General features: G+C 40.8%; 2 protein-coding genes across 4 annotated transcripts in view; one reads left to right on the top strand and one right to left on the bottom strand.

Moving 5' to 3' along the window:
- The first annotated feature begins 634 nt into the window (after window positions 1–634).
- Window positions 635–51,223, top strand: POLQ (DNA polymerase theta). Its single transcript, XM_069027760.1, has 30 exons — window positions 635–764; window positions 2,588–2,770; window positions 3,504–3,634; window positions 5,014–5,170; window positions 9,472–9,580; window positions 12,222–12,441; window positions 14,335–14,479; window positions 14,577–14,723; window positions 15,771–15,983; window positions 19,308–19,450; window positions 20,730–20,934; window positions 21,485–21,627; window positions 23,943–24,136; window positions 24,460–24,584; window positions 26,070–26,313; window positions 27,117–30,160; window positions 31,127–31,270; window positions 31,858–32,054; window positions 33,514–33,754; window positions 34,828–35,021; window positions 36,719–36,856; window positions 38,153–38,327; window positions 38,798–38,933; window positions 41,396–41,514; window positions 42,108–42,292; window positions 42,643–42,754; window positions 44,323–44,447; window positions 45,919–46,072; window positions 47,813–47,928; window positions 50,757–51,223. The coding sequence occupies exons 1-30, from the start codon at window positions 635–637 to the stop codon at window positions 50,868–50,870; spliced, it is 7,683 nt and encodes a 2,560-aa protein (XP_068883861.1). The 3' UTR covers window positions 50,871–51,223.
- Window positions 51,224–56,410: 5,187 nt separating this feature from the next.
- Window positions 56,411–61,253, bottom strand: part of STXBP5L (syntaxin binding protein 5L) — a 191,711-nt gene continuing 186,868 nt past the window's right edge. For 2 of the 3 annotated variants that reach the window (XM_069021293.1, XM_069021303.1), the window contains 3 exons: window positions 60,815–60,926; window positions 60,218–60,438; window positions 59,102–59,190 (listed from right to left, as the gene is read on the bottom strand). In XM_069021293.1, the coding sequence (XP_068877394.1) occupies window positions 59,149–59,190; window positions 60,218–60,438; window positions 60,815–60,926 (375 nt within the window). In that variant the 3' untranslated portion in view covers window positions 59,102–59,148. Of the gene's footprint in view, window positions 59,191–60,217; window positions 60,439–60,814; window positions 60,927–61,253 lie in introns of all 3 variants that reach the window. The other variant, XM_069021288.1, reaches the window with a different exon arrangement.

The following is a 61,253-nucleotide window of genomic DNA, read 5'->3' as shown; positions in this document are numbered from 1 at the left end:
TGGAATCGTTTTCTTTCTGATAAACCTAATACCCAATGCTTTTAACCAACAATTCGTATCTTCCTAATTTTGACTGTTTCTTAGCATTGTTTTAGTAGATAAAAAAAAAAGGTTAGTGTCACAGGTATACTTCTGTACACAGATCTGTAAGCCACAAGTTTTCAAACACATGTTCAGTTCTAATCTATTCTTCAAACAGCGGAATCACGTAATCCTTTACTCGTTCCACCTTTTACATGGAGTTTGTTGGTTTTAACACTAGGGAAAAAGCTGAAGGTCCTATCACGTAGGGTTTTTTATGTTTCTGAATCCTAATTCTGCCATATTAGTCACTGTATTGGATTTGCATGGCAAGGGGGGACTGTAGGAGCGGCTTCTGTGAGAAGCTGTCAGAAGCTACCTCTGGCCCAGGCCATCAGCAACAGCAGTAGCACCCCTGGGATGATGTATTTAAGAAGGGGGGGAAAAAAGCCTGTGCAATGGTAACTGCAGCTGGAGGAGCGAGAAGATGTGATGCAAACAGCCTGCAGACACCAAGGTTGGTGAAGAAGGAGTGGGAGGAGGTCCTTCAGGTGATGGAGCAGAGATTCACCTGCAGCCTGTGGTGAGGACCACGGTGAGGCAGGTTGTCTTCATGCAGCCTATGGAGGTCCATGGGGGAGCAGAGATCCACCTGCAGCCCCTGGAGGAACCCATGCTGGAACAGGTGGATGCCCGAAGGAGGCCGTGGCCCTGTGGGAAGTCTGCATTGAAGCAGGCTCCTGGCAAGACCTGTGGAGAGAGGAGGCCATGCTGGAGCAAGTTTGCTGGCAGGACTTGAGACCCCGGGGGGGACCCACAGTGGAGCAGTTTGTGAAGAACTGCGGCCTGTGGGAGGTACTGGTGATGAAGAAGTTCATGGAGGACTGTTTCCAGTGAGAGGGACACCACGCTGGAGCAGGGGAAGAGTGTGAGGAACTGTCCTCTGAGGAGGAAGGAGTGGCGGCAGAGACATTGTGTGATGAACTGACTGCAACCCCCATTCCTTGTTCCCCTCTCCTGCTGGTGGGAAAGAGGTAGAGAACATTGGGAGTACAGTTGAGCCTGAAAAGAAGGGAGGAGAGAGGGTAGGTGTTTTTAAGATTTTATTTCTCATTATCGTACTCTGATTTGAGTAGTAATAAATTAATTTTCCCCAAGTCAAGTGTTTTGCCTGTGATGTAATTGGTGGGTGGTCTTTCCCTGTCCTTTTCGTCACCCATGAGCCTTTCATTGTATTTTGTCTCCCCTGTGCAGTTGAGTGGAATGACTTTGGGTGGCACCTGGTGTCCAGCCAGGGTCAACCTACCGCAGTCACAGTTTAGGATAGACAATTCTGGTTTCCTCTGAATTCCCCTTGGGAAGCCTGTTCTGCTTTGTAGCATATTTCTGTTCTATCCTGATAGAGCTTAAATTTTTGTTTAGTATTTTATGGTACTTTGATTATACAAAGTGAAGCAAAGCTTTCAGAGCTAAGCTATATATCAAGTGTTTTTATGTATTTGTGTAGAGGAGACTGATCATGCAACAGTGACAGCCTAGGTTGGGGTTAACTTCAAGGCAGCAGTTCAATTTTTTAGTGTGTTGAGAGAAAAAATGCTGGCTGCTTATGCAGGCTGGTATTGCTGATCTAGCCTGCCCTTATGCTGGCAACAATGGTGGGAAATTTCTAAAGTTTTTTTAATGTTTTTCTAAAATCAATGTATGAGTAGAAGAACGGGTACAGTAGAGTCAGGACACATGATTATTTGGTTTTTATCTCTAATTTGACAAGATCTTTCACAAAACGCTGTTACAGGAACTATATATTCATGGGTGATAGGGGAGGCATTACTGTGGATCAGACACCTGAAAGGGACAAAACACTTGAGTTTTCTTAATGATTTGGAAAAAGGGAGGAGAAGGAGAGGGAGGAGGCAGTGTCTGTAGTCAGCACAAAGTTGTTTAGGGTTGCTAAGACAAGAAATAATCATCAAGAAACTTAATTAAGCTGGAGGAACTGGCAGTATTGTGACGATACTAATCGGTGTTAATAAACTGGAATATAACACACTGCACAGAGTAGCTTGAGCTGCTTGTTTGGTTTATGTTGTGGTTTTCATTCATCTGTAAAACAAAAAACACTGAGCAGTTCTGTAATCAGTAAGAATTACTGAAATCTCAGCAGCAGTAATTTAAAAGGGAAATGGTGTGGGTGCGGACAAGATGGCAAATCCATTGTAATGCTGTTGCATTAATCCGTGCTGAAGCTCTGTTTGAGTATGTATTTGGTAATGGCTGCTCTGTCTCAAAAGCAAATACCAGGGCAAGAGTTTGGTGAAGGAATTAATCGAATGTGGAAAATCTTGTAGGAGGGAAAATTGGAAAAAAGATGTCAGAAGATAAGAAGAATGGTGAACCATCTACACAAAATATTGAAAAATATAGGGCAGATAGTTATTGCCTTTTCTTGTAATACAGGAGTTTGTAGAGAAGTTTGACATTTAGGTGTATAACCTAAGTGACCTCAGATTGAAGGATGATACCTGACTTCTAATTTTTTTTTTTTTTTAATTTTCTCCTCCCAAAGGGCAATATCAGCAGGTAAATGTTCCTGAAGACCAAGCAGACAAGTTGCTCCTTGCAAGCTGGGGTCTTCCCGAAGCAGTTCTGGAGAAATACCACAGTCTGGGAGTGGTGCAGATGTTTGAATGGCAAGCAGAATGCCTAATGCTTGGACAAGTTCTGGAAGGGAAGAACCTAGTTTACTCAGGTATGCAAACATCTGATAAAAACAGTCCCCCTAACTTTTCCACTGCCATTTACAAGGACATACTGGTGCTGAAGGATTCTGATCTGGCAGCTAGAAAGGTCAGGATCCTCTTCTGGAGACATCTTACTAAGATCTGTCCCATTGATGTACCTCAAACTTGACTTAATGGTCTCCTTTCCAGATGTGAAGAGAGGCTTTTTGCCCCATTTTCTCTGTTAAAGTTCCTTTAGAAATTGATTATTAGGAGTCAGCTAGTGGTGACTCTTATTACAGACTGTCTACTAGGAACTGAATGATAACTGTAATTGAAGATACACATACTTCTGAGAATATTATTTGCTATTAGTTTTTTTCAGTCCATTTATTGTTTCTCATCACATATTGTGTGTGGGGTGTGTGTGCAGAAGGGGAAGTAATGCAGAAGGAGAAGTAAGACTAGTGGACTAGGAATCTGTAGGAAATGACAGTTGGTTGTCTACCCTTCATGGGAAAAAGGTTCTAGAGCAGCACTGAGAAGATGAGCTTAGAAAAGAGGCAGATGATTTTTAGTCTTCTTTGCTCTTCATGGAGTTGACTGCAAGTGTGGTTGTGGGTGAGAGACATGAACTGAAGAGTCCCACCCCAAGTTCTCCAGTAACTGCTTTCTATGCTAGATTTGTGATGCTTGCTCTTTAGATTTATTTCTTAAACTTTAAAAATTAATTTAAACCCCCCCCTTTTTTTTTTCCCCAAGCTCCTACCAGTGCTGGAAAGACTCTTGTCGCAGAATTGCTTATTTTGAAGCGAGTCCTGGAGACTCGGAAGAAAGCTCTTCTCATCCTTCCCTTTGTCTCTGTGGCCAAGGAGAAGAAATGTTACCTGCAGGTAAGTAGCATTCATGGAGGGTAAATTTATGGGTAGTAGTTGTTGGGTCACATTTTTTAAACAGAAATGCAAAAGCATGGATATGGGGGGAAAAAAGATTGCTGAGTTTTTTCAAAAGTAGAAAATTTAAAATTTGCTCTAAATCGGAGATTTAAAAAAAAAGAAACTTTTAGCCAAAAAGGTAAACTTAGAAAATATATATGGAGTTATTAAAATATTTTATTTATTTCAGCTTTGACTTTTAAAGGCTTGTTAGTTGCATTTATTCACAGATTTTATAATATACAAAATTTAAATTAAGTTTCTAATGAAAAATTGTGTTAGGAAAAGTACAAAGGGAAAGTGTAAATGTTATCTTAAGGATAAAAAGATATTTTAGCTTTCCTTGGGGTATTCCACCACAATTTTGTGCCTTTGATTTCGCTTTGACTTTGCTAATTTTTTTTTCTGCCAGAATATGGTTATACCTTGGCTTCTTCACCCCAACTATTTAAAAAATAAAATTACAGTGGGAACACCTTTAAAAAACATAAATTGTTTTTTGAAAGACTTTCATATCAAACATGGTTGCCATTAGGTAACTAAAACCAGATCCATACCCAGCAGGCATTTTGTTATATTTTCTGCCATTTAAGACAGTTTGGTTGTTCATTAACTGAGATGGTATCTTAACTTTACAAATTGCTAGGAAATCCTACAAACTGTGTGCAAAAGCTACTCTGAAGTGATTGATAATGGGGACATGTTTTTGCTTTAATCTTGTAAAACTGGAGGATTATCAGAGCTCTGTTCTGCTACTCCTGGCATGAGGTTTGGGCATAGCTGCACATAGTTGAACTTAAAGGGTGACCTACCTGTGAGGTCCAAATATTTGTGTCTTTTGTTGATGCTGTGTGGGATGTGTCAAAGCTTTGGCACTGCAGTAATGAGACCTGGAATAGAAGTTGTTTCTTGGCTTTCAGTGTGAGATGTGTCATCATTGTGTTTGGAGTTCCATGTTTGGCTTTTGCTCAGGATTTCTCGAGAAGGAGGTGTCTTTGTACATAAGCCACTGATATTATAAACTGTTGCATTGTGTGTTCCCTAACATTTTTAATATCAAATCTTTTTATACACAACAGTGGTTCTCATCTTTTACTCATTTATGTACACTGTCTTGCAACGTGTACTCTGTGGCTTCTGCTTTGGAAATAAAAAATGACAGTGGAAAAAAGAAGTGTCAGTAACTGGCTGAGATATGGCTTTAATCTGATTAGATGGCATTTAAAGTACTGGAAATTGTAGATGTAGAGTGCAGGCTTTTATGTGATTCCAGCAGGCATTGGTCAAAATTCAGAGCTGTAACCTTGGCATGGATGTTCTGTATCCTTGGAAAACAGACCCTGTTTCAGGAGGTGGATGTGAGAGTTGAAGGCTACATGGGAAGCATGTCTCCTGCAGGACGTTTCTCTGCTCTGGATGTTGCTGTCTGCACCATTGAAAAAGCCAATGGACTAATCAACAGGCTCATAGAAGAAAACAAAATGGACTCCCTGGGTAAAGTACTGAGGCTTGACCATTGTGGGGGGTACATACTCTGAGTACATGTGAAATCATGAGATACTTAGAATTTTCTCAATTCTGTATATGACAGACATACCATATAGGAACATGCAGCAATTTTCTTCTTCCAGAGAACCTCTGATTTGGATTTAGGAGGACAGCCAGCACTGTTCCATGTAGCTCAGCAGCTGGGTGAGTAGGTAGAAGCTGCAGGCTTTAGTTTGTGTCACGTGAACGGCAAGCTGCATTTAACAATGATTCCCATAGCTAGGAAATGTTTTCTAATTAATAAATTAGAATTAAAGTTCTGAGATATGTTTGAGTTCAGGAATGTATTATGTTCATTTGTTTTAGACAGAGATTGTGGAATCTAAGATCTATCTTCATTTAGCTTGAGGAAGAGAAGGAATTACATTCTGTGCTCATCTGGATGCAGATAAGCGGAATGAATACATAGTGCTCCTCTGGGTAGGCATGGTGACTGGGAGGGCTGTGACATTCATTTCTGTCTTGTTTGCTCAAAAACCCTCTATACTTGTAACATTGGCTTCTGGGTCACTGTGGCCCCGATGGCCACTAGATAATGAAAGTATTCATAGGTACTGAGGATGAGATAAAACCTGAAGGAGCCCAATGTTTCTGTGTACACTTGGAGAGAGGTGTGCTTTCGTAGTCCAGTCAGAAGTTTATTCTCTTTTTTTCTCTGCTCAATAAAGCTATACCCAGTTATGTTTTATACAGTAATCCTTCCCATCTTCACTCTGTCCTGTGACATAGCTGGTTGCTATTTTAAGAATATAAAAATTGCAAAAATAGATGAGGATTGATCTGCTCTGTGACCTCCACCTTTGAAACTGCTGTTCTGTGTGCATCTGGTATCATAATATTCTGCTGCATTGTGTACCAGAAGAGTTTTTTAGAGAGAAAATGGGAAATAAAACCTTGCAGGTTTTTTCAGAGTGTGAGATCACGGGATAACACATTCACACCTGGATCTATAGGGGCTGAATCACCATGAATGATTTAGAGACTGCCAGTGGGCTGAAGATGAGTGGGTGACTGTTTTGCAGCATTTTAAGCTCATTCAAATGGAGGCTCCTGCAGTCGAGCTTGATTCTTGAATCTGTATTTTCATTCCTTCATTTGCAAGAAAACCAATTATTTTATTTCAATATATGGCTACTTGGTTTAAGTATTTTTTGCTTCTTTAAACTAGGGTTAGTTTGATCCTATGTCACCACACTGTACAAGCTGTACTGCCAGCACAAGGCAGACAGTGGGGTCAGGACAAGCAACTTTATGTTGGCTTGTGTGCATTGGAAGCATACTCAGTATATTAAAATGTATTGCTTAATGATACCATCTTTCAGAAACTAGAGATATACCAAATCCCTCTGGTTGGAACCTCCATTTCATCCCTACATGTTGTTGTGCTTTCTAAGATGAATGTACTTGAGAACAGTCATTGAAGTATAACCAGCCAAGCGACTACAAGATTTGAGTTTGAATATGTGTTCTCAATACCAATACCTCCTTAAAGCATCATGTTTTTCTTTCACCATTTGAAAACACCTCTGCTGCAAACCTCCATTTTGCTTGTGCCCCAATATATTTGTCATATAACTGAAATAGGGGTAAAAATGTTTTTTTTTCTTTATATGCATCTTTGACATTAATTTTTAAATTAAAGTTTGATTTTGAAAAGTCATCTTTATGTAAGAAATGGACAAGTTTTCTGTTTGGAGATAAATTTTCATAAAAGCTGTAAAATATGGGTATGAACTGAAAATGCCAGTTTAGCTGTCACCCAAAGCAAGCTTGTCTGAAACTGCAAGATTGTACCTTGTCTTCTAATTAATTCTAAATTTAGACTAGTTTGTAACAAGGGTGTTTTATCTTTAGAGATGAGTTATTGGGAGATGACTGCAATCCTGGCTGGATTCCATCTCAAGTTTGAGCTGTTCCTTTTGTTGATGTCAACCCCATGCTGATAGCTCACGTTGCCTTTGGAAATTGTTGAGGGATACTAAAATCCTCTGCCTGCCAGAGCTATCTGTGCTGTATGAAGCAGTTAAAAGCAATGTTGTGGTGCTAATTATTATATAACGTGTCAGTTTAGAACATCCAGGTACACAGGAGATGATGTTCCTGTTGTTCAGCCTCTTGACACTGATGCTAAAGTAATTTTTAGGAAAATGATTAGAAAAGAATCCACTGCTTTCTCAGTTTATCAGCTGGGAATGGATTTGTAATGTGCTGTTATAATATTTGTTTCTTAATTTAAACTTGAAATTAAAATGTTACTAGTTTAGTTATATTTTTAAAAAATCAAGTCCTCCCTGCTTGTTATTCAGAACTTTTTCGTTTTAAACAGGATGGGGAATTAAAACAACCTAGTTATTCTACAGTAAACATGTTTGGTAGCTCTCAGGTACTTTTTAGTTGTTTTTTTCAGCTGTCTTCTAGGAACACACCTAATTTGCAGACAGAAGTAGCAGACTGAGTCTAGCCTCATTCTCAATACCTATGTAGTATGATAAAGTTCTGGCCCCACTTGCATTCCTGAACTTGTTGAGCAGAAAATGCCATTGCCTGCTGGGGCCTGAAATGCTTGGCCACAGTTCCATTTTAAGATGAGGATAGCTCTGTGAGCAGTACTGGTTGCCTGTTGGCTGCTGCTGTGTTACCCCAGGTAGTGCCTGCATAGGGGAGAGCACCTGTGCACCAGTGACAGTCAGGTGTCACCAGCATGCAGAGTGCCAGGGCAGTGCAGCTCACAGGTTTAGCATCTTTTTGAGTTTATATTACAGCTGAGTAGCAGCAGAGGGTATTAAACAAGCGGCCCTTGCAAAAACCAGCAACACTCCCTGTGCTTTGGCCTGTAGGTACCACTAGTGTGCTGTGCTGCATCTCAGGAAGCAAAATGTGCTGCTGCTTGGCACACAGACTGGAAAGGTGACTTGTGTGGATTTGACTTTGGTAGGTATCTGATTAAACTGTCCTGTCTCGCCTCTGGAAGAATTCAGACAGATTGTTGTATGGAGAAGCAAGAAGAAGCTTTTTTCTGGTAGCTGAATAAATATGTATTTGGTGACCAACCAATTGCCATTTTTTACAAGCAAGCACAGAATAGAGGAAGTACAGGAAGACAGAGGAGCTGGATGGGTGGGAGTTTGTAGAAGAGGCTGATGAAGCAGTGCAGCACTCTTTTCTAACTTAAGTGGCTTGAAAGAGAAGGAGGGAGAAAACAGACGGAGAGAGAAGGAACATATGTAGGAAGGAGAGAAAAAAAAGAGAAGGAAAAATAGCATTGAAACAGATAATATAAGGTCACATTTGCCCTTAAGCTCCTGCTATTTTAGCTGTACCAGGAAGATATTACATAGCTGCACCAAAGAGGAAAAAAATTCCACAGCAGCAGAGCTAATGAAGCATGGTGTCCTCTGTGCCCTGCTTTTTTTGTTTAACCTTCCTTTATCCTACTCCATATCCCTGGGACCCTGTCAGCTGCCTAGAAAGGGTATATACTGCTGCTGGGATGCGTGCAGGAGGTGCACTGGGTACCTGAGTTGTAGTGGCTCTATGTTTTCTCCTCAGGGAAGACCCTACTCTGGTCTGTTGTCTCCAGCTGCTGATATTCAGAAGCCTTTTTAGACACTATTCTTTTAGATATTTCTCCACACCTTAAAAATTTGATGGAGGTGGTCAGTAGATTAAAAAGTCATTTTCAGGAGGTCACATAAGGGTTTTTTTTCATTAGAAAGCCAAAGCTAAATAGCAGCTTCCAGGTTTAGTTAATGAAGAACAATATAATAGGAAGCAGACTCTGCCAGTATAATTACATCTGCCCTTGTTTTATTTCTGACATTACCGTATTAGTAAAAAGTAAAAAATGATGTTTTAACTAAGACAGTTATGTCAACAAAGCTTTTGACTAGCTCATTTGGGTGCTGGAATTTTCCTTTCCAGTTACTCTGAAGCCTGGGGGTTTTTACTTGCAAAGAGGTTCCAGTATAGATGCAATACTGTTTTGTGGGGTGGCTAGACTAACAACCTATTTATTTTTATCTTTTAAAAGCTGATTGTGTGTGTGGTTGTGGTGGGTGTGAAATGTCATGACATTGGTCATGATCTTTCTCTCTCAGTGGCAGAATGAAGCCATACTGGCGCTGATAAGCACAGCTGGATTTGTGAATATAAATTTCAGTTCATCATGTGGAATGTGAAAGGATCAAGGCTATTTGTTCTTAGTTTGGAGGTTTGTCAAATGTGACCTGAGTGCTTTTCTTTATCAGGAGTGGTGGTTGTGGATGAGTTGCACATGCTGGGAGACTCTCATCGAGGATATCTGCTGGAACTCCTCCTGACCAAAGTGAAATATGTTACAGAGAAGGTAGCAAAGCGGTGAGTAGACTGAGATGTTTGTCTTTTAATGCTAAATAATGGATGGCTCTAAATATTTTGTTCTCTGGGTGATTGGAAATTTGGGTTAGCTCCAAGGTTTTTATGAGAGTGATGACCTAGACTATTTTGTTTATTAAGATCTTACCACACCACTTTTCAGGGGCATGCCATTGTAGTTAAACCCTCTTTTCCTCATGGTTTTCAATTTGTGAACTACCATGGGATTTATTCTCTCAGGAAAAGAAATAAGGCTGGTGCTTTCATTTACTTATTTAGCCTATTTTTTTTTCAACATTGGATTTTTTAAAAACAGTTTTGCTAGCAGGTTTGCCCTGTTTAATTTTTTAGTGTTTCAGGGAATGATGTGATTATTCTACTGGAATGCTCTGGTGTTGTGGAAGAGTGGGCGTGCTTTTAACTTGTGCATGATGAATTGATCAGAAGGCTTAGAGGATATGCCAATAGTCTGCTTAGTTAGCACTGCTCAGGGTGAGCTCTGCTTTTGCTTATAACATGTGATAACCTAGTGGTTGCATGTTTTCCTGCCTTTAGCACAATTGGTTGGACACTGGGGAATAGATTAAATGTTTGAGAAGAGTTCTAGAGGCTTTTAAGAATTCAGTATCTAGATTCTCAGCACCAAACTGTCCAGCAGCTTCATAGTGCCCAAACAAAGAAAAAAGGAAATGGAGGAGGTGGTGTAATCTTCTTAATCTTTATTTATGGTGCTGAGAGAAGAATCACTATCAACTGTTTCCTTAGCAGAAGAAGTCAGATTTTGCCAGTTTTCTCTGCTGCTTCTTGTCTTGTGAGTTGTACCAGTGCTGGGCTAAGCAGAAACCATCTGTTTAGTTCTGGGGGAACTGCCATTTCTACACTGTCTCTCCACTGGACATTTCATCCAGTGTTTCCCATCATGATTTCCAGGATCCAGCAGTGTTCTGGATCAAATCACATCTGACTTCTCATATTCTCCCCATAAATCCTGGAAGCCAGTACGCTTTGGAGCAGTGTGGGTGACTTTACCACTGCTTTTTTCTTGGTTTAGCATGTAGCTGCAGCACAGGTGCAGGCCCACCCTCTGCTGTACTCCCTTGCATTGAAGAAGCAGGAAGGAGAAAACTTGCCAGGGGAAAAAGGTACAGGTGCATCCAGGAATGTTCCTGGGAAGACACAGTTTTCCAGCCTTTACCATGCAGGCATGATGGGCCCTGATTCTCCATCTCTCTGTCAGGGTCAAGGTGACAGTGGTACCCTGTACCACTTACTGACATGAAGGAATTGGCTGCTGTTTTTGTCTTGGAATCCACTTGAGATTCCTTGAGCTGAAGACCACATTTTCTCTCAAATGTTCTTCTAAGTCTGTGTTTTGGGTTTTTTTCCTCTTGTTATTTAATGAGCTTATATAAAGTCTTTAAACACTGTCCAGTCTGGCCAGTTATCAGAATGATCAGTGCCTGTCCCACTGAAGTACAAGCTGTGTCTTCACACCAAGAGGATGTTCTCAGATGGCCATTGCCTGTGTGGGTGTCCATGCTTCTCCACAAGGCTTTTCTAGACTCAGCCAAAATTCTGCAGCAGATTTTTCTCTTCCCCAGTCAAATACTGTGTTGTGGAGCTGGAATTTTTTTAATCCTTGGAGGTCAAAAGTTGCTTTAGGGAGGAAAAGGTCCAAAGTTCCTGTAGAGGCAAAAATCTGCAACCTTGATGGTGAAGCTGTATTAGCAAATGCTTAAAGAGGTTGGATAACAGAGAGTTTGCCTCTCCCCATCTTCCTCATTTCTGTCTCATCAGTGACTGGCCTTTTATACTATAGCTTCTGGGTAATCTTGTTTTCCCTGTCTTGTCTTTGCCAGGATTACCAGGGTGTTCTAAGAAGATTCAGGTTATTTCTGAGCTCACATTGATTTATCAGACCTTTTTATTTTTTAAAGTCTCAATTTGTGGCTCAGCACAATTCAAATGAGTAGTTTTCAAACACAAGCTTAGAAGCATAAAAAGCCCCCTATTACGTGGCTGTAAAAGCCTGAATTAAAATCTACATTTGGGTATCTAAATTAACAGTTTGTGTTTTCAGGTTTTTAGGAGTCCATTACTTCTCACTGCCTTTAGTAGAAGCTGCTATTCATCACTTTAAGAACTGAAGCTACTTGCTTCTTTGCTGTGCTTAGGGCTTTGGTTCCCAGATCTTGGAAGACATTAGTCTAGTATTATTTGTCCTGAAATGGAAACAAATAGAAGTGTTTTAATTGAGGCATTTAAGCTTAGAAAGATTGCAGTGGAGACTGAGCCATTCTTTATTTCCATGTTTGTGTTAGTGGCAAGGAACTGGTTGATCTATGTATTTGTTTTCAGTCTCTCCAAATATGCAGTCAATTTATAGCTGTAGGCATCCTAAAGAAGGTTAAGGTTTAGATTCAAATTGATTGAAAGTTGAATTATCTTGTTATCAATGCTTAACCTGACATAGTGTTTGCTATGAGTAGAGTATGGGCTTCTTTCTTTCTCAAGAAGTTGAAAAAATTAGCTTTGCACTTGAGAGGCTGGAAGGAAGTAGATTGAGCTAGTTCTTCTGAATTCTGTTTTCCAGAACAGTAGCCTGTGTTGTCACTAACTTTCATTTTCTTTTAACCACTTCCAGGCACACGAAGAGCACCAGTCCTGGTTTTGGTGGGATACAAATAGTAGGCATGAGTGCTACCCTCCCTAACTTGGGGCTCCTGGCCTCATGGTTAGATGCAGAGCTGTACTGTACAGATTTCCGCCCTGTGCCCCTCAAGGAGTGGGTGAAAATTGGCAGCAACATATATGACTCCTCCATGAATTTAGTGCGAGAATTCCAGCCCAAGCTGCAACTGAAGGTAAAAAACTCTGAGCAGTGGCTTTGGGATAACACCTTTCGTAGTGCTAAAGTTAAAAACCCATCTTCTGGTATGGTTTTTATTTATTTTTAAATAGATGACATTCCCAGTGTCATTGTTTACTTCATAGATTCATGCTCAAACTGAGAACAAAATTGGTATTTTTGTCTTCTACTGACTTAAACAAAAAACCCCCAAAATATACACACTCATGAAGGTCTTGAAGATTCTTGTATCTGACTTCAAGACAAAGTTGACTTTGCAGTTATGTTGTTTCCGAGCATTTAACAGGTATAAAGAGTTTGATTCTCCCCTTACCCACCACTCTATCTTGTGTCTGGGAATCTACTTCACTTTCATAAATGCAGGTAAGTATTTCCTGCTTAGACCTAGGAATTTGCATTCAGAACTGGGAGAAAGTATTTGTATTAAAATCTGGTATTCAACCTGCTTGTGTTAAACTGCTAAATGATCTAGTTTTGACGGTGATTAGAAGGCAGATGCCCATCCTGATTCTTCTGAATCTGTTTTCAGTATTTAGTCCTTTTGCAGGATTTGAAAAGGATATGGAAAGGATATGGAAAGGTAGGAATAACACACTACAATGATTTTGAAGAACAAAATGGGTAGAAATGGGAAATTTGGGCTCCCTACTTGTAGGGTCCTTTTCTGTGGAGTCTTTGAAGGGTGAATTCTCTCTCCAGTCCTTTCAACTGCTCTGTGTAATACTAGTATAGCAGTTGGACAATATGGATGGAATGCCAGCAATATTTTGGAATGTTTTGCACTCAGTTCTTGCTGTGCACATTCTCTTGTCAGTAGCATGGTGGCAGAGCAAAGAAAAAAGTATCCTATAAACAGAAGGAAATGTTTTTCACTAGAGCTTTTGGAAGCTAGCTTTTATGTGGTCATATTGAGAAGGTGATGTTGCATTTGGATATTTTTTGAGATAGTTGCTTTAGATGGTTACTAAATTAAGAGAAAGAGCTAAACTAGGCTTATGACTCAAGGGAGTCTGAGGGAGTTGGCTTATAAAACTGGGTGATCTTGGGATTGAAATCTATCACTGGACCTTCAGACTTCCTTTATTGGCCTCAGACTGGACCAATAAAAGGGAACTTGATGACCTCACCATCTTGTCTGAATTTAGCAGAATTCTTGTGGAGAAGTTCCTGCCATTGCTCCCCTGTTTTCATTTGCATTTTAGTGCTTTTTATTTCTTGCTGTACACCTACATTTTTCTCTTCCTCCTTTGGCCTGCTTGCTACAAGAGAATCTGGCATAGCCAAGCAAAACAGATCAGTTGCATGGACTCTCTTAGGATCTTAAAACCAAAAAAGCAAGCTGTAAACAGTAGGGTTCTGCATGAACATCTATATAAGTATCCCTAAAACCCTTCTGCTGTGCTCTGAGTACTTGTGGTCTTTGGTCAGCAGTGCTTGCTGAGTGCATTTTATTGGGGATGCTTGGACTGCTGCTTCTCATGCTTTTAGTTCAGACATCCAAGGTAACAAATCTTCCCTAGTAACTGTAGAGGGGTTTTTCTTCAGGGCTCTTCCTAGTTCTTCCCCACTGCTGTTAGCCATGATGTGGAGGTTGCAGTGATTTCTTTGTGCACTGTGTGGCCTTCATTCAGAAGATTTATGGAAGCAAGATGTAAAACATTACATGTATTCATAGGTAAGGTCTAGAGCTGCCCTCAACAATGTGATCATACTAGTGCTTGGACTTCATAAGGCAAGACAGAAACTAAGATAACAGTGCTCCATGTTCTTTGTTTGCTTCTTTTTCTGACTTGATGTAGAAGATTCCTACTGGGATACAGAAGAAGGACAGCATTTACAAACCTCATTAAATCTTGGAGTGCACTGAAAATATTTTATCTCAATTCAGGGAGACGAAGACCATATTGTGAGCCTGTGTTATGAGACTGTTTGTGGTGGCCATTCAGTCCTGCTTTTCTGTCCATCCAAGAACTGGTGTGAGAAGCTGGCAGACATCATTGCCAGGGAGTTCTACAGTTTGCAACAAGCTGAGAGTAAGAGAAAAGTAGTTAATAGAAGACTACAGTATGCACAGTGCCTTTAATGAAAATTAATTTTAGTGTGAATTATAAAAATACATTCTTTCTCAAGGTTCTGCAAAAAACTCAGCCCTTGCCCCAGTTGTTGTGGACAGAGAAGGGATTGATGAGGTTCTGGATCAGTTAAAGCGTTCAATCTCAGGCCTGGATTCTGTGCTCCAGCGTACTTTGCCATGGGGAGTGGCATTTCATCATGCAGGTATTCCTGAATATCTTGGTCTTGAATTCAATAATGGTTAAGTCATATGGATTCCTTTTACTGCAGCTGTCAGCCATTTACTGGTCGCTTTTTTAAGCCTTTTGTAGCTCATGCCTAAATAAGCTTTGAGAATCCCACAGGTAGAGGTAAACTTGAAATTATTTTTTTGTAGCCGAAGACTTTAATTTACAAATTGTTTTGCTAAATCTTCTCTCTGTTATGTTGGATAACAGCAGCTTTTAGAATACAGCTTAACTCGGGGTTTTTTTGTGAATTGCCTGAAAAATTAATTGATTTGCAGCTCAAGCATTTTCAGGTTGTTCCTAAAGCTGCCAGAGTATTTCAGAGCAATTTTCCTTAGCTTAATACTGAAATAAATGAGTAAATAGAGGAATTGTAACAATGAAAATAAAAATTAAAAGAGCATGTGTTGTGAACACTTCTGCTTAGATTTTTTGTTTCTTCTTGGGTAGGTAATAGTGTATGTCACCTGTTGATTCACTGAGAGAAAGGACTGCCTCGGAGAGTAGCTATGGCATTGATCATGTAGGAGGAATAATTCCAAATGCTTATAGAATCTGTATTTCTTTCTCAAGAATAAAATTGTCCTGAAGCCCTGAAGGAAATGTAGAAAGATACATACTAGACCTGTAATGGGAATAATGAAGAAGGAGTCCAGGGTCAGGATAGCAGATGAGTAAATCCTAGTTCCCTACTGCTTTCTCATTTTTATTTTATTTCTTTATGTATTTACTTGCTGAGCTTGTAGATAAGCAGTAAGGAGTTCATCTTGCTATGCTGTGTACAAGCAACTTTAAAAAGCTAGTTTATTCCTGTCAATTGAATAACAGAAATCTAATGGTGAAATTTTGCTTCACTTACAGATCAGAAAAAGTTGACTAAGTTAGTGCTGCGAGTCTAGTTCCTACCACTGAATGGGGAATGTTCACTAAGTTTGTTTGTTCTTCCCTTGCTGGACAGCAGAATTGCTAGCTCTAAAATGCAGTCTCACCATCACAAGGCTCACTAAAAGCCACGTGTCCTCAGGTCTGACTTTTGATGAGCGGGACATCCTTGAGGGAGCCTTTCGGCAGGGCCTGATCCGAGTCCTGGCAGCGACCTCCACGCTCTCGTCGGGAGTGAACCTGCCCGCGCGCCGCGTCATTATCCGGACACCCACCTTCGGTGGCAGACTGCTGGACAGCCTCACCTACAAGCAGATGGCTGGAAGGGCTGGCAGGAAAGGGGTAGACACAGAGGGTAAGCAGAGTCTTTATTACACCCACCTTCGGTGGCAGACTGCTGGACAGCCTCACCTACAAGCAGATGGCTGGAAGGGCTGGCAGGAAAGGGGTAGACACAGAGGGTAAGCAGAGTCTTTATTAACATTCTGTAAGAGCGGTGTTAACCTGATTAAATCCAGGACAGTACTTTGCAATTACTGACTAATCATGATGAATTCCTTTGCTATTCTGTATGATTAGGTTAATCAAGATGAATTTGTTTGGTATTAATTTGTTTGGTATTAATGGAGTAAAAGTTGTAATTCCCGGGAGATTGCTTTCACTGCCTGAGACTGACTTTGGTATTTACATGTCAGTTACTTCAGGAACAGGCTATTTTCTCCTTTGAATTCTTGTTAGCTTCTAAGGCTGTGTTGTTCATTTGCCTTAATTCTGTGATCCATGGTCAGTTAACTAAAGTGTTTACAGTTTCAGTGAGAAAATTTGCAGTACTCTCTCACGGGACAAGCCTAAAAATATAAAAAATGTGTTTAAAGTCTGCAATCCTAATTTGACAAACAACTGTTGCTGGAAGTTGTGATTTAGCTTTATTAAACTTCTGCCAAACTTAACCATTAATTTTATGTGTCCTGAAGTAGTAATGAGACAGAGACAGGGAAATAGGAGCAGTAGTTCACAGATAATATGGCACCTTCTTGCATACAGTGGCACTGACTGATGTTCAACAAAGTAATCTTGCCTGTTATTTTAATTTGCAATGGAAATTTATCTTTGTGGATGATGTTTGCAAAAAGCCACATTATACAAGTATAAACAGAGTAAAAAATAAGAAGTTCAACAGATGCAGGAAGTGGGTTTGCCCTCCTGATTGTTTGATTGGTGCTTGCTGGAGCCCTATGTAAGCAGACTGTTCTTACATTTAGCTTTCTATTTTTGCCTGAGTAGCATAGCAACAGAGCATTTTGCGACCTATATCTCTGCGAGCTCTCCCTATGTGTTCAAGAAAAGGGCAGCTGCGTGCTGGATTTTGAAATTTTCCAGACTTTGTCATTTGACTGTAGCTGGCAGGTGTAAAATTACATTATTCCTTGAAGTTTCTTCTTTTTCCCCTTCAAGTTACAATAATTAGTACCCTTTTTGACAGTTCTGCTGTGACTGTGTTGTGCACAGTAAGCAGTTGATTTTATGCTGATGAGCTTCATGAATGTACCATTTTTTTCCACTTCATGGAGTCTTTTGGATGAGAACATAAAGCTATGTTGCCAGCTGCTACTCTTTCACAGAGTAGGGAGACTGGAGGACAGCAACTTCAGCTGGAAAAAATGCTTTATGTGGATATGAAATTTAGCTGACAGACAGAAGATAAATGCTGTTGGGTTGAATTCCTTCTCCTCTCCCAACATTGTAGTTTTGGATTGTCTTACATTTTGATTTTTAAATTTCTTTTCCTTGATTTGACAGAAATTTTAAAATATCATTTTAGAGAGTGAAATTTGTTTATTTTTGCATTTGTCAAAACTGCCATTTTCCCAAGGAGGTATAGGTAAAGCTGAACAAAACCTAGAATTTAATAGGGCCTTTGTTGGTTTTAATGGAGTTTTATGCCTAGATATCCAGAGTCTTCTGGTGTTTGTCTGGTCTGATGCTAACTTAGACTTCCCCTAGCATCTGAAATGTTCAATAATGGATATTGGAACTGCTCAGTTCCTTTTTTTTTTTTTAATTTACTGTTTACTAGATTGCAGTTATTATCTTTAAATTCTCAGTGGCATCTTGGGAACGCGGATCGCACAAGTCTTGTAAAACTGTCAGATAATGTAGAGCTAAGTGGATACCCATCTTCAGTCAGATTTTCTTTTAGATAGATCACTCTGAAGGAGTCAAAGGGAAGTTTTCAGAGGAAATTGTAGGTCACATCAGAACCCAAATACAAAATGAATATATGTTCTTTATTGCTAAAGTAAAAATAAGCTTTTCTTTCACAAAACAATACTTTGCAGGCAGTTAATCTCGCATACTCCCCAGTTGTGTCCAAAATACATGGTCAACAGATATCAAAAGTTTCATCTGGCAGGATAAAAAAAATCCAAGACACATCTGAGCATCATTTCATCCTGTAGTTAATTTAAGTAACTGTGTTTAAGCTGTATTTTGTTACTTGCCTATACTGCATTTATTTATTCTGTTCATTACATTTAAGTGCAGTTGTGTTTTCATTACCTCTGGATTTGCTAATTACTGTAGCATTTCCACAGCTACAGTTCTATCATAAGTTATCAATCCTAGGATCTTACTAAGATACCCACTACCAGAATTACCTTGTGTTCAGACTAAGTGCATTTAAATCTTAACAAGTTATCATAAATCTATAATGATATTTACTGGACAGCTAATCCAAAACTAATGCTCTCTTTTTAGTCAAAGGCAAATGTGCCCTACCCATAAGTCATTTATCCTATGCCAATTGGCAAAGCTTGCAACCAGCTAAGGTCTTCCAGTGATCTAGTTTCTCTCTAATATCTTTGTGAAAAAATATCCTTTATGTCACTACTGCATTTTCCACAGCTAAGCTGTACTATGGTCTCATTAAGGAATTTACCCATTATTTTCATTTTTATTTCATGGCTCTGGGACGTTTTTTGTCTCCCACAGAGTTTCAGTAGTTAGAGATTAACTTAAGGATGTCGGACAGAGAACTTTAAGGTAGGATATATTTAGATGTACTTTCAGTGGAAACCATGCAGGATATTCATGTGTATGTGTGTATATATGCATATATGAAAGTTCAGAGGATGCATAGTTATTTATATTAGTAATTTTGGATTTCTGAATTAGTTATTTCTGGAATGAAAGCTGGTTGACTTAATATAAACTGTCAAAATGCTGTGCAGCTTTTATGTTTTCTTCTTTTGAGAATTTTTTCAGTTTATTAATGTAATGAAGAAGTAAAATTGATGCCGCTGTATATTATAGTTCCAGTCAGCTCCAGAACAAGAAGCAAGAGTGGTTCAGTAGCAAAGCAGATGCACAGAGAGGCTGTGGAATCTCCTTAGCTGACTTGGCAAGACTGACTAGCCTAATGTAACTCTGAAGCTTGCTCTACCTTTAGTTCTGATGCACTATGCATCTGTGGAGTTCTTACATAGCAATTCATATGCATTGTTCAAGGTTGCACATTTTTTTCTCTTCTTTTGTTACTCAGCTTTTTTTGAAAATACTTATAGTTTTCCATTCCAATAATATGTCCTTGATGAACTGTGTGCAGCTATTAGAGTGCTAAGATGCAGTACTAAGGTCATTGCTTCTGTATTTGTTTTGTTTTTCTTTTCTTCTCCAATAGGCGAGAGCATTTTAGTCTGCAAACCCTCAGAAAGATCAAAAGGTGCTGCTCTGCTTCAGGGATCTCTCAAGCCTGTTTGCAGCTGTTTGCTTAGAAGAGAAGGGGAAGGTGTTGCTTCTAGCATGAAAAGAGCAATACTTGAGGTAGGGGACACTCAGAGAGGGATGAGAACTGTGCTTGCACCCTTGTAGGATGATTTCTTCTGTGACACCAACAAATGTTTTCTGTGCACTTCTTTTCCATGCGTTTCCTCCCTTGTCTACCCAGTCATCTTATTTGGGTCTGCCAGCTTGCTTCAGTATTCAGCATTTTGTCTGGGATGTTTCTCTGCTTGATGCAGATTGGGATGTGAGCACACTCAAAGAAACTTTGCTTTTGCATTTAGATGCAGTCAAGAAGCAGGCAGAAGTAAGTGTAATTCTTAGACTTTAGGTGTGACCTGACATTCCTAGCTGGAGAATGCTTGTAAATTACTGATCCTAGAGGCTTTGTAGGCTGAACTGTGCCATAATGACATTTGTGGAACCTTGTAGGGTCTCTTATTTACCCCCTCAACTTACCTACCTCTTTTGTACAGGAATGATTGAAATTTTGTGAATACACTTTTGGCGAGCAAACAGGGATGGTACCCAATTTGCTCCCTCCTCTGTAGGGTTCCTGTAGGAGTAAAAAAGGGCCAAAAGGATTTTATTCCACATAGGTGAGCTTATGCCCTTTTCCAAAGCTGCATTTGGGCTTGAACTTAGATTAGATGCAGGACTCTTTAAATAGAATTTGTTTGCTATACTTTTACTGTCTTTTGAAAACTTTTGTGATGTTTAGAACTTGGTTGTGCTTCCCTAGATTTTGAATTTTTAGCAGACCAGTGGAATTTCTAAATGTATTTTTCTACACAAGAGCTGCCTATCTAAAAGAAGGGGTTCCTTCAAAGCAAAACCAAAATCCAAGGTGGAAAAAACCACTCTCAATCAGGAAAACAGCAATGGGGTATAGCATTCATATTTCGTAAGAGAAACCTTCAGTATGCTGAATAGCCTTACAAGAACTCCACCTTCATGGTTTGCTTTTTGTATTCACAAAATTGCAGTTTGTGTTCTAACATATTTTAATATTTCACAGTGTTGGCTAAGAAATATTCCTGGGACTAGTCTCAAATTTAAATTGGTGCTATGAGTATGTTCACTTTCAATATAAGATTTTGTAAATCATTCTTTCCCGTCATTTAGTCCTCTTGCTTCTACCCAAGATGATTTCTTGCTGAGGAAAGTCTTTAAAAGTTGGCTGTTGCTTTGCCTCATATTCCCATCTCTGGGAAAATGGTTCTTTAAAACTGAGATGATGGATCACTCTCTTTGATTCTCTGATCTCATGCTCCATCCTACTGCATCTCTGGCAGTATGAACAGCCAGTTTTCTTCAACAGATCATCGTGGGGGGAGTAGCCAACACTCCAGAGGATGTGCAGACCTATGCTTCTTGCACTCTGCTTGCATCCAGCTTGAAAGAAAGCAAGTGGGAAAATGGGAAAGGGCAAGACAAAGCACAGGCTGGACCTATCGAGGCTTGTGTGGCATGGCTGCTGGAAAATGAATTCATTCAGGTTGTGGACTCTGGCAGTGATGTGAAAGGTAAAGTTGGTGTTCCTCCCAGTGATTGCAGTTAGTTTTGATTTGCTAAGTTTTCTGCAACTGAGTAGATGTTCAATGTAAATGAATAGTAAGGACTTCTGCATTTTTTTTTTTATTTTAGAGAATTGCATATGAAGAATTTTCTAGCTTTCTGGAAGGTATCTTTACACCTGCTTTAACATGTTTTGCATGCACATGTTCTTGGAAGGCACATCAACTGCACATCACCTCTAAGACTGATGAGTCCTAGTCTACAAATTCCCAAAATATTTTTAAACGAAGCAAACTTGAACTACAGGATTGGTGCATGTTAACTGCAGACTATGAATTTTGTCTTTCTAAAGAAGAGAAAAAGGCTAGTTTAGATATAGGCAAGGCTAAACCTATTATTGTTTCCATTTTTCTGTCTTTAGAATGGAGACATACACTGTTTCTTATTGAAACAGCAGTTGTGAAAAGTTAGAAATCTCTCAAATGCAGCACAGCCTGAAAATGATTATAAACTTGCACTAAAATCTTTCTCTATGTAATATGTATTTTTTTTTAACAGCAAAGGTTTATCATCCAACACATCTTGGCTCAGCTACTCTTTCCTCTTCTCTTTCACCAACGGAAGCCATGGAAATCTTTGCTGACCTGCAGCGAGCTATGAAAAGCTTTGTTCTGGAGAATGATCTGCATATTGTCTATTTGGTAGGTTTCTCATTCTGTGTCTAGTATTTTCTACTGCCAAAACTAAGGGGAGACAGCACAATGCAGAGTTCTTGAAGGCTCCTTGAACATAGGTTTAGGTTTTCCTGTGTTTTGCGTAGCTTATCCTTCATGAAGAAAAGTTTCTAAATTGAATGTGCCTCAGAATTAGTGTTACCATAGTGTCTATTGTGTAGGCAGGTGCTGCATGCCGTTTAAGCCCATTGTTGTCACTCTTGACTTCCTAAGGTTTCAGAACTTCCTAAGTTTTGAACGTAACATAATGGTAATTTTCCTGAGACACTTGAGGTTGATGAAACAAATTGATTTTTGTATGTGTGTTTGGGATCAGCAGGCTTAATTTCATATTACTCTTGGAGGCATTTAGGGTCTATTTTGCTTCCAAAAAGCCTCAGAGCGCCACACTACTTTCTTTCTATGGGTGGGCCTTTCTTTGGTTCAGTTACAGTGAAGTTCATCCCTGATTCAGTTTACTTGCCTGGTGATGCTGCTAAAGGAAGGAGTGTGATAAATCTTATGAGGGAAAAGTGTCCTGGAGTGTGTCAAGATTTACGAGCACATACACTTGAAAAGCTAAGCACTGCTATTTAAGACCTTTGGAGAGGAAGCCATGAACCTGTGAAGATTAGTGAGGAAACCAGATGGAGTTGCACTGAACAACTTGGGATTCATGGCTGCCAGAGGCCCATCATGCAATCATCATCCGAAATCTGACAGTCGACTTTAGCCTTCTCTAAGTGTAAAGTGTATTCGCTTTACCAGGATGATAAATCAAAGGCAAAATTTGGGAATCTTGTCTGAAAAGAAAGTTCACTTCAAGAGTAATGTGCTTGCAGTTACAAAGCTTGTTGAGCTGTGGGACAAGGGGAGGCAAGAGACTGAGGGTACCTGGCTCTGCTTGCTGTCTTCATTAACCTAGTTATGGGCTAACACTGATAGATTTTTTTGGATCTACTACTGTCCCATATGTACCCATATCTCTCTTTTCGAGGACCACAATATATTTTGTTCTACTTCTGCTCGGTAAAATGAACTTCTTTGTGTTATGCACCAGCAAATTTTTTCCCTGTTTGCATCTCTCAAACAGAAAAAAAAAAAAGGATGAAATTTGTTCCTGTTCTGGGGTAGAGGCAGTGATGGCATTATGTTTTTTATGCTGTACTTTTTAATTGCAGCAGCTTGTCTAAGGTTATTTTAAATCATACACTGTTGAACAAAATGTTCTTGAGATTCTCTTCTGTTAAGCTACTCTAAAACACTTTCTTGCAAGTCTGTTCATTTTCAAGGCCAAAGGTTTATTTCATTTTGTTGCTTTTTTAGTTTTTCAAGTATTGTTCTTCATGTGTTCCTTATGGCCTACAAGGAGCTATAATGCTTTTTAATTCTTTTAAGCTTGAATCTTTTACTTGTACAAATATGAGCCCTCATATTTTAGGGAAGTTGATTATAACAAGTAAACATTTGCTAGATTAGGAAAATAGTTTTCTTTAAAGAAAAAAATCTAAACCACAACAAAGGCCCAATAAACAACAAAAGACAAACACCCATCTTAATAACTCTTGTTCTTCTCAGCAGATGAAGAGGCATGGATGATTTACAACCACATAGGCATCTAGTATTCTGTGCCATTTAACATGTGTGCCTAACAACTCTTAGGTCTTCAAAATAATTAATCTTGCTTTTTATTGATATGAAGACGTTTTGTCTCCTCATAGAGAAACTAACTCTGTGCTGACTAAACATTAACAGAATTGGTTTTCTGTCTAAAAAACATTTTAAAAAAAAAGCTCTGGATGGCTTTTTGTTACTGTTAATAAAAGTTGAGATTTTTTGTAGGTAAATTAAAGCTTCAGCAAGTTTTGGCAAAATCTATGTCCTTCCTGCTTTATCAGATGCTGTGGCAGCGGTTAGTGTGGTTACTCGTGGTTTTAAGAGGTTGATAGATATCTGTAAATTATGTTAAAAAAAGAATATAATTTTGTTTTGTTAAAGGACAGAAGATACAGCTTAAAAATCATTTAGTGGCTTGTATTTAAAGAGTAATCTGACAAAGATTCTGAATTGTTTAATCATTGGAGTACCCATATGAGTCAGATCTCATCGGTACAAATATTAAAGAAACTGGATTAGAAGAGCTTTTACTTTCTTCATGGTACATGCCTATGACTCAGTGCCTTTACGCAGGGCGTAGGATGCTCTAACCACATTCCCTAGGCTGTAGTTCTGTTTACCCAAAACTCTGTTAGTTCTGTTTATTTCTCTGAAATAGTTTTTTTGCATCGTCTTATTTTCTTTAGGTCACCCCAGTGTATGAGGAGTGGACCACAATTGATTGGTACCAGTTCTTCTGCTTATGGGAGAAGCTTCCTGCCTCAATGAAACGTGTGGCTGAGCTGGTGGGGATTGAAGAAGGCTTTCTAGCTCGCTCTGTAAAGGGCAAAATCACAGCTAAAACAGAGAAACAGCACAGACAAATGGCCATCCACAAAAGGTAGCCACAGAATGTGGGTGTGAATGTGCAGACTAGAGGCTGCAACATTTGTAATGCTCAGGCTCTGTGTCTGTTTTCAGGAACTGGCTCTTTTAGTGAGTGAACTCACAGGTCAGAGAACCTGGACCTGGTCTGCTCTGGTCTGAGAACACTGGTGGCACTAGATGTTTGTGCTGATGTTTTTGGAAGCCATCATCTCTGGTTTTTTTGTGTGCTATACTATAGTACCATTCTGTCCTATGCATCATGGTACATTTTGCCATGTACAGTAATGTGCCCCACATGACAATTTAATTCAATTTATTCATGTACTTCTTCAACAGGTTTTTCACCAGCCTTGCCCTTCTGGATTTAATCAGTGAGGTTCCTTTACAAGATATGACCAAGAAATACGGCTGTAGTCGTGGTCAGCTTCAATCCTTGCAGCAATCTGCTGCCACTTATGCAGGTGAGTTGTCTGGGCAAAATACCCCAGGTATCTTAGGCTAGTCTGGTTTTTTTCCTTCCAGATTTGGGGGTAAGGTGTGGTCCTAACAGCAAACAGCCTTGTAAAACCACTTAGATTTATAGCTTAACCTGTGGTTGGCCCTGCTATGGCTTCTGTGCACAGAGTGTGCAGTGGGAAGGGGGCCAGCTGAGAGGAATCAAGCAGTGCTGCAGCATGGGAAGTCTGTGGAAATCAGCTGTGTACTGTGCAGGAGTGTAGTTTGTTCAATACTAAGTATGGAAATTAGTGCAAGTCCATTGTAAAGCTTTGGTCTATCAGGAAAGAGTACCTTTCATCATTGAGTAAGTTTGGAGCCTCTAAGATGGGACATGGCTTTCTTCTGAATGCAAAATTAATTGGCCAGAAAGTATAAGGTTACAGTTTTCAAAACAGAGTGAGTGGCTTCTGGGTCATTTATCACCAGATCACAGGAGGTCAGACAGCTGCTACCTTTAACTTCCTTAAGAAGGCTGTGTGGGAGTAGAAGTAACAGCCCACCATGTGACCAAGATATTTTCTTTCTGTTGCCTAAATCCTTCATTACTCCATAAGTGAGTTTTCAGTTTTTAAGACAGTTTTAGCTCAACTTGCGAAACCCTCTGTGTGGGTTGCTGCATGAGTCAAAGCCCCAAAATGAAAAGGTCACGCCAACTGATGCAGAGTAGTTTAATTTAATTCTGGTAGTATAAATAACTCTTTTTTTTTTTAACTTTTTAGTATAAATAACTTTGTAGCAGTTTCATAATTCTGTATTTCCAGTGTTAATAATTTTCACAGTAGTAATCTGGGAAGTAAAATGAACTATTGATATGACATATAGTTAAGAGATATGATAGAAGTTTTATTCTATAATCACTGTAAAAATAGTGAGGGATGCCATGTCTTTCGGAGGTTTTCATAATCTGTAGATGCAATCTGTGAGTAAGAAACTGTCTTTTCTGTGCTCTTCTCCTTCTCCCGTGCACTGGGGAGTGCAGTTGTAACCTTGATCGTAGGATTTGCTATCCCCTATGATGCTCTCAGTAGCTGAAATTCTGCAGCCAAGGTCTGTTTTTATGGACGTCAGTGCTGGCTTTCCTCAAAGATCTGTGCCTTCCCTTAGTGACTCGCATCACCACTTTTTCTTTTGCCTTTTTTTCAGTATGATTGTTTCATAAGACTCCTGTTCTGGGATACGCATGTGCTTCATACTTTCAGTATTAGCATCTTTGAAAAAACAGTATCATTCAGAATTTCTACCTCACTGATTAACTAGTTAATTGCAGATTGTGTTCTGCAAGACTAGCTCCTACCCATAGTTGTAATAAACATGAGTTAGTTCCTGTAAGTAATGGGAAGGTGAGAAATGTAAAGTGAGTGCTGATTCAGATTGGGGGGTGGGGAGTGAATCCAGCTTAGTAGAGCTGGAGCTGGAGTTCCGACATGAATGTAACTTTTGTGTTTCAGGAATGATAACAGTTTTCTGTAATCGACTGGGCTGGCACAACATGGAGCTGTTGCTCTCTCAGTTCCAGAGCCGCCTCACTTTTGGGGTTCACAGGGAGCTCTGTGACCTGGTCCGAGTGTCTCTGCTGAATGCGCAGCGTGCCAGGACACTTTACAGCGCTGGCTTTGTCACCGTGGCTGACCTTGCTAAAGCCAGTCCTGATGACGTGGCAGCTGCTCTGAAGAACTCGGTACCGTTTAAAAGGTGAGAAATCAGTATGTCCAGAAGTCAAGTAAAGGAGTTTGTAAGGTGAAGGGTTACAGGATGAAACCTGCAATAAAATATGGCAACCTTTTGGGACTTTTTGTCAAATGTTAGTTAGAAATAACTTTCAGGTTTCTCTGACAGATCACAGTCATTCCATGATTATTTTGAAATTAATAGAAGCATTTTTATTTGCAGAATAAGTTTTTGAGACCTAAATTTTCTTCTTGTTCCTCTTTTCAATGCACTATTTAGTCCTGGGTAAATTGTCAGTGCTTTCTGGGGAGTTTTTGCTGCCTCTAAAAGGCAGCTCCACCATATGTTCAAAGTAGTTGATGATTTATTACTCTTCTGAGATTCTCTTGTGATTTATATGTTAGTGCAATAACAAGCTTCCTTGATCAAGTACCTCTTGGACTGTGCCATGGTACTTGTCTGGTTCATGCTCTTGAAGTTTCCTTTCTTTGGAAAACAGTGCACGAAGGATGACTCATTGAAGCCTGCATCTTGCCTTAGTAGGGCACTGGGACTTGTCTGGGGTATGTTTGAATACAGAAATCTGGCAGTGCTTTTGGGGTATGCAGCCAGTAATATCTTTCATCAACATCTCTTCAGATTTAGGAAACTGAAATAGTTACTTCCAATTAAGTTATTTCCCATCAAGTGCATTATATTTTAGGCAGAGTGCTTCTGTAAAGCAAGCTGTGAAGACAGTTGAAATGGGAGCAGAGCAGGATAGTGCCAGCTCCTTGTTTGTTATGTTCTGCATGAATGTTCACCTCTGTCTGTTGCCTTTCCCACAGCATTCGTAGGGCTGTGGATGAGGATGAAGAGTCAGCAGAGGAGCGTCGGGCCGTGCGCAGCATCTGGATGGCTGGAATGAAGGGCTTAACTGAAGGAGAAGCAGCTTCCATCATTGTGGAGGAAGCCAGGAGACTTCTGCAGCAGGATTTGGCACTGATGGGAGTGCAGTGGAACCCAGAGTCTTTTCTCGAGACTGATACATCCTCTGTGATCAGCAGTGAGTCAGAACTGGAAGACAGACTGCACAGATCAGATGGAGAGGAGTCTGCTGAGTCTTCAAGGGTGTTAAACAAAAAAGGGTGCAGAGTTCAACACTGTAATGGCCTTGGTTCTCGGATTGGAGACTTATCAGATATTAAAAAGGGATATAAAAGGCGACTGAGCAGTAGCACAGAAAGCTCTGTATTTGAGAGTGAAGTCCCAGGCAGGAAACAGGCTCGAGCAGAGGAAGGCAAGGGTGATCTTGTATACAGGGCTAGAAAACGGCCACATGTGTGCAGAGGCAATGAAAACACAGAAGAAATTTCTCTGGTCAAAACCAAGATGGATTCCAGGACAGCAATCCCAGAGCACCTTACTGAACAAGGAAAAACACCAACATTGAGAACAGAGTCTTCAGCCTCTAGACTGATTAACAGCACAGATACACATTTAAACCAGACTAGGAACAAAAATACTGCTTCAAAACTGCAGGGGTCACTTCTTGAAGATTCAAATAAGCTTAGCACAGACATACAAAAGCTGCCTGTTTTCCACACTAGCATCTCTACAGATAATTTTGTTTCAAACCAAAATAATAAGGAATTTATGGAAACAGATTCTGTAACTCATAAAGCCTCAAATTCTGTACAGATGGGGGAAGTTAAGATTGGGAGGAAAGATAAAATGGAAGGATTATTTACAGCGCCTACCACCACGAATGAAGGCATGCCTAAGGGGAGAGCAGGTTTTCAGGCACCTGCTATGCTATCTATGGAGACACACAGTATTGTAGGAAGTAGAGGAACACCTGGTAGTGCTAGGACACAGAGAACTGACAATACTGATGGTGAGCAGAACAAAATGAATAAAACTCAAACAGATGCAAGCTGTGCTGAGGTGAGGATTGATAGGCATTTTTGCCCTGGTGAGGATAAAACCTGCAATATTCAGATTCAGAATGGTGGCAAAAATGGGAGTGAAAAGCCCAATGGAATATTGTTACAAGCTGGAACACTGGAGAAAGGCAGCAGTCATCCTAAGGACTTTCTGAAAGGGTCTTTAGTAAAATCCAGAGGTGTTTGCGATCCACATGATGTTCAGAAGGATCCAGCTTCTCATCTGTTTTCTGACTCTAGAGACTTTGAAGACAGCTTCCAGTTGGATACTCAAACTGAGATGATAATAAAACAGGAGGGAGCAGCTGGAATCACAGGACAGCAGGGAATACAAGGTTCAGAGCTGGCAGCAATACCACAGCAGGAAATACCAAAAAACCTAAGCAGTTTATGGACAGAGAATGATACTGATAAAGGGCTGGCTGCAACAGTTGGGAAACTGAGCTTCTCAAGTCTTATCACCACCAATAAAATTACAAAAAACGCAACGCAGCACTGTAGTAATAAAGTTTTGGAGTCTGAAGGCCTTAATTTACAGCCTGTTGTGAAGAAAGTAGAACCTGCACCTTGCCTTAAAGAAAGTGATTTCTCAGTCACTGACTCGCAGCTGCACAGTTTTCTACAAGATTACCAGACCCAAAATTCAGTGAAAGGGGAGAGTGTGTCTAAAGACCTGAATGAAGCAACCTCCCATTTAGGTAGGGAACACATTGTACAAGCAGAATGCCAGCCTGTCCCTGAAACAAGCCTAAATATGAGTGATAGCTTGCTGTTTGATGATAGCTTCAGTAATGTCAGTGACCTTTCAGCTGTTCACATCATGGAAGCTGACGGAAAGGACCCTGTGGCTTTGCTTCCTCCAGATGGTGTTTTGCAGAGTCTAAGGCCTGTTGAGAATAAATCTGATGTCAATGACAATCAGAAAGAACATGAGAATCCTGCACAGTGTAACAATATGTCTCAAGCATCCTCAGATGTAATAGCAGAAGTTTTAGGCCATGGAAACTCCCCATCTTTTCTGAAAGACATTCCTTCTTCATTTCAAGGTCAGTCAGGATTAAGAAACCCAGTGATTTGTAACAATGACCCCAAACCAAAGGATTTAGTAGGAGATCAAGGTGAAAAGCTCCAGAGAAGCCACCAAGCTTTAGAGAAGAAATGCCATCCAGTAGTGTGGACTGACTGCTCGTTTGAACTAAGCCCAGGATTACAGGATGTGTTAGACAAATGGCCGAGCCTCTCAGGCATCGAACCAGTTTCAGCAAGTTCCAGTTTGAAAGGAGAGTTAGTTGTTCCTATTGTTAGTCAAGAGCCAGTTCCAGTTTTTGAATCTGACTGTTGTGAGCCAGAGCCTTTGCCCACTTGCCAGGATTTAAAAAGCTCTTTCAAGGTTAAAGAAAACAAAACTGAGAACTCAGATCTTCAGAAAACAGAGGGCATAACACTTCAGCTCAAGGGAAGCGACAGAACATCCTATCCTGCACCAGATAGTAACAATGGGTTTATTCCTCCAACACCTCCCAAAGAGCTTTTTCCAAAAAGTTCTGTTTCTCTCCCTGTGAAATCTGCAAGAAAAGGACAAGTCACCTGCAAGAATGAAGAGCAGACTATTCAGGCACAGTGGAATAGTGAGGGCAATGCAAAGCAGCAGGTAAAAACATTCCAGGTCCATCCTGGGTGTCTAGACCCAATTGAGACTGATGAGATAAAAGATGATTCCATTATAGACCAAGGCTTTTCACTGCAGCTCTCTCAGGATGTTTTTCCATTTGTTCCCTTAAGTGCTGAGAGTTTCACTATTATTGATGTAGCAAGCGACAAAGCACTTTTCCAGACTTTTGTTGCAGAATGGAAGGAGAAAAGCAGATTCTCCATCTCAGTGGCATGTGAAAGAACAAAGTGCCTTTTGTCTCCCAAATCAACAATTGGTGGCAAATTCAAAAAAGGTCAGTTCCCTGTTCCAGTGCATTATTCTGTGAACAGCATGTGGCATCTTCAGCTTAAAGCAGGCCTAGAGAAGGAAAGGATATGCAAAAAAGGAGAAGAATCACTAATATTACAGAATCATGGAATGTTTGGGGTTGGAAGGGTCCTCTGGGGATTATCTAGTCCAAACCCTTGTTAAAGCTGGTTCAAGTAGAGCAGGGTGCACAGGATTGCATGCAGGCAGATTTTGAATATCTCTAGGGAAGGAAATTCCACAACCTCTCTGGGCAATCTGTTCCAGTGTTCTGTCACCCTCAAAGTAAATAAGGTCTTCCTCCTGTTCAGATTAAACCACCCATAAAGCATCCCTTCCAAATTCTGGCCTTTTCTAGCAACCTCTTCAAGAGTTGATATAGAAATGTATTCCTTCCTTTCACTCTAAAAAGCATTTCACATTTATCTGTCAAAAATCCATTTTGATAGTTAAGAAATGCTATTATTGTTGTTATGGCAATGTGACAGCAAAGAATCTAACTGCTTAATCTTGTCATTTTAAAGGAAGAGTATGTTTATAAAGCAGCAGCAAACTGCAGCATATGAATACTTATGTGGGGGGAAAAAAAGAAGCAATATTGCAACAACCCAGAGACTGATCTGAATTTCACACATGCTTATGTTGAACCAAGTTTACATTTTGAAAATATTTGAAAATATTTAACCTTGGTTCAGAGGCAGTCACAGAAGAATATTCAGATGCTCTCGCATATCAACAAGCTGCTAACACTTCATTACTATCACCAAAGACCTGTCAAGGAAATGCTTGACACCAGCTCTCCATCCTCTACTAACACTCTGCTCCTTCGCTTTACTGAGACTTGATAATACTCAATTTTAGGTTCAACTGTATGTATTTTCATTTTCAGGACCCAGCTCTTCTCTATTCATGGATGCCATTTTATAATAGTAACTTAAAATTATTTCTTTAGTGAGTTCTCCTCAGTGGATGCAAGTTAAAGATGACGGGTTTCCTGTCCAAGGATGTGAAGACATCTTGGTAGTTGGACTGGCAGTGTGTTGGGGTGGAAAAGATGCCTATTATATCTCTTTGCAGCAGATACAAGACCAGACTGGTAAGTGAGCAGACAGGCTGTGCTGGGTTACTTGACACTGCATCTCAAAAAAGTACCTTCAGCAGATAAGGTTCTTGAAGTGCTCTGAGTGTCCTGACCTCAGCTCAGTGGTGGAATAATTTAGCAGTCTTAGGTGTTAAAGACCCTTGAACAGGTTGCTGTGGATACATCCATACTACTGTGTAATATGGGCAGGTAACTGGCTCAGGCACTGGCTTGTGAGCATAAAATGTTAGCTTACTCCCATGTTCTCTTTACCTAACTTGCTTTTCTCTTTCAGTCTCTTCCAGTTTTTCCTTTCCAGAACAAATCTAACACTCAAATGCTGAACATAGCACAATCTGTGCTAAGTGATGACTAGGGTTTGATTCCTGGCTATCCTTTGTTAGTACAGACACAGCATATTGCTTTTGGGAGGCTTGTCTGGTTTGCTAAAATATGTAATAGTGCTATAGATATATTGTTATTTCTTCATAGTTCAGTTGTAGTTTTTGTGCTTTAGGTGATTGTATTCAAGATTTTTCTCTTGCCTTTCTTACCATGTAATGGGTTAAAAGATGATTTTTTGCTTATATTTCCTACCTTAGAAATCAGTCTGAGTTTGGCACCACCACCTTTGGACCAAAGCCTCTCTGTGGCAGAGAGACTGAACCATGTGCAGCTGTACCTGCAGAAGAAGCCCAGGAAGGAGCGCTCACTTATCATGTATGACTTCATTCAGCACTACAAAACTCTGCTGATGGCTTGTGGCATCTCCCTGGAAGGAAATTTTGAGGACCCAAAGGTTTGCAGGATTAAGAAATTTTGCTTGGGTAAAACTGCTAGTTTAAACACAACAGTAGAAAGACAGGAGTACCTTCTGGTACTTCTATTATTTAGGTACGAATATGTACATCTGTCAGGAGGTTTAGTGAAATTTTCTTTCAGTGGGCAATCTAGAACAGTATTTAGAGGACATTTGCTTTGCTGTGTATATTCATGGTGCCTGCAAGAGAAACAAACAGTTTCAGAGGTTAGCACATTATTATTTCATACCTTACTTGGCAGGGGAAATGAAGATAAATCTCTCCTCAGTACTGGTGGACAGGACTTAACTCCTGTTTTGTTGCAATAAGAAGCCTGGGACTGAAATGTTACAAGTGCTTCTGGTCAGGTTATTGTTTCTGAGAGCAGAAGACTTTGTAAGCAAAATATTTACCCACTGTGCTTATGGACCTCTTTGCTACCACTGTTTTCTCAAAAAAACCCACCATGTTTACATGTAATTTCAAAAGGTTTGGGTACTAGTTGTAAACTCAATGAAACACTAGCTTGAGGTAAAAGCACCTTATTGCCCATGTTAGGAACAGTTCTAGATGCATTGAAAATTCCTTTGATTTTTAAAGCTTCCTTTGCATATGAGCTGAACAGCATTGTGGCAATATTCAACTCTGCAGGAACTTAGCTAAGGTGTTCAACACAAGGACAAACATAGGTTTTTTTCATTCCAAGATGTAGTTTTAGGATAAAATTAAAGAGCAGTAAAAGCATCTTTCCCTTCATACTTCCTTGCAATAGTCATACTCATGTTTGTTCATTTTAGTGATACAATGAATATATACATACCCCTTCCCCAGCCCCATATGTATACACCTGTGGTTTTTTACTTCTGCTTATGTGGCAGAGACAGTGTAGATATCTGTGTTTCATCCTGTTTTGACAGAAGAAATTGAAATATAACTATAAATGAATATGCTTTGAAGACAGGGGTTTAAACTTTACCAGGAATAAAGTACCCCATACAGAATTCCTGGCATTAGTCCAGTTGTGCAAAAGATAGGAGAGCTCAGCTTGGCTAATATTCTAGATCAATAGCAAGTTTTGATCTTTATGAAGTCATTTTTCAGACTAAGCATATTTTGATCCTGATTTTCATATTTATTCCCTTTGAGTTAAGTTTTAATAAGTGAAAAGACACTTCAAGATGTGTTTATTTGACAGAGGATAAAATTTTCAAATGTACAGAAATAACTTTCCTTTTAGAGAGAAATAATTTTTCGTTCTCAAGAATTAAGCTTTTCAGTGACTTAGGCCCTCTTGAAGGTTTTTACTGAAATGATGTAACAAATTATTGCAATTTGCCTGCCAAATCAAGAAAAATAATATGCACTATAACCTTGAATTAACCACCCTTGCTTAAATATTTGCATTGTATTATGACTAAAATGTAAACAAAAAGTCTCACGGAGCTCTCCCTTTTGAAGGTTGCATGTTGGCTGCTGGATTCTGGCTCCAAGGAACGCACCCTTCACAACATGGTGACCAACTTTCTCCCCAGTGAGCTGCCCCTCCTGGAAGGAGTGGGCACTGGCCAAGGGGTGCAGAGCCTGGGGCTGAGTGCCAGTGGAGACCATTCTGGGAGGTACAGAGCAGCCACAGAGTCTGTGCTTATCTTCAATGTCATGGACCAACTCCATAAGGAGTTACAGAAGGAAAATCTGACAGGTAAAGAGACCTTCTTTACTTGGGGGCAAAGATGGAGGGTAAATATAGCTGTGCTACCACAGGCTGAATGATCAGTGCAGAAGAGAGGAGGTTTAGAAGTCCTTGATATATTCTGTGTCAAAAATGTTCATTTGTTAAAAGAAAAGAGAGAAATTCCCTTGGAAGTATATCTATTCTGAAAAAAAAAATTAGACTATAATTCTTATATCCCAAATATCCACCAGTTCCAGTGGTTAAGGCTGTAGCAGAGTCTATTCTAAGTCGCCGAATCAAGCATATTTCTACCTCCCAGGTGAGTACCCTGGCCATTCTGAGGGACTTGTGGGTCTGTCTATGGTTTCTCATTAATATTTTCAAAAGTTTTTTGATTTCCTTGTCAGAAGTAATTCCTAAAATCCTCAAATATTTTCTGAAGGAGATTTCTTGCTCTTTGGCTTGCCCATATAGCATGATTTGTCAGTTATGCATTATGTCCATGAAACTCTTGTGATTCCATAGTGAATGATCCTGTATATTTGCACTAATAATTGCTGAGTGCTTGTGCTGTTTTAAAACAAGCCATCAAAAAAAAACCCCAAAAAGCATATATCTATTGGTGGTCATTATGATGGTTTCCCCTAAAGTGTATCCAGAGCTGAGGATTATGGTTCAATCCTGCTGAAGTATTTGATTGCAAGTTTACCACATCATTTATGATTGTTACAGTTGAACCTTAGAACATTTTTAAAAGATGTGGGTGGTGGAATTAAAGTGTATCAAGATAGAAAGCCTTACATTAAGCAGTTTATAAAATGTTGATAAACAGATACGTATTTCTTAGAAAAAAAATTGACAAAAGCTGCTTTCTTAAATACTTTTGTGATAGGAAGTTCTGGAACACTTCTTACTATGAAATATTTCTTATTCCAGGAACAAAAGTATTGAAATGAAATCTATAGTAAAAGATTTCAGTGTGTCAGAACATTTCAGTATTTTCAAAACTCAGGATTCTCCATTTTTTTCTCCTAATAAATCTGTTTATCTGCAGTTGATCTGTTTTATAAAAGATTTTCTTGAGTTTGTACTTTTTACAGATGTATTTTCTAAAGTGGAGATGCCCACCCATTATTGCTTGGCTCTGCTGGAGCTGAATGGCATTGGTTTCAGCACAACAGCCTATGAGACCCAGAAACAGGTCATGCAGGCTAAACTGAGCCAGATTGAGACCAAGGCATATCAGCTGGCAGGTCACAGCTTCTCCTTGACGAGCCCTGATGACATTGCAGAGGTACATGAGGGTTGGGGTGGGACAGGGAGAACTTCCCCAGAGGTTACCATCAAGAGACTTTGGCTAAAATAAATTTTAAAAAGTCTACTTGGGAAGAACGCGTGAAGAAAAGACAAAATACAAACCCAACTCTGCTGAGACTTCATTTATCCTTACACTCATTATGAGCTTGATGCCTGCAAGGGGCTGTGCCTCTCCTACTTGTTACTGATCATTCTGGTTTCTGCCAAATTTAGCAGAGATAAAGAAGCTGGAAGTGGAAATATGTATGTTGGAAATAGAAGCCAAGTGAAAATATGCATGTGGTTTGTATAGGATCTTGGCCTCTCATGGTGCATGGGATGATCTGTTAATGTAATGGCTTTTGGAGTATTTTGGATGAGTGGTACAGGAATGGAGAAGTTTTTTTGCAGTGCCAGGGTCCTGCACACGAGATGTGATTTGGTGTCATGTAGTCTTGAGTCTAAGAAGAGTTGTACTGACGAAGTTGCATTGTTACCCTTGTCCCTGTACAGGCATGAAAGAGAAGGAAAGACAGCTTTAAAAGTTTTGACTCAACTACTGTCTGCTTTTAAGAACCTTTTAAGGTTCTTAAATTTCTATATAAAATATCAATGCTTTAATTCCTGAAGAATTTCACTTATATTTTTAATGTACATTACATGAGACAATTGAAATAGAGTATAATTGCTGTGCATGCTTTTCACCCCCTCTTTTTTTTTTTCTCCATATACTATTTTCTTGCTGAGGGTTTGTCCTTTATATGGAAGTAGTCAAAATTTGCAGGCAGGTATCAGTCAAAGAAGTTCCACAGAAATATTCCTTCTCTGTTGCAAATGTACAAGTCTTGCTCAGTAACAGCAGCCTAAGTTAGAACTTGTGAAATAATGCTCAACTTCAGTTTCACTCTGCTTCATTGAACAGGGGAAGTAAAGTTTTTTCTGAAATGCTGTTTTCTGAACTATAGAAGCTTATTTCTCACGTGGAAATATATTACAAGTCATGTAAAGTATCTTGTATAGGTTAGTGGAACGTTACCCTTCTAGTTTTCTGTCAGTAAAACTTCTGTGCTACATAAATGTGCAAGAGAAATGCTTTCTGTTCCCTTCTGCTAGCTGTGAAATGAAAGACAATAGCTGCTAAGTAGTGTGTAATGCTACACTGAAAGAGAAAGTGAAAAATTAAGAGCTGTATTCTGTCACCAAATGAGCATATACTTAATTTCCCAGTTTTTTCACAATTTGTTAGAAAAACTAATACTCCAGCTATTCTCTAAAAGGTATTTGTGACCACCTCTTTCTTTGCCATTCATATTGGTCTGAAACCTGCTCCCTGCTAACACTTCTTTTTTTTTCACCAATGTTCTTCCCACTTTCAGTCATCTGAACATTACATTTTATTACAGTTGACTGTCAGTAATAACCTCACTTATTGGATGGAGTTAATTACCTTTTCTAAAAACATACCTCTGAACTCAAACTTAGAGTGTTCAGAAAATGAGATTTTAAATTGCATTTCGTAGTTAATTAAAATGAGGAGGAATGACTTTGATAGCAGGGATCTTTAATCAGCTTTTTAATTACCTGAAGCATTTGTACTATCCTTTGGTTGGAACAAGCTGTTTAAGTGCTCAGTTGCTTTTCTTTTCTCCTGGGAGTAGTGGGCAGAAACTGATTTGAAATGCTGACCTCTTTCAGGTGTTGTTCCTGGAACTGAAGTTGCCACAAAATGGAGAAGTGAAACTCCAAGGGAACAAGAAAACCCTGGGTTACACCAGAAGAGCAACTGCTAAAGGAAACAGGGTCAGGCTAAGCAAGCAGTTCAGTACAACCAAGGTACAGTAAAGTTTGTTTCTAGTCTGAAAGTAAATTTTAATTGCCTTTTGCTCCTCCAGTTATCACTGGAAATTCAAACTGGACTCTACCTTCTCTGTTAGCAGAGTAACTCCTGCTCTCCTAAAGCTTGAGTGCAGTGAGTACATGACTATAAATTGCAGGCTTCAATAAGAGTAAATCAGGCAGAATCTGATTTCCCAAATCACGTGTAAGACCAAAATAGCACAATAATTTTGTAAAGCCAATAGCAGAAGAATTTTTCCACATCAGCTTGAAAGAGACTTAAATACCATGTTGAATAAATACCATATTTTCTCTTCCTGCTACTATCAAATCTGTATTTTTTGCTTCAGAGAATTTGTCTTCAGAATGGCTAATCTGAAGCTTTATCAAATTTAGTATATCAGGAGCTTGTATAATGTGAAGGCTATTGACATCCTTGCCAGTTGATAAATATTGTGGACTTGCATTAATACCAACTGCTGCAGGCTAATGGGTGCTCTTGCCAGACAAGTGAAATTAGCAGATATATATGTTCCTGTTTTCAGGACTCATTAATCTGTATTGTTTTCTTAGTTTCCCCTGGTTCAGTGTAGTCTGTGCTCAGAAGACAAGTACTGATTTCTGGAACTCAAGCAGCAGTGAAGATGTTGAGTGCAGTGGTGGTGGCAGAGCAGGGAGCAAGAAGCAAAGGGAGGATTTCCTCCTTTTGTGATGTGGAGGGATGAGGCTGCAGCTGCCTGCTGCACACAAAAATATGTTATTTTGAGAAATGTTTGCATGCCGCTGTCTTTTGAAATTCTTGTGAGTCCCTTTATATTTCTGATTAAACATGAAAGGATTTGATTGCTAGTGATCAGCTTTGTCTTTCAAGGAGCATGGTCAAGGGCTTCACTTTGTGTTCCTAGTGTACAGATAGGAGAGAGCAGGGAGAAAAATATGCAAGAAGATGGAGGAGAAGCATTAACGCTGGACAAGAGGAGACAACATAGGGAACCTGGGCAAGTGATGCTTTATTTCATCATTTCAGGTGGTTTATTGGTTGGTGCTGATTAAGAGTGATGTCCAAAGAGAAGTGATTGTCTTCTTGTGGGTAATAATGCAGCTGTGTCAGGTGGTGCTTTGATTACCCAGGCGTAGGTGGTGTAAGTGGAGAGGATATGGATTTAATTTTAAGGGAGTGACACTGAAAACTCACTGTGGGTGAAGGAGTCACTTTTTCCTGCAGAACTGCAAAAACTTTATAAATAAAGCTTTAAAGGCCATTGATTAGTTGTGCCCTTTTCTTCCCACAAGGATGTTTTGGAGAAATTAAGGACACTTCACCCATTGCCAGGGCTGATACTGGAATGGAGGAGGATCAACAATGCCATTACTAAAGTGGTGTTTCCACTACAGAGAGAGAAGCGATTGAATTCTGCACTGGGAATGGAAAGGATATATCCAATTTCACAGACTCACACAGCTACAGGTGAACAAATGTGTGCAAAGGCCTCACTTCTTACTGGTTTTTTGTCTTCTCATATGTGTGTGCAGCTTTTATAAGGGGAAAAGATAGGAAATCAAGCCTGTGCTCTACTTCAACCAAACAAAAATACTGGTGTATCTATTTGACATATATCTGCCTTAAAAAACAAGATGTATTTAAAATAGCTTTTGTGTTCACTGAGCATTATTATTCATTTCTTGCACGCATGTAAATCTCTGACTCCAGAACAGGTGCTGGATTTGGGAGTTTCTTATTAGTGATACAAAAATGGGGAACCATCACAAGCCCATTAAATACAGATTTCTTTTCCTTTTGTAAAATTTGATCAGTGGTCGTGTCCTCTCTCACTCTCCTGCCCATTGCATTTTGGAGATGCAGAGTGTGTGCAGCTGTGCTGAGTTAGAGAGACTCCTTTTGGACCCTTCCTTAGTTCTGCCTTGTCTTCCTTTCAGGTCGAGTAACCTTCATAGAGCCAAATATCCAGAATGTGCCAAGAGATTTTGAGATTGAAATGCCGACTGTGGTTGAAGAAAGCCCACCCTCCCAAGCCCATGGAAGTGCTAATTCTCGTGCTGCTTTGGGGGGCAGGTAGGAGGATCTTGGCAAAGCTTCTGTCTAATCTTAATGTGGTCGGGTTGTCCAATTTCTCTTTTCTGACTTCACCTGTGGCTGCTGTCATGTCAGTGTGACTTGTTATTCAGTGTTTCTCTTACAGGGGAATAAAGACCTAAAAATCAATGATACATGAAAGATGTAATAATGCTAACAGCATGTGGTTTCATGTAGCTATCTGCTTTCTTTTTGATGTCCTTTATGAAACCCTTCAGTGAGATGAGCGTTACGCTCCCAGCTGTTGGGTGGAAGTAACTAAATGAGTGTGAAAATAACTCAACTGAAGTTAGGATCTGGTTTGACTTGCTAAGATCTACTCTGAAAGAGGATAGGATATTTTGGTAAAAACAGAAAAAAGTTCATTTTTTTTATGCTGTGCAGCTCTGTTTGTAAGGGAACAGGGGTGACCATATTTTTCATTCTTCATTAATAATTTCATTTGTGCTAATGACCTGCAGAAGCTACCAGGTAGCAGAGGAAGATTCCTAAATTTGGTTTCTGTTAACCAAATGCCCTGTTTTCTATGGTTCTGCAGTTCTACTTGGACAGCATTCCATGCCAATGCCTAAACAGTTGCGTGGCAGTCTAGTGAAATACCAAGGTCAATCTTTTAGCAACTACCTTGTGAGCTTTGAGGCTTCATACTTGGTGGTCCTTTTCTGCCTGTTCATTTTCTCTTTCCTTTCAGGTTCTTGTCCCATTTATTTCACCTGAGTGCCTTTTCTAAGCTTTTTTCCCCATAGCAAGATGTGAGAAATTTGAGAAGGTTTTTGGTTCTTCTGTCTGGCACCTCCTACCACCATGTGTTTAACACCCTTGTGCCTTGGGAAAGAAATGGAAAGAGAACTCAGGAGTGGAAGGATCTTGTCCATCTCTCCTCAGAAGAACCAGGCATAGCCATGGAGGCAGGAATGTCATTCTGACATAAAGCCATGGCAATGCTCAGGCTTGCAGCAGCTTGTCAGAATGGCTGGGGAGTATGCTGGTTTCTTGAGAGTCTTCCTTGTAGAGAAGAGCCCATCAAAGGAATGGAGTGTCTGCCAGACTTTGAGAGGTCTGTTTCTCAGGCTGACTTTTCCTACATTTTCACACATTCCTTAGTTAAGCAGCCACTGTGTTAGGAAGATGGGCAATCCTAAAGGCACAGAAATGACTGCTGGCACAAAAGAAACTGCCATCCAGCCAAGTCTGATAGGCCTTCCAGGCTTTGGTCCAAACTGTCTATTATCTTACTAACTGCTATTGCTACTCTTTCCTCCTGTTGTAAGAAGCTTCTGACCAAAGGAGTGTAGCTAAATTAGGTCATGGTATAAAGCCCTTACACATTTAACTAAACTGAGAACCTATGGGGAACAGTGTGATTTTCTGCAGTACCTAGACATGTAATTGTCCCTCACCTTTATTTCTTTTGAAAATTTATTTCTGTGATTTTTGTGCTTTCATATCATTGCTCCCTACTATTCCTGAAATGACAATATTTAAGAAGAAAAGGAAGTGCACGAGGGAGAGCATGATGTCTTTTCTGTGCTCTGCTGAAACTAGTCTTGATCTCAGAGATTTTCATTTTGATAAAGAACTTGCTCAGATCCCTGATCCAAACATCAAGGGCTTATAAAATCCTTTTGCCTTCCAGTGAAGAGCCCATTGGCTCTGTCTGGTAGACTGGTGCTGATGGGAGTATGTGATGTGAGTGGTGTCAGAGCTGTGCACTGTTCAGTGGATATGCTCATGGATACAATTCCATCTGCAGCTACAAATAACTTGGTGGGACAGGAGACCTAAGCAAGCCCTGAGAGGATGCAGAGCACCTGGGTGACACTGTAAATTTTTGGCCTCCCAGAAAAGAAAATCAAGTAGCTTTGGGGAGATTTTCCCCACAGTCTTTCAGGAGGAAATGTGCAGTGTGGTATGAGCACATTTTCTGCAACTTCTGCTCTGTTTTCACAGGCTTACTTGGGAATGTGTATGCATGTGCAGTAATGAGGGTGATGTTGGGGTGGGGGATCTTTCTGCCTCTGCTAGGTATGGGCTGGTGTGTGCATTCTGCAGGGGAGAATTATGTTGAGAGACTTGACACTCAAGGTGGAGTGTTGAATTTTTAGGATTCCTGTGACTCTGTCTTTCTTGAATGCGCTCATCACAGATCTGGGGCCATTCATCTTACCTGTTTTAGAGTGGAATGATCCAATTTCTGAACTGAATCCTGAATGTACTAGGAGATTTATCCCTAAGTCTTTTCAGAATCAGTAAATCCCTTTCAGATGTTGATATGGTCTCTGTCCAGTTCCCCCATGGTCAAATTTGGGTATGGATTGTCCAGAAAAATGGAATAGAGGCCACTGTCTCACTTGTTTCATTGATTCTCTGTGGTAAAAATGATTATACATCTCTTAGTATTTTAGAAATTGGTGAAGGGCAGTCATTCTTTTTCTCCACAGATGCAGGAAGCATTCCAGTATTTTGCCTAATGGGCTAAAAGTTCAAGCTGCAAACAGATCCGAAGAAAGAGGAATACCATTTTCTGTTAGCATGAGGCATGCTTTTGTTCCCTTCCCAGGTAATGCCCAGGTCCTGTTCTGGAATTGTTAAGTATATGGTTAGCAAAAAATCCTAAATGTAATGAAGGTTTAAGAATTGGTAACAGTATATATGTGTCTGAGCAGCCTACTTGGAAAACTAGTGCAGTAGTTAGCATGCCTTCAAAATTATTCACAAGACTTTAAAAGAGAGAGTTTCAGTTGGGGAAAGTATTCAAATGATATCATTCACATGTTCACAATTTTATTTCCTCTTTAAGAATACCTGTTTTGTAAAGAGGCAGTAGCTAAGGCAGCTCTTAATACACAAATTGCACTCTACCTAGTGTTCTTTCTATCCAAGTGTCAGTTCTGACATTGCCTGCTCTGTCTCAGACACCTGGACAGATACTTGTTTCTTTGGTTTTGATGGATTCTAGCTGTAGTGACTGGATGTAAAGCAGGCAGGCCTGAGCATTGGGGGAACAGGCAAGAATTTGTCTGATAGAAATTGCTGGGAAAAACTGTCAGAGCAGAAGATAAAAGATGGGGTTCAGTCCTTCTTGCTGGCAAGTTGGATGGAATATTGGAGTAATTTATGAAATAATGCTTTCTGATAACTTCTTGACTTCAGGTGGCTTAATCTTGGCTGCTGATTACTCTCAGCTGGAACTGAGGATCCTTGCTCATTTGTCTTGTGACTGTCGCCTCATTCAAGCCTTGAATGGTGGTACTGATGTCTTTAAGAGCATCGCAGCAGAATGGAAAATGATGGATCCGGAAGCTGTTGGAGACAGGACCAGGCAACAAGCTAAGCAGGTAATTTCAGGAAAAAAACTCAGTAGCAGCTTTCTGGGCAGGAAGGTTCAGTGTTCAACACATTGTGGAGTCACAGTAGTATGTTTTTCTGTGTGAGTTCAGCCATGATTGTTCAGTAGTTGCTTTGTCCGTCCTCCCACTCCCACTACGTTGCAACTGGAGCTGTCGGGATTTTGGGGGATGAGGGTGGAGAAAAGCAGCATGAATGGCTTGAACTCAGAGAGGGTCTCCTTGAATACTTGCCCTTGTTTCCATACACTTGTCTGCCAGTGAATCACATTTTGTTTTGGCTCTGCTTTCTCTGCATGGCTGACCATACGGCTGCGATTCTTCACCCTGTCCTCTGGCAGATTTGCTATGGAATCATCTATGGAATAGGAGCAAAATCTTTAGGCGAGCAGATGGGGATTGATGAAAATGAAGCTGCCAATTATATTGAGTCCTTCAAATCAAGATACACAGGTTTGGATATGGCTGTTTGGGAGCTGGGTGGTGGTGGTGGTGGTTGTTTTTAATCCCTTCTCTCCATGTCTCTTCAAATCCTAAATTTGTCTCAACCTACTACTCATATCTCTTGAAAATGCTTTTCATTTTGAAAATGTCCAGTGCATGAACGCAGCAGTTTAATACGCTGTAATGTTTTACTCTCTGGTTGTAGTCACCTTTAGGACTTTGTTCTTTACTTATTACATTAATTTTTTTTTGTTATTTTGATTAAATAATAAGCCCTGAGGAGTCATTTTAAAGCTCTTAAGTTTTGGGATGAGACACATGCTTTTTCTTATTAAAACACAGCTTCAAATGATACGCTGTGACAACTTTAGACCATGCTTAAAATTTTTAAATATAACCATTTCTTTCTTCTGCTCTTGTCTTCTGCTTTCATGGAGTTCTAAACTGTTTTGCATATTGCCCTTTAATTTTTATCCAGCTGCTCAGAGTAGCTCTCCCATGTTTTGTAAAAAGATATTGTTGTGTTTCTAAGTAGCATGTTAATTTTTAGGAAAGCTGTAGAAAGAACAGAGCTGTAATCAGAAAAAGAATGGAGGGCAAATGGGACAAGAGGCAGCTAGCTCTAATCATAGGACTTGAAAGTGAGCTGGAAAATTATATTCTGGAGATTTAGGGTTTGTTGCTTTAGGAGACAGATGCAGAGAAATGGTTTTCTATTAACAGTCTGTTTAAGTCTCCATTAATTTCTGAATAGTCTCTCCTTCATGACCATTAGGAAGGACTTCCTGTGTCCTCTCTCTTGGCACATGTGTATGCATGCAAACTGCATGTACCTTACACTGTAACTTCACTTCTCATGGATTTTCACTTGGTATGTGTTCCCAGGCTGACTGCTAAATGACATGCCTAATGAATTGACTGATGCTGTCAATCTTGATTTTGAATAGCTCCTTTTACATCTTATATTTTGTAAACATGGAAAGAAACTGTCTGAAGTTAACTTTTCCCACTTTCGTACAGTTGTCACCTGAATTTGCAGTGCAGTTCATTCTTCCCTGTCTCACCTTTCTTTGACCTAAGTTTCTTTTTAACACTCTCAGTGAATTTGCTCCTTCCCTTGCAAAGTGCAGGTGGGTGATCTTCTTTCATCCTAGAATCTGAAGGGACACAGCCTGAAGTCAGGCAGCCTGAGGCATCAAGGGCTCTGGATTCTGCTTTCAATTTATTCCCTCCTTACTACTTGTCTTTCCATTGCTGGTCCAGGTTCTGACCTCTCCATTATCAATAATACACGTATGACCCTCTGTGCCTGGGCACCGTGCAGAATGGATTTCCCACCTCCTTGTGCACAGCCAGATATCCTGACACTGTGCACTCTCTTCCACCTCAAAAGTCTTAATAGGTTTTGCAGCAGAGCTGAATGAGTGGTCGTGTGCCTTCGTCCACTGATGGGGTCCGGGAAATTTGAAGGATTTCCTCTGTGCTGCTTGGCTGCCCCAGACTGCTTTCAGTGACCCCACTGTGAAGTCAGTACAGAACATCAGCTGTATTACAGAAAACTTTCTCTCCTTTCACAGGGGTTCAGAAATTCTTGAGGGAGACAGTGCGGAGCTGCAGAAGGGATGGGTTTGTGCAGACCATCCTGGGGAGACGGCGATACCTGCCAGCTATCAAAGATCCAAATCCCTACAGCAAAGCTCATGTATGTTGAGTGCCGTGCCTTTTTTTCTTTAATTCTTCTTTTTTAGTTTTATTTTTAAAATACCAGATTTCTTTGCATAGCCATGTCTGCAGTTTTACAAGGTTTGTGAGCCATCTTAGTCATGACCTTCCACTTCTTGCTTAGTTCATTGTTCCCTCAGTGATTCTCTGAATAACAGCTTTTGTCATGTCCTGTTTGACGTAAGTCTTCTGTGACTGGGTGTGCAGCTGTCATCACTGTGCTAACCTCACTTCAGAACTCCCACGTTGGAGCTGGAGTGAGTAATTTATTGAAATCAATGGACACGATTTTAAAAAGCCTCCACACAGTGATACACTTTAACTCTTCAGGCTGAGTTGCTCCCACTCAGCAGTCTTTGTATGTTACATGCTGTCTGCATTTGAACAAGACAGGGCATTTGAGTCCTATTCTGGATATTTGTTCCTTTTCTTATTTTCCCTGAAAGGAAAACGGCTTTAACTTCTTAGATAAATATTTACTTAGTATACACCTTTGCACTAGCATTAATTTTTTTTTCCAGGTCATTTTGGACGCTTCTGCCATAGCCTCTACTCCAGTAACAGTAAATTGACCCCCTAGGGAGGTCTTTCTGTGGGGAGGAAGCAGTATAGTTCTCAGTAGGAAGCTGGATCAAGTTGTGTGGAATTAAAGACTAGGGTAGAAGAGGGAGGAAGTGGGGGTGTTTGTACTCCAAATAGTTCGCAGGGAAACAAGGAGGCTTTCAAAAAGCTTTTGAAAATATTGGACCATTTGATCTGAAAAATACTTCCTCAGGAAGCTTTGTAGATTCATTTTTGTTCAAATTTGATTTAGTCTTTAAAATCATATTAAAGACCAGTTAATGAATTATCTTCACTTTCATTTCATCATCCTCATAATTATTTGCACATGTTTCAGCTCTAAACAAAGAGAGAAGCTTTGAATACAATTTTCTTGTCTGAGGAGGGGACTAGTAGAGAAGTTGGTTGTGTTGAAATAATGGTGGTCTGGTGTGTTTTTGCACAGCTGTAATGCTCTGGCAGTCAGGATTTAATGTGGCAGACCAGATTGTTAATCCACAAAGTCCAGTTACTTGCCTTCGGTTGTCCATCCCTTTGAAGATAGGCAGAAGTGTCTTGTGGTGCTTGGATTAACTGAGATTTTTCCACTCCCTTTGAAACTCTTACCATGTGTATATGCTTATTCTTGTGGATTGTGACTCTTGCAGGTTATTACCCTTGATATTCGTTACTTTTAAGTTTGTGGAATTTTCTAAGGCACCTGTAGAAATTTTGTGTCTGAAGCTAGTCTATAATGTGCTTTTCTTTCAGGCAGATAAAACAACCTCTTCATTTGGAAGTTTTACTATGTGTATATTTGGCCATGTATTTATTATTTTTAATTAAGTACATGTGACATGCTGGATTTGGTTTTTTGGGGGTGAGTTTTGAGAACAACTGTCTCTGTTCAGGCAGAGCGACAGGCTGTGAATACAACTGTTCAGGGATCTGCTGCAGATGTTGTCAAAACAGCCACTGTGAATATTCAGAGACGCCTGGAAGCTTTCTCCTCTGTGTTCAAGTCCCATGGACATCTGGAGAGCTCCTTCCAGAGAGATAAGACCGGTATGGATGCCTCTTCTTTGCAAACTGGAGCATGGCTTTCAGTGTTACTAATGTTAAAAAAAAAAAAAAAAAAGCCTGAAAAAAAGTTAGTGCCTTTGGCCCTAGGGGTGGGAGATGTTTTATTTCCTGACAGTGGTAAGTCTGTGTTTAAGGGGCAAAAAAGTCATAAGGAAGGAGGAAGAATGCTCAACAAACTAAAGCAAATGTGACCAGAACAGAGAGTTCAATTACCTCAGAGCAGATCTTGCAAAGGTTGGCAGTGAGAGTTCCTGTGTGATGTGGTCTGTGATGCCACCACAGAATTGTTCAGAAGTGGGAAGGAGGAACTGAGCAGACACTCTGGCTTCAGAGGCAGTGAAAAATTTGAGTTGGACAACTTCTGGTTCCAAAAATACATTTTTTGGTTAGAATTAACTCTGGAATTTGTTGGCTGGAATTTGATGTACAGAGACTCTGTGAGAGTATTATATGAAGCACTTAGTGGCATAAGTTTTTTTTGGCTGCAGATAGCAAAGCTGTGCTGGGGTGCTCATTCCCAGAGGAATGCCACAAAGACTTTTTTTAGCATAATGTAGATGGTGTTTTGTTCATCAGGCATATTTTAGGAAGACAAGAGATGGAGAGCTATATTTCTTTGACAGTTCTTATGCTTTAGTTGAAACATGCAGCTGTCTTAATATGAAGGGTCTTATTTGGAAACTAAATAATTAATTGCCAAACCTCTAAAAATGTATCAGGGAGTTTATTTTGGAGAGACCAGATTCAGAGGTCAGCTATGAGTAGAAGGCACGTGCTTGGCACAGCTTCGTGCCCCTCCTAGGAGCAGAAGCTACTGCTACTTTGGCCAGTGTAATTGTAGGGAGGTGAGTAGATACATTTGTGGCAGTTTTTCCCTACTCTGATACTGAGTGTTTAAGGAACTGGAAGGAATTCTTTTTCAGCAAGTTAGAAATGCCTGTGCCATCAGAGAAGCATCCTGCATTATGTTGCTGCTTCAACATTGCTGCTTCAGTGTGAGGCTTGTGTGAGGAACTGATGATGGCTTGAAACCCTTTCTGTGAACTGAAGTCCTCCTGTCAGCTAACCTGAGAAATAAATAACTTTTGAGTCTGTGTGTGAGGTTGTGTTTGTTTATTTTAAAGTACCAACAGCTTTTACCATTGAAGGGTTTGTTTTATTTTTTGTCAGGGAAGGTTTACCAGGATCTTGGTTTTGTCAGCTGCTTACTTGTTTATTCAATAATTGCTCTTTTTTTCCTTCCTCTGTTTTACTCAGGAGCTACAGTTTCAGAAACTGCATTTTGCAGGAGGCTTACTGCTTTCTTAAACTTACCATTAAACTGTTTCTGGAAGAAAAGCAGAATCCTAATTCATTCTCAGAGAGAATGTTGTAAACCAGCTTCTGATTAAACTTTGCATGCTTTTGTTTAAAATTTATTTTTAAAGCAGATGGTTCAGGAGACACAACTATCTCTTGTCTCCATTCTGATTCATATCTTTATAATGTAGGGCTGAAATGTGTATATCTAAAATACTTTTCATTAACATTCTTTCCCTCAGTAGCTGTACAAATATTGATAGAACAGCAATGACTAGGGGTTTTGTTTGTAGGCATGGGCTTTTTAATTTTAAAGTTCCTCACGTTCTTTTTCTCAGCATTAGGAATGTGCAAAGGTTTTTGATACAAGAAACACACTTTTGTATGATGGTACCTAACAAACTCTGCCCTTCACCTGTGCAGGAAGGCTGTTGAGGAGGAGGAATGCAGGGATGTTACATCCCATCAGAGGAGGCTTCTTTATCCTCCAGCTGCACGATGAGCTCCTCTATGAAGTTGCAGAGGACGATGTCATCCAGGTACAGCCCTGCAGTTCCTCTGTCAGCTCTGTTGTGTTACTGTATTTCAAACAAGCCTTCCTTCTAGGAGCTCACATTCTCTTCCCTGGATCCCTTCTCCCTGCATGCTGAAAGGTCTGTGAAAACAAAATTCAGTTGGATATAAAAAACATGTTTGCATGCTTGATCCCTTGATTTTCAGACTCAAGCCATCCTCATGGCCAAAGTTCACTTTCAGCATGTGCTTTGTTGCTTATAACAGCAGTTCATGCAACTTCTCTGTGAGGCTTGGTGAGTGAAGTGGCTTAGTATTGGTGACAGGTGTAGGGGGAAGTGTTTCCTTATCTGGAGGTATTTTTGCCTCCCTGTTTATGCTCTGGTGCCTAACTCAGAACATGTATTATTACAGCTGTGGTTTGTGCAGGGAGAGGAGGATTCTATCCTTTTGGTACTGCTTCCTCATTCCCTACCTACTTGCCTTCCTGGTGCTGGTTGGCAGCATGGTAGGTACAAGGAATGTGCTCTGTGGTTTTAAAGTGCCTTTTGTGTGTGTGTGTGCATGCTCTTCCTCCCTGAAGGCACTCCTGTGCCTGGGCACAGAGGTGTCTGTGTGACAGCTCTCAGGGGCAGGTGCTTGAGCTGGGTGTTGGCAGCTCAGCATTTCCCAAGTCCTGAGCACAGGGAGGCTCCCAGGCCGTGCTTCCATGTCTTGGGATACCTTGGGGATACCTTTCTTCTACTTCTGCACAGGCACATTGTTAATGACAAAAGGTGACTTCTGAAGACAAGCAGTAACTCCTAGTCTGAGAGCTTTCAGCACTGCTGACTGGCCTGAGTGTGCATGTATATATTAATAAATATGTATTAATAAAAATATGAAGATATACGTGAGTATATCTATTAGTAATATATATATAAATTTAAATAAAAACAAAAGGGTTGATATTTTTGTCTTGAATCTCAGCTCGAGGTTTTTCTCATTTTGCCAGCTTTGTTCAGACATCTGCTGCTTCAATCCAGGCAGGCTGTTTTAGAGACAAAAAGGCTCCTAATATTCTTCCTGTAGAAGACTGAAATCCCCTGAGTATAGGCTTTAACATCTTTAGATACTGACTCCAGTTTATCATGGTCTTCTCAGGAGAACTGGAGAATGGATGGATTTGCTTATTATTTACTGTATTCTATTCTTTTCATGAACTACCTCAACTTCAAGAGCAATTATTACCACCTTTTCTAACTTCCTTCAGATATATTTCTCCATAGATTTTTCTGGGCAGTTGCTTAAACCAGCAGGTTTTCCTGTCTCCCCTGCAGCACAGCTGCTGTCCCTGGTTCTAGGTGCAGCAGCCCTAATCTGATGCTCTTTGCTGGTGCCATGTGCTGGACTTGTGACCATTCTCAGAGAACCTCCTTCTGTATGGTTCGTGTTTCTTCTGATATGCTGGGCCCCAAACTTGATCAAGGCTGGAGTGGTTTGAATAGAGTGGAAAATGGGTCTGTGTGTCATGCAAGCAACATTTTCTGTGTTCCAGAATTTCATTTCCTTGTTTTCTCACAGCAGTGTGCCTTGCTTAAGACCTGTTCAGTTTTTAATCTCTGATAACCCCATTTTTTTCCTGCCCAGGCAGTTATTTTTCATCCTATTTTGGAACAGTAGATTATTTCTGTCCTAATTCTCTACCCTGCTTCTTTCTGCTCTATACTCATCTGTGCTGAATTACATCCCATTTCAAAGCATTTTCAAGGTTATCATGATCATTTTGAAATGCAGTATGTAGGGGCATAGGGGTTTGGAAGACAAATCTTCCCCTAGTTCTTAATACTGTTGTAAACTCTTGTGCTCTGAGCTCCTTGAATCCCCTCCTCCATTCCCCAGCAAAAACTATGGAGGAATTTCTACGGTGCGTACCTGTGAGGAAATTATGAAAACACATGGAAGGGTCAGAAAGCTTGAATAGTTCCTCTGCTGACAGAGTGGCTTCTGGCTGAGCTGAGGAATCACTGTAATTTAAAAGTGTCTTTTCACTCTGCTGTGGAAAGGTTCATGGGATGGTGTGGATTGGAACATTCATTCAAATAAGCAATCCAGGACAGGCTGGATTCTGCACAGGTCTTGGGGGAGGAAAGGGAGTACCTCTATCCAGGGCAGGTTTTTACAGTCAGGGGAAAAAAAATCCAGTCTCTTGTAATCCAAATAGTTGCAGAAAAAAATAATTTCTGGTCTTCTAACTGTGTATTGAAGTGAGTGCTTTCTCAGGAATACTTTTGGAGGGCAGAGAACAGTTACCTCATATGTTTACTAGAGGGCAGGAGTTGCCTTAACTAAACACTGAGGGGGAACCTGGACAGTATTTGTAGCACCCACATGGAATGTGACCTGCTTTCCCAGAGGTTTATAGTTTGTGTTTCACAAAGTGCTTTTCATGCTGGCACAGCACGGAGGAGCCACTGTTCTTTGCTTCTGGCAAAGTTGTTTTGTGTCTTGCTTTCAGTACATTGAAGTTTTCAGAACAGATTCCATGAAACACAGAAGAGTTATGCAGCTGAGTGAAAGATGAGACTCTGCAGGACTCTCAGGTGTTTAATAGAAAGTTAATCTTGGCCTCTTTTCTAAGTAGTCTTAAACACTGCAGAACCAGTCACAGCTCTGTGCTGCATAAAATCTCACTGGCTTTATACAGGTTCTCCATTCATAAACACCAATTAGGATTTGGTTGCATTCCCATTGGTGGTAAGTCAGTGCACATAAATGCAGGAGAGGATTCCAGGTGTCTGCCTGCCCCAGCTATTGACAGTAACCCAGAGCATTGAAGTTGTGTGTGTGTCTGATGCCTGACATTTTCTCTTAGGTTGCTCAGATCGTGAAGCACGAGATGGAAAACGCCATCAAACTCTCGGTGAAACTGAATGTTAAAGTGAAAATTGGCCCCAGCTGGGGAGACCTGCAGGACCTGGAGCTGTGACAATGCTGTGTGACTCTCCCATGTGTGAGGAGGGAGAAGGCACCATGGACCGGGCAGGGCGAAGGCCTGTGATCACCTGCTGGCAGTGTGATCCTCCTGTGCTGTGGTCCTACTGGCAGGGTAACAAGCTGCCTTCTGAAACACATGGTGGAACATGGTATGAATTCACCAAGGCAAACCCTTCAGAGCTCAGTCAGAGCACTGAAGCGTGTTTACAAAACTGTGAAATGATAAATTGTTAAAAGAAGGGTATTTAAATGAATTCTGTTAAAGTGTGCTTGATCTTGTACAAACCCCCAAAGCCTAATGAATTTATTACATATGAAATGAGCTGGATTACTTTATTAAAACAAGGCACAAAGATAATTTGGCAGTTCTTGTGTGTAATTGTCTAGGGCAAAAAAAGTCATTGTGGTTGCACTTGATGTAGAATTTTGCAGGCCTCTGCCAGGATTATCTTGTACTGGATTCTGCTGATGACACTCAGGTGCTGAAGTGGCTTTACAGCTGGCGGGATTTCTCACTGAGCAGCTGTGCAGCATTCACAGCGAGTGGAATTTGTGCTTGGTTGGCCTCTGACTTTTAAGAAAGCATTTCAGTGACTGACTGCTGTAATCCATCCTGCTGCTCTCTTGCAAACTGGCCTCAAGAGGGATATTGTTTGGAGTCTCTTAGAGTTAATACAAAATCACCAGTAGAAACATTTTAAAGAAAGAAGCTCAATGAATTGGTTAAAAACTTAATGGCAATGCATATTTTTGTGAAGAAGAAAACCAGCTCAGTCTGGCCACCTGACATGGCAGCCTTGCTGGAGTTTGAGGTCTGCTGTGTTTGAGACGAGTCATTACACTGTGGTGGGTGACCTGTGGCTCTTCATTCAGAGACCATTCTCCTAAGGAAGCCTCACACCTGCCTGTTGGCTGCCCCACTAAAACCTGCTCAGGTTTCTCCCACTCTTTGCGTCAGTGTCTTTGGCTCTGACCCTATGATGAGGCAGAAGGTTTTCCTGGGAGTTTGGGCTTGTCAAGCTGAGCTGGGATCAGATCCTTCAAAAGAAGGGGCAAGGAAGGAGCTTGCAGGGAACTAATCTGCCACTATTTGGCATTACTCTCCCCACTAATACCTTCTGGTCTGGCTAAATCTCACATCACATGTTTTCATTTCCCTTCCAGACAGTTGTGACAGTAACACAAGTTCAGCTGCTTTTGTTAACTTCACACAATGCCTGACCTTGAATTCTGTCATTTTCATCGTCTAGCCCTTGTGTGTTACAAGAAAAGGGAGGACAAGTGCCTCCCGTCATCTTCCTTATGCCTCTAATTATTGTATCATGTCTTTTTTCTGCAGTTCCTCCCTAATGTAATCAATCTCCATCTTTCCATTCTTGCCTCCTGTGGCAAGTTTTCAAGCCCCTAATTATTCTTTCATTTCTGTACTTCTGCTGGCTCCTTTGTAAGCAGTGTACTTTTGAAGCTGCTTTTTCAGCCTGATCTGAGAGGATGCAGACTTGGCTTTCAGCAGCCTGAGAGGGGGCTCGAGCTCGTTAACTTCAAATGCGGCACTTTTGGCAGGGCCATTATCCGACATCAGAAGCCCCTGGCACGGAGGGCTGGAGAACACAGGGAGTTTTCAAAGATGGTAACGGGGCCTCCTTACCAAAGGCTGCATGCCAGACTCTGATCCACCACCTGCCTCTTGTGCAGCAAAACGGACACGTGGTCCTGAGCCAGAGCCCCAGGTGGGGCTGCTGTGACTGCCCTGCTCAGCACCATCTTGGCCTTCTTTCCCCTTCTGTGTTCCACCTTGCATTGAGATTTTTTTGTTTTCTTCCTGCCTGCTCTATGCCGTGGCTTTCTATGACATCTGTCACCTGATGGCTGAACTCTATCCACAGCATTGGTTTTTTTCTTAGTTTATTAAAGCTTTTGTTGTTAATAGATCCGAGCCGTGGCACCCTGGTGCCTGACCATTTGTGTGCTCTGCCTGTGAAGATGCTGGCTTGGACTCATTATCAGTTCACATGGCCTGATGATTTCCTGTCCCTGGGTGTCCTGTGGTGACACACCTGTGCTGTATTTCAGGCCTCACTGGGGCTGCTGTCATTTGGGCTGCTTGTTCTTTGGCACGTTACAGTATTTCCCTCCCACACACTGCCTTCAGAATTTCCAAAGGATGGATCTCACCCCTATTTCTCAGCAAGCTCTCTAGAAGGGGGTGGTGCTAATTGGTAAGGGGATTAACATGTACCCAAACTTATTTTGACTAACAAACTCGATGGGTTCATTTTAATTAAGCAGTAATTTGGAGCAAATGAGAAGATAAGAGGTAGCCACTGTGGCGTTTGTGTTACTGGGACTGGCTCTGAGCTGTTGGCTGATTGCTGCTATTTACGTTCCTCAATTCTGATTAGACTTTAACTCTCAGTGAGACTGAGCAGTGGAAGCAGAAGAGGGCTTAGGTTAGGTAAGCAGAGGCACTGGCCAGTATGTGTTGTTTTCTGAACGTGGTAGAAGGAGCCTGGCCACTCACATTACTTACCTGTATTAGCCTGTGGGCTCCTTTTCCCCCACCTCTGATGGGCTAAAGCCTGTGTTTAGCTGGAAATTGGGCTTTTTATTATTTCAGGACCTGACAACTAGAGTGCAGGTTAGTCTCAGTCTCTGTGTGGTCAGCATGGGATGCAGCTGGTAGTGTTTGCTCAGTTCCTCAGCTTGTTTCTGTGCTTCTCTCTCTTCACAGCCCACTCCAGCACAGCCTGGGACAATGACAGGTGAAGGCTGCAGGAGTAAGAGTTCTGTTTGTTAGAACTGTTGGCAGCCTTGTCCCTTGGTGCACCCAGAATTGCTACTGCACTGCCCTTGCCTGGCTCCTGCACCAGCAGGGGTGTGTCTGCCTGCCAAAGCAAATCTGGTTGGGATGCAGTCCTGACAAGCAGCTGTGGTCACTGGGAGTGCCTTGTCTTCACATGATGGGAACCTGCAGGACCCAGCTCCTCACCGGGAGAGCCCATCAGCAGCCCCAGTCTGGTTGGTTCCCATCTGCCTTCTGCTCCAAGTGACTTCAATTTGCATTCAACTGGCTACTGGTACGGGGCAGAACTTGCCCAGTCTTGGTAGTAGGAACTCACACCTTTGGTGCTTGCTGTAGCCTCTTGGTGCTTTTCCTCACATGCAGACCACAAGCTTGTTTTGCCTGGGTCCTTCTGCTGCAGCTTTCCTTTTCTCCCTTGCTACTGGAAGCGGTGACAGGCAGGTGACAAATAATGACACTGCTAATCTGATCTGGTTTGATCCTTCTGCCTTTCTCCCATGCTGCTTGCATTTCATCAATAGAGTTGTACGTAGCTGACAAGAGGGAGCTGGGAGCTCAGCACCTTTGGCTGACATTTAAGCTTCTCCTGGCAGAGCAAGTCAGATGTGCTGTTGGGAAGTGCTCACTCCTTCCCTTTTGAGAGCTCAGCCTGTGGGTGACTGTGTTTACCCTGGAGTGGGAGTGACAGAAGGGGGCTGGGAAGCCTGGGCCCAAGGCTGGTAACATTCCCGGGGGCTGGTATGAGCTCCACGTGAGCTCCCTGCAATGGAGCATGGGAGCAGAAGCTGGGATATGGTTCTGTCCTGGCACGAGGTCCTGAAGGAAGGGAGGTGACCATCCCCACCCCAGCAACAAGCAGGACTGCAATTTTTGTATTCCTGAATGAGAAGTGTAAGCTCCACCCAAAGGCTTTACACAAACCATGCACCTTTGAAATACTATAAAGAATCTAGGAGTAGAGGTTGGAAAAAAGAGATTACACCAACTAGTATCAATTCTTCCTTTATTTTCTTTCCCTTTTTTTTTTTTTGGTTGTTAGTGGGGGCTCGAAACAGCCTCACTTTAAGATGCCTTAGTCTTGTGATGCTGATTTAGGATACCTGTGGGAACAGGACATGGCTAGCACAGGAGTGTGTGGTTCACCCCAGATCAGCCTTGGTTCTGAGAGACAGGTAATGACTCATTAACAAACCACACACATACTCAGTCCACATTTCCTTGACACTGAATCTGAATATTTGTTGCTATTTAAAAAAGTACAATGTTTGATTTGTTGATTTAATCACAAAACAAAACACATGAATGGAAACACTCATTTACATGACTATTGCTTATACACCTAAGAGGAAGAGTTGACTACGAATGGCCACAGGCAGTTCCTTCATGAGAGAGAGTGTGCTCTTACCAGACCCTTCCAAGGCAAAAAAACATTCAAGACTGAAATATGCTGTGCTTGAATTCACCTTTGGGCTATGGGAAAGGAGGGATAGGGCAGGCCCCAGGCTATTTGAGGGGCATAATTAACCAAAAACTGGGGGTTTGCCTGTCCTACAACACACACAGGTTATATGTGAAGGAGGCCTGAGGTTGGATGCAGCTCTCAAGCATCAGTGATTTCTATTGGAAAAGAAAAAGGTTTCTATGCCCACCTGCATTACAATGCCCATGCTGTGGTGTGAAAGGGATTCTGGAAAAGGAGTATAAACTGTTTCAGAGGAGGGTTTATGTGATAATTGTATACAATACATGTAGTAAATATGAGTATTTTTGTTACACGCTTTTGTTACAGTCCTGGTACTGTGAGGAATGACTAATTGATGTAGATAGTTGAACTGCAGAACTGTAAAAATCTTAAAACCTCCCCCCAGGTAATAACAGAAAACAAAACCTGATTCTCAAAATTTCAATTGTCATGTCTTTTAATTCAAGATTTGCAACTGAAGTTAAAGCTCTAGGAATGAATTTAATTTTTTTTATTAATAAATAAAGTAGCTTGTACTTCATTGAAGACTTGCCAACTCTGCAGACTTATAAATAATCTAATTTAATGCATTTTCTCTGTCTATCTACAGCACTAGACATAAGATTACAAACATCTGGTCAAACCCAAAGGTGTGTGTGCTGTTGGAAGTTCTGTGTATCTGGTTTTGGATATGATTATGACAGAGCTCCTGGAGAGAAGAATGTGAGGGAACAAGGCATCTAAATGAACAAACAGCATTTTAAACTGAACTAATATTTCCAGCCAATCTGGCCTGGTGCAGCTGAGGAGTTCAAGGCTGAAGATAATCTGAGCTTAGGATTTTGCTTGAGGTGGTGCTGTCTGAGTGGGAGAGGTGAAAGCACAGAAAGATTTCAACATCCAGTGACAGCCAATGTCCTTGATTTTCCTCCAGCCAGTCCCAGTCCTACAGTCTTTCTCAGAGTCAGATGCTGTGCTCCTTGCTGGGAATGCTGCAGCTTCATGCCTGTCACTGACAGCCTTGAGCAGCGTTCAGGGTGCGCCTTGCAAAAATCCCACACTCCCCCTCATTTCACAATAAATCACCCAGGCAAGAGTTTTTCCTCCCTCACTGAACTTTTTAAGTGATGGTTTTTTTCCACATACATGGTAAATCTTGATAGAAAGCATTTAACAGTGTGCACTAACAAACTTATACAACATATACATTACATATATATATTATATATATAGAATGTTCTATATACAAACATATACAACTTTTTAGATCTCTACAGACTACAAGAAAATTGATAATTATAGTCACTAGTGGTGAACTTAACAGAAATAGTAATTGGTAACTGTCTGGAAATATGTAAAATATGTAAGAGTGGAAAGCTGTGACCTGATGGGGAGTACCAGAGAAAAGTTGCTTAAAAGTTTAGTATTAAAAATTTTAAGTTTGAGGGCTGCTAAATTCTCATTTTTCTGTTGCATAAAAATGCAAATGGAAATCTACTGGCAGGTTTTTTTTACCCTGGTGTTAAACTAGAGACTGTTGGCAGCCAAAGTCAGTCGGGCCTTGTGTAAAAGACTTGTTGAGGACACTTTTCTCTCTGGGTGAGCTGCAGTGCTCGGCAGTTAAAAGTTGCTCTTAAATTTCCTTCCAACTTCCCATGATTCTAATCAGCCTGTGGGGCTGCTTCTGACCACCACACACCAGGGCAGAATGGAAAATAAGCTGGCTGCTGGACAGTTTGAATACTGCCCCAAATGATTTTGGTGTCCAGAGACCAGTGGGTTTGGATTACAGGCCAGAGCACAGGCCCACTGAATAGAGGTTTAAACTGAAGATCAAATTGCTGTAATGTTCTCCTCTGTTTCTCATTCTTGGTGCCTGCTTAGAGCAGTGCTTCCTCACATGCAGAAGCCACTGGAAGGAATTCCCAAACCCAGTTCCTATTGGCATCAGAGTGGCAAGTTTGGCATATCCTTACACACACACACACAGAGAAATCCTCTTGGGGCATGGACAACTACAATGCCTTAGCTCTCAGCAGAAACCCAGGCATTGCTCAGGCTTCTACCTTTTTCCTCACAAGTTTCTACAGTTCTGACAACATAGAGCAGTTTCTCCTGTCCCAGAGAAACTTGTGGAGTCTCATTCCCAGTTGAGCTAAACCTGTCAGGGCCATCATTTTCATTTTGCCTACAGCAAAATGTAAAAATCCTGTAAATCATGAAATTCTCTTGTGCTACAATGGGAATTTAAAACTTAACACCTCAGATCTCTTCCAACCCTTTAACTTGTGAAGTGGGCCAATTGTGAAGCCAGACTTCCTGGATGGTACAACGTCCTGGGCTGTATTTTATTGTAGGTAAAGGAAGGAGATGGAAAAGACATCTTTGAGAGGGATCATCTGAACACTGTGACAATACAAACACTGGTAAAGTTAAGGTCTGGTTGGGAGTGGGATGGTGCCTGTCTCCATCATTGTCCATCAGGATTCCTTGAAGGGTCAGAGGATGTTACTCTTCTTGAATAGAAAAATTTTAAAGCCTGTTTTTCCAGCTTTTCCTCACTTTCTTTTTTCTAATTTGAAACTATGTCCATGCACATGAAAACAAGCCTTCAGTGCCTTGTTTCCAAACCAATCTTGGAAAAATTTCTAACCTAAGACCTGACCTATGTGGCAATGAGTCTCTTGTAGGTTAAGATGGAGCATTCTTATGGACAGGCAATAAATCCACTCTTCTGTGGCTGCAGGTTGCAGAGTCTTCTGTAGCATTCACTGCAAAAACCAGACAAGCCACTTCGAAGCAGAAGCAAATTACTTTTAGCAGTGTGAGCAGAGAATAAATTACCACTCACCCATGGTGTCACTTTATATATGTATTATATATGTATGTGGACAATGGTTTTCCATGCTCCTCCCTGGCCCATTGTGTAGTGTTGCTGCTCTAATCTCTCTCTCTCTCTCAGGTTTTGGGGGGGTGTTTGTGCAGGTCCCCTCTCATAATTTCAGCTGAGCACTAGTGAGCAGTGTTTGACAGGACTGTGGTTTCCCATCTTGCCTTTCCCTACTTGAAGAAATGGTTTTCAAAGCTGGTTTTCTATTCCTGCTACTGGGAAATAAGGCAACCAAGTGATACAGACTCCATGGGGATGAAAATGCCATGGCCCCCTTCAAGGACAACAGATGAATGTAGAGCACATTTTTAAAAGTATAGATTAGGATGATGTGTCATGTGCTCTGAATTGCAAAAAAAACATCTATGCACTGTCTTAATGACCTTTTTAGATAGTGCCTGTCCAGCTACCTGCAAAATCTTTAAATTTTGGGCATCGGATTTTGAATTTATTTATTTTTCTAGTAGGAGTTAAAGAGCACTGATTTTGAGCAAGATTTTTCAAGGGAAATAAACAGCGGATAAGAAAATGCAGCTCAACTCATTTTTATATGGAGAACAGTAACAAACATGCTTGAAATGTACTGGCTTTTTATAATGTCACTTTTAAAAAATAAAGATTTTTGTTACTTAAGGTGTTTTTTCTTTTTTTTTTTTTGCTCAGAATAGAAATAAATCCCATTTTTCTTCGGTCACAACATGCTTCCTTTTTCTCTTTTTTTTTTTTTTTTTTAAGATGGCAATTAGTCATGCAAAGTTTTATAAGTGCATTAACATTCGAGTTTGTACAGAATATTTTTAACCAGATGCACTCCCCACAGTTCATACCTACAGCTTCTGAAAACCTACATGCCACAGTGATGGCTGAGTTCCTTTCAGGAAAAAACTGGCCACCCCATGAGCCAGCTGTTGGAAAGACCCTCATGATTCCAGCTTCCATCTCACGGTCTGTAAAACTTCTCCTTGATGTCCACTGTGATGAATCCAATAATAGTAACAGGAAAACATCTTCTAGGAGAAAAAACTGTCTCTGGCCAGTGACTGGTAGATTTGGGAATAAAGGTTGCTTCCCTGAACAGTGTTCTTAATAAAGCCACAAGCAGCTTCTTTGAAAGTCTAAAACTGGTACCACTTTTTGTCCTTGTATTTGAGCATCACCTACAGAGATGGGGAAAAAAACAAACAAATGGCAATCAAACACTGCCCAGCATGTGAGAGACCACACATGACCTCGGCCCATTAACTGTCCAACTTCAGAATTAATAAATGAAGAACAATGCAATACTTCACTTACAGTGTCAGCAGGTCTTGAGTCCACTGAGACCTCATATTTAATTTCATAGTTATTACATTAAAAAAGTGTTACCTGTTAGTGCTGTTTTTTAGAAGATTTTTCCTGAGGACCTTTAACTACTTTTCTTCTTCAAAAATTAAAGGAACTCGCTTTCTATAGGAATAAAAAGACACTTATCTATGGAGCATAGTAGATATGCCCTGAATATATAAACTTCTTGCATTTCAGGGCACGTTCTTTCTGCTTCACACTTACAAAAGCCAATAAAAATGTAAAGGTCTTGTCCAGAGATGTGATGCACATTAAATGAAAAACATTCATTTTGGGAAATATGCTTTGATGTTGTTTTATCTTCAAAAAAAATCACTTTCGTTTTCCCAGTCTAACAGCGTGGGATGGAGAAGCTTTCCATTTCCAGCTCCAAGCACAGAAGCTATTCCTATTCCTGGCAAGGCCTATTCTATATTACTGCACCACAGGGCTGTACTAGTACTGTTCTCCTCTCCCCAGTAAGATCTGTAAAGGTTCCTATACACACATCCACCTACCTGTTTTCTGCCCTACTGCATGGATGTGCTGCACTAAGTGGCTTAAAAAAACAAATCATAACAAATTAGTGAGAAAGGCAAGATGAGAAGGGCCGTGTTCTAAATTCAGAGACTAACAATGGATGCTCATTTCTGGAAACGTGAAAGGAAGGGGTGTGCAATGGCAGTTGATTTTTGGCATTCTGATAGTCTGGGAGCAGGAAGAATGCCGTGCCAGTTGACATGAGCACACCTCCAACACCATGCCTGGGTGAAGGGAGAGAAGGACATTGGGCTTTCCCAAAGGGAAGGGTTGCAGGGCTGGCAGTTCCCAGCTGCAGGGTGTGGGTGCCAGGGCTCCTACCTCGTGTGCATGTTTGGAAAACGCCTCTGCGCTGGCCATCATGCTGGCAGTCCTTTCATCCAGCTCGCCCAGCTTCTGCCCCCTCTCGTCCAGGGCGATGCGTGCGCGAGTCAGGTCCCCAATGACCCCGCCCGCGGCTCCTCTCACGCCTTCAATCCCGCCTGATCCAGGGATGTGCTGGGCCAGGCTGCGAGAGGCTTTTCCTGCCGTGGCCTCGCCAACTGCAAAGGAGAAGAGGACAGACAGATGGACAGACAGGGATGAGCTCCTGGCCTGGCTCTGTCAGTGCTCCTCAGCCTTGAGCTGCAGCCTTGCAGCAGTGATGCTGTTCCATGGGCACGGGTGGAAGGCTTTGCTCTGTCACCATCACATCTGCAGTGCACTCGTGTGCCCCCCCCTCAGCTGACCAAAAGAAGCTGCCAAGGTGAAGGAACTGTGGAATGGCGGACAAGGACCCTCCCCTTTCTCCCCTCAGTCAACTTTCTCTTTTCATCAATCATCTACGCCTTGTGTACTACTCCATTCCTAGATGACAAGGGCAGGGGATCTCAAGAATGACTTTCTGCCAAAAAAATTCCCGAACAAGAAATTACTCACAAAGCTCCTCTCTGTCAAAAGCTTGTCCGCTTCCTCCAAAAAGTCCTTTGAGAAAGCCTCTGTTTTGGGCTTCTGGTGTTTCCACAGGAGTAAACAAATCCCCAAGCATGTCCTAGTAAAGCCAGAAAAAAGTCCATGTAAAAGGTTTGTGAGGTGACAGCAGTTCTAGGTGTTTTCTTGATTTGCATTAACAAGCCACATGCACTGGATCTAATCAACTTAAAAGAGTCTGTTGTGTGAACAGTATGATATAGGTAATATTTGTGTATTCTGACAAATGCTTGGGCTAACTAGACTCACTCATGCTTTCAAAGGGACTTGGTTTGTCACTGCTCAGCCCCATGTTCCTTACCAGAGAAAAACAACTGCAGTTAATACAGGATTAAAATACCAGTAATAAGGTCACATTCTGCTTAGAAACAGCAGAGGTGACACTGTA

This window comes from Aphelocoma coerulescens, chromosome 1 (assembly GCF_041296385.1).
Source record: "Aphelocoma coerulescens isolate FSJ_1873_10779 chromosome 1, UR_Acoe_1.0, whole genome shotgun sequence".
Taxonomy (NCBI): Eukaryota; Metazoa; Chordata; class Aves; order Passeriformes; family Corvidae; genus Aphelocoma; species Aphelocoma coerulescens.
This window is presented reverse-complemented; position numbering and strand designations above follow the sequence as displayed.

What these genes read in the sequence shown, in the direction of transcription:
- POLQ (XM_069027760.1), top strand. Translation starts at nt 635, where the DNA reads ATGCAGCCTATGGAGGTCCATGGGGGAGCAGAGATCCACCTGCAGCCC. An exon ending in AACTCGGTACCGTTTAAAAG is followed by an intron (nt 26,314 to 27,116) that starts GTGAGAAATCAG and finishes CCTTTCCCACAG; the next exon opens with CATTCGTAGGGCTGTGGATG. An exon ending in CTTCCAGAGAGATAAGACCG is followed by an intron (nt 46,073 to 47,812) that starts GTATGGATGCCT and finishes TCACCTGTGCAG; the next exon opens with GAAGGCTGTTGAGGAGGAGG.